This window comes from Schistocerca nitens, chromosome 4 (assembly GCF_023898315.1).
Source record: "Schistocerca nitens isolate TAMUIC-IGC-003100 chromosome 4, iqSchNite1.1, whole genome shotgun sequence".
NCBI classification, from domain to species: Eukaryota; Metazoa; Arthropoda; class Insecta; order Orthoptera; family Acrididae; genus Schistocerca; species Schistocerca nitens.
This window is the reverse complement of record NC_064617.1, coordinates 131278770-131350858: the sequence shown is the minus strand read 5'-3', so window position 1 is coordinate 131350858 and position 72089 is coordinate 131278770.

Genomic DNA, 72089 nt, shown 5'->3' with positions numbered 1-72089 from the left:
GCCCTAAGCTGTTAGTTGTTCCATGTGTTATGTGTGGCCTTCAGCCGTGGACTTACGTGAACCCCCTTTAATAAGGCCTTCAACCGTGTGCATTCTTTAAAGGAAATTTATTAATAAGAAGGAAGGGGTTTATTTTGAATTGTTTTTCTGACTTGTTTTCAGGCATTCAGCCGTTGTTTCAAATTTGTTTCTGGGCTTCAGCCGTGCAATAAGTTAATATTTCTTTAATTAGGCTTTCGGCCATTCTGTTGTAAGTTTAAAAAGAAATGTCTTGGTTAGAAAAAATTGTTTATTAATGTATTTTAATTACACTTGTCCTTCAGACGTATAGTGCAGGCCATCCGCTGCTAATTGTTTCCAATTGCATGATTTTTTTTATTTTCACCTTCTGTTTTTAATCGCTTTTGATCTCTAAGCTAGGCCTTCAGCTGTTCTTGTTTTTGGTTTGGTTTTGGGCCTTCATCCCAAAACGCATCTCAAGTTTTCTTTAGCCAGGTCCTCAGGCTTATTGTCTAATTGTGATTCTTTAAAGCAATGTGTAAATAAGTGGTTCTTAGAAAAATAAAGTTACTGTTTGATTGTGCAGCTCACAGTAACTGTTTACGGCCCCATCCACAATCGCAGCCTTATCCTGTGCGCTATCTGAGTACCTACCAACCAGGTTTCACATGCATTCAAGCTTTGCTAGTCTCTATTAGCGTCATGTCTTGAATCACTGACTACGAAATCTTCCCGTCAGTAGGCCTTCCATGAGGAACAGACGAGTATTACATTAAACGTCGTCAATAACCAATAACGTGCTGCGAGCTTCTAGAGTAAAGCCTTTGGTAAGTGTTCGATACTTTGTCTACCTCTTCCGGGTACATCCCGTCGTATATCGATATGTCCTGAGTTGCCGAACACGCAGGCAACGTAGTGAGCCGCAGTAGTCTTATAGCTGGACAAACAAGGCCACCTTCTACCGAACAACTAGTTTTCCCACACCTATCACAGGTGCTAATCCGAGACTGCTACTACGTCAACAGCCGACCAGCTCGCTGTCTCACATAGCGGCAACCAATCATGTTCCACTGTAGCCACCTCCTTCCTATTATAACCCGTGACCAAAGGCTGCAGAGTTAGTCATATCCCAGGCTCGATAATGTAGTCGCAATTCTTCAGTCACAGTGAGCTAAGAGGGACGCAACCTGGGAGTCGCCATAGCAGTGACGAACTTATTGCACCCAGCACAGTCAGATACTGTATAGCTGTATGGTAGGTAGCCTCAGGCAGAGATTAAATTACTGGAAGTTTGCAAACTTGCGTTCAGAGTTTGCATCAAGGAGGACAGAGTTCTCATCAAGATATGAGTTATAGTAAAAGGGAGCTAGTCTTGGGCTAATTTACTGTGTAGTAGTTTCGGAACACTACATGGTGGTTGTAATTTCCTATGTGACCAAACTGCTGAGGTTATCGGTTCCTTAAACTAACTTACGCTAAGGACACACACACACACACCCATGCCCGAGGGAGGACTCAAACCTCCGTCGGGTAGAAGGGGAGGGGTGGGGGGGGGGGGCAGCCGTGCGAACCGTGGGATGGCGCCCCAGACTGCGGCGGCTACTCCGCGCGGCTCGTTAAAATGATATACCGCAACAATACAGAGAGCAAGTCACAAATTCATGTTCTCGTTACTGACAGTTCCAGCGAACTACCGAAACCATCTGTAAATCTGTCAACAAATTACCACGCGTCTTACAGGAAACTGTGGCCCAATTTGTAATGGATTAGAAGTGATACTGCCATGGGACGCAACTTTTCTATTAATAATGTTTTGTCCTCCGCCTTTAGCGTTGGTTTCAACGAGAATCCAACAATGTCTTTTGTGTACTAGATGATGATTTATTATCTCACCATTAATGCAAAAATGATCATCATAGCATCGTCTCCGTAATAATTAATACCTCTCTAATATTCGACAGTCCTCAGAAATCAGTTTGTTGGGAGGAGGTACAAGATATTTGTATCTCATGTGGAGTTTCGGAATATTGCTTCGAGACTGCAACTCTTACTACTGCCTGCATGATAGGGTGCTAGTGAATTTAGGTGACACTGGACTGAATGACTACGACCGATGTGTCGCAATCAGGTGGTGGGTAGAAATATCCGAAGCCATGATTTCGGCTAAACTTTTTTTTAAGTATAATGCACAAAGAACCATAATAGCGTAAAGCGCACTGGCATCGATTTTGAGACTGTAGGCTTATCATATATATGACTGGCACATACATGCATGCAAGTTCTGATAGTCTACATTAGTGTCATGCGTTGAGTCACTGACAAGGAAACTTGCCAGTCAGTCAGGCCTTTGAAAGGGAATAGACATGTTTGACATCAAACGTCGTCAGTAACCAATAACGTGCCTGATAGCTTCTAGAATAATTGGATGTACCTGACATCTGTTGCTCTTATGGTGAACCAGTTTTTCCTATATCTATGGCCCCACTACGTTTTTATGAACATGAACGAAAAGATGTCTCACCAGTTTAGAATAAAATTCAGTTGCAAATTAGTGTAGTCTGTGTAGAAGATACTGACATCTGCTAAACCAATATAGCCGGCCGCGGTGGCCGAGCGGTTCTACGCGCTGCAGTTCAGAACTTCGTGACTGCTACGGTCGCAGGTTCAAATTCTACCTCGGGCATGCATATATGTGACGTCCTTACGTTAGTTAGGTTTAAGTAGTTCTATGTTCTAGGGGACTGATGACCTCAGATGTTAATTCCCATGGTGCTCAGAGCCATTTGAACTATTTTGCTAAACCAATACTGAGCAAGTTTCTGTAATATAATTCTTATACTTCACATGAGTGTATAGCCAAGGTCTAAGTATTTGTAAATTTGTATGCTTCTGAAGACGACATATTAACTTGTCGAAAACCAGTAATATATATATATATATATATATATATATATATATATATATATAAAAATATATATATATATATATATACATATAACTGACGACTGATTTTTATTCTAAAACGTATATACTACAATTGTTGAAAGTTATAGCCATGAATAAAATAATTGCACCGATATTTAGTTCCATAAGGGCCACAAGCACGAAGCATAATTTGTTGCTCTGCGTTGCTCGGTTGTCATCTATAGTTAATAACATTATTTAATGTCTACTTCATGTATGTGGTAGTAATATTTCATAATTGGAGGCGTGTCGGTGGATGTACTTAATGAATACGATGACAATGAAGACCATAAGGTATTGGAATAGGTGTTAATTGCCTGTGTAATGAATTTAATGTCTGTTATTTGTAGTTTTATTCTAGTGTCACATTTATTACAATTTTTTGTAACTGTCAAAAGACAGCCTATATATGAAAATTTTATTAATGAATCCTAATATAAATATAATCTTAAATGTTAATTGTTATTTCGTAACATACAGTTAGTACAGCTTTTTGTAGAAAGTTAGGATGTTGAGAGGTTGTTCAAAAAGCAGATCAGATCTATCTGACTGATGGTTTGTCTATAAGTTTGATTTTCACAAGCGTTTTCTCGGGTCTTATTTACTGTGCTTTTAGCCCTTATGGCTTTCAGTGGCTCAGTTCCACACAAATATCATCACTATGAGAGGTGGCGCAGTATAACGGCATCTGATCTACCTTCCGTGGAGAAGCAATGAAAATTTTTTAATGATCCGTCAAAGGCAAACTATTTAGATTTGACAAGGGTCGTCGCCATTTGAAACCAAAGATTCCGGTATTCCCTGTAAATTAATGAGGCAAACTTATATGAAATTGGCTGGGCTGGGTTCTGAAACTCGTCTTTCAGAAATAGTCACTAGATTGTCTCAGACGAACAGTTGATTCCCATGGATTCTGTATCTCGCTGAAAGTAAATGAAGTGAATTATTTCAAAAGATCAAGATTGATTTTTGTTACTCTTTTGTTTCCCAGTTTCTCCCTTCTTCATTCCTTTTTGTCCTGTGTAGTGTACTACAATAAAGCGAAACTTTCTACTATGAACTTATCAGAGAGATTCACTGCAAAGAACGAAATAGACTGCAATATAACAGAACGATTATTTTCACGTGTGTGAAATTACTGTCCATACCAGAAACAACTAGGCTTTCACCAGTATTTGAAGCAAAAAAGAAAATGGAAAACCATGTGTCGGCCTTAAGCGAAGAGAAAAGTGATTATAGGCAAGCACTCTATCAGACGGTAATTGTAAAAATGCAGAAATAAAAATAAAAACATATACATCACCATTGTAGATTTCATGAAAGTGTATGACAATGTTCCTAGAATATAATGATGGGAAGAATAAGAAGGAGAAAAATCGGTGATTAACCTTGTTAAAAAGTTATGCAGCAACGTGAAAAGAATAAATGGAAACAAGGTTACCCGAAGTATATTGTTTGACATGGTCTGAAACAAGGACTTGGAAGACCACCTATTTTGTTTAGAATGGCTACCACAGGAAATGCTCAATAACTGGAATAAAGATTGGTGACGCTACAATTCACTTTCTTTTATTTGCAGCTGTCCAGGAAATGCCGAGAAAGCTTAAACAATGTATAGGAAATGTGGTTTGGAAATAAATCTGTACAAGATTGGTGAAAACTGATACTGAGTAGGGAGAAATAATGTCCTACAAAAGCTGAAAATATTTTGAGATAATAATACGAGTAGATAACCTAGGTACATGTGACAAACATATTAGTACCAGAAAATCAGTGTGGTAGAGAGCTACTAAAGCTTTGCGTGGAGTAATAAGGAATAATAATATGTACAGAGAATACTGAACAATAGGTGTCCAAAAAAGATTTTAAACTGGGAGCCGCATAGGAGGCCAGTGCTATGACGGGAAAATCCCACACGGAAGCAATGGAAGTTTGAAATCTGAGCAGGATGACACGAACAAAAAAGGCTAACTCCTAAGGGTAAGCGCCAAACAAGAATAAAGGAAGACTTCCGAGCCCCCAAAATTAAATTAGTTTAGTTCTCTTATGGAACCTCACTTTTATTTTCCAAAAATTCTCATCCGATCTGAGCTCCGCGTCTACAAGAGTAAACTCTCCTTCGCCAGCGTTTATTCTTTTTCTCTGCTGACGCAGGAAGCCTAAGGCGGAAGTGCTCTGCGCTAAATTGGCTCCTCACGGCTGAGCGGCTATCAATAGAGGCTCTGTTGAACATTTTACTTGGAGACTGGGCGTACGTCAAATCTTCATACAGGCGGATATTGCTTTCGCAGACTGATTCCAGTTTTACGTTCAAGTATGATTTTGCGTAACACTAGATCGTGACAGACAACCAGGAATTATGCTCATTTATGGAAGGCTTATGTAGCAATCTCAAAAATATTTTAACGCCTTCATCGACTTCGCTCAAGAAAATATAAAACTACACAATGGAAATTGACATCCATGCAAGGAGCAATATACTTCCCTTCACCAGCATTATTCTTAGATCATGATACCAACAATATCCAATAGCTTTTAGGCTATTTGAGACTGTCAGCACAAAGAATTAATATTAATCTATTTTGTCGAATTTGAAAAGTCGTTTGACGAAATTCCCTCGACTATCATTGTGAAGTCTTGAAAGACGCTAGTATAGAGGAGCCGTGAGCAAGCGTAGTTAGCGGGTGCACGAACTAGGGATGCGAAAAACCGACAGGTTAAAATGAACACCAGTATTTTTTGGTGTTTGTTTGCAGTCGGTTATAACAGGTGTCTATTATTTTTCCTAATAACTGAATAAAAAAACGAAATCTGAATGAGTCTAGCAGCAGTGCTTTTTGATTTGTAAATGAACATTTTTTAAGGAGTAATTTTTATTCGTAATATTTGCATTTGTATGAGATAGTGCGCTATTATATAAAATGGGAAAAGCGACCACTGCTATTTTAATAAAGTGCAGCAACACACGGCATAAGAATTGGTACAACATTGCTGAGACAATAATGTCCCTGTTTCCGTGTGTCGTGGTTTAAGATACGCGTGAATAAGCACTGCGGAAGACTTTCCCCCACCTGGTCTATATGATAGTTTCTCACCGTCATCGTAAGACAACCGTCGAGTAGCAAAATGACCCAACCCTAGCCTGAAAATATTTTTAAGGATTAATAAAAGAAACAATAAAAAAGGAAATAATGGTAACAGTAATAAGTTAGAAGCTTAACAACAGGTCACTCATACCATACAGTAGAAAGTAGGTGATCTCCAGACTGAGTCTACATAACAGCCTTTATCTGCTTGTGGGCCTTGAAAACGGATAAATTTAACAAGAAAAACCGATTTTTTCAACATTAATTCTCACTCTTTAGCACTGACTACTTGTAATGCCAAAATAGTGGTATGATCCATTAGAACATGATTTTCGAGCGTATTTTTAAAAAAAATGGAATCAATACGAGAATACTGGTCATGTTTTGTAATATTCTTCCCTTTATCATTCTTCACGTAATGCAGTGAATAGTGGATGGACTAACTCTTCTTTTATTTGTATGTTTAATTTACTATTTCGCTTCTATGTATCTTGGAACTGAGAGAGTCAAAACGTTTCAGTCTTTGTTCGATTTCTACGTTTATTACAGGAAATAATCGGAAAACGGTTATTTCAGTAACTGGTTATTTTGAGTGGTTTTAAATCTATTTAACCTGGTGTAGGAAAAAATCGACATAACTGAAAACAGGTTTTTTTCAGGAACACCGCCGTCCCTAGTGAGGACCTCCTGGCGGATGAATAGAGGTCATGCCGAGATGTGAGCTGTCATGCGGGCTGCACATATGGCGCTCCGGGGCCAGTTATTTTGGCGTGGTTGCAATCGTCAATTTTGAACTGTCGTCCGCCTGAGATTGATTTACCTGCATGGTTAGTAGGATGTACCGTGCGGTTCTGGTCTGTGGAATACCTTGCTTTGAATTTCCATACTCCTTTATCTTAACTGAATTAGCAAGCGTAGTTAGCGGGTGCACGAACTAGGGATGCGAAAAACCGACAGGTCAAAATGAACACCAGTATTTTTTGGTGTTTGTTTGCAGTCGGTTATAACAGGTGTCTATTATTTTTCCTAATAACTGAATAAAAAAACGAAATCTGAATGTGTCTAGCAGCAGTGCTTTTTGATTTGTAAATGAACATTTTTAAGGAGTAATTTTTATTCGTTGTTTGGGTGGGAATGTCCATGTATTAATTTACTTGGCTGTATGTCAAGATGACATATTTAGTGAGCAATTTTGTTGATTGTGGAACGTGCAGCTCTAGTTTATGTATGGTTGACGAAGTGTGACTCAAGTTTATATTCACTGTAAAACCTACAGAAAAAAGTCATTCTACAGTTTAAATGGTGTCTGCTTCCGCCACAGTCTCCGTTCTGCCGAAAGTTGTCATTCTGGGTGAATGCTGCTAGAGGCACACGCACAGTAACCTCTACGTGTTTGGTGTTTTATCTTTAACCTTTGTGAACCGTGAATTTACTTGCAACATCTTTTTTGAAGAATTTAGTTTATATACTAGCGATTCATCAAGAACATTAACACATTTAATCACATTATGTGAGCGTGGAAGTAGTTGCCAGTGGGTAACTGATGAAAACAAATTAAATTTCTTTGAACAAATGGAACTTTTATTCCTGAAAGCCCTTTTTTTAAACAGACTTAAAATTATAATCAGAAAGCACCCTCAAAATATCAAGTTACAATTTTATTCAGAGGCATATTGACAATATGAGGTTTCGAACTGAGAACGTTGCCTTTGCCTTTTGACACGGCCGTAGTTACGACCGTTCACAACAGCTCTGAAAGACTACACTGGTGCATATCTGCAACACAACAGATTACTTTAAACTAAAAATTTTAACGACTCACACAAGCACATAAACTATGCACCACGTATGAGGGATGGAAAGGTACAAAACACTAACATTAAAAAAAATTAACTTGCCAGCGAATGTACAACTTGATTAAAAAAGGAAACCTCTTACGGTGGATGGATGACAACTTTATATACCACAATGACCATTAAAAAAACCATGAAATGCAGTCTTCCATAAAATATACAAACATGCTCCATATTACACATATACCGTCTCTCAAGATGATAGGCAAGATAAAAACATATTTCAGGAATTCGGCCGTTACACTTCAAGCAATAAATCGTTAACACCGAATCCGACAAACATGACAGACACTAACTGCCTACAAATGTGGACGAGAGACAGACGAGCAATCTGGGGACGAGAGACTGACCAAGAACATAAGTAGAATTTAACAAGTAAATGAAACAGCATATCACGAATCACTTAACTTTTAATAAACTGCGATGTCTGGCGAAGACCTGGCGCAGCTCCCCTAAAACGCTCTCCCGAACCGTCCGCTGCCAGCCGCTTCAACGGACGCAGGAAGGCGCGCCGATCTCCCGTCTCACGGCGTCGCAGCTCGCACCGGCCAGACTGATGTCGTGGGTTGACTCGTGTTGCTCGCGGTCAGCCGCGAAGCCACTACCCCTCGCTATACGGCGCGGCCCACTGGACTGACGTGGCGACCTCACATTCGCCGACGCTCAAGGCGGACAAGTCATCTTGTGTCCCAGAGCGCGACCCACCAACCGGTCGATCCAACCGCCAATGACCATTGCCAGAACAAACTCGAGCGGACTGGAGGCCTAACACATACTAGCACTCCGGACGACAGACAGACACTGACTGCCCCACACTGACCCGGCTGACCAACTGACCAGACTTGCAGCCTAGCGAGCTCATCGCACCCCTTAAATGCACGTGAACAGGCTACCTTGCCCCTTTCCCACCATAGGGAGACACCAAAGCTGCGACTGCCACTGCGGCGCCACCGCCAGAAACGGAGGGCGACTGCTTCACACTACGCGCTGCGGCGCGCTCTTCAAAACAGCAAATTTTTACCACGGCTGACTTTGAACTTCAGTAGAGGCCAATCTATCGAGCGAACCTTCTTAGTGTTTCTATTCAGGTTTCATTGTACTCAATCAGAACAAGGAAAACATATTCTCTTGTTCCACTGTGGGTTTCAAAGCGCTTACTATCTTAATAACGATGACAAGTTTTACGCAGCTTCTCATATTAATTAAGTTAATTATAACTCTTGTTTTGTGTTTCTTAAGTTGACAAGCTGCTGTGCAGTCTGAACCACATTGTAAAGTCATTATAACGCCTTGTGTTGAGGGCTGAACCCCGGAGTCATTAACTATTTTAAGTTACAGACGGAAGTGGCCACACAAGGGTTGTTATACGACCTTTTTTCTCTTACTTTTTTTTGTTGGCGTTAACCAAGCAAATATAAGTTTTACTGCACAGCTGGCCGTGGCGGTTCTGTATTTAAGGGAAAATAACTTTAAGTAGGTATTTGCTGTTAAAGTAACCGTTTACAACTATTTGTAATGCAGTTCTTATGGTTAGTGCTGTTGAAATAGATTTCGAATATTTCAAGGATTAAATTGTTTGTAGCCGTGTGTGCTTGGCAAAGTTCAGTATAAGGATTTGTTTATATTCACATTATGTTCCTAACGTGTCATGATCAAAGATTTTATGGTGTTTTAGCTTCCGTAAAAGAAAATGTAATCTCATGGCCTCTTTTCACATTTCAGACGTAATTTTGATTTGTAATCTGTTGTAGTGATTGATTCTAACTACCTTTCTGTCCAGAGTCTGAGGAGCCTGTTGGGTGATAATGTTTCGGCGAAGGGGCCCGCCGATAATTCCGTCGAAGTAGACACCTGTCGTAAGCTGATATTTGTCTTATTTTTGTAAATATTTTTAGTCAAGATTTAAATAATTTCACTACCAGTGATGTGTAAATTAATTCTTGTTGCTGAAGGTGCCTGTCTAAACAATCTTGTTCTAAATTTCATTGTTTTGTATGCAGTTTACAATCAAGATTTAAGTACTTATATTATTCGTGATGTGTAAATTAATTTTCAAAATACATGTTTATTGAGCTTCATTAGTTAAATGCGAATGATGTTATAGTATTCGAAATATAATTTACGTTTAGTTGTTATGGCCTGGCACTCCCAACCAGCATCTAGTTATGCTGACGCTAAGGTGGCGTACCACATTTCAGACGATTAATGGATAAAGCGTTAGAGAAAGGATGAACAAAGTCAACTAAGCAGATTAACAACAATTTACGATGAGGACGTTAATAAAAGTAAAGAGTCGGTAATGACTGTAAGTGTAACAAAAACAATAAGATGATAATCAGCGGACATGACGTTTCATTAAAATGTGTTTGAAGTAAATCTTGGAATAAGTAAAACATTGTAGCTAGTTAGAAAGTCTGGTGATAGAAAACTGAAGCTCTGTTGTGGAAATAAGAAGTCGAATAATTATGAGTAAAAGAACGTCCTTGTTCGTCAGTCATTCACTTGTCATACTCACCAAAATAGCCTCTTGACCTCCACTCTTTTCATATAGTTTTACATAAATAGTTTCCATACTGATAACGTCACATCAGAGAAGCTTCATTCCCTGCTAATGGCGGCTGCTGTTGCAAATGGGCGCATTAGTCAGTGCTTGTTTGAAAGCAGGCTATCCTATTTGCTATCACGATATCTATTTTTGTATCACGATTTTCAGGAGGCTCTCACTGTGTATGTTAATGAAATTGCAAATTTCACAAACGTACTCAGTCTCTGTAGTACCGGTATAACCATATTCTTTGTGTGTTCCTGGGACCACAATTGTTGGTCAGAGACGTTACTTCCTTTGAGGAGAATAACAGACAGTGTGTGCTGGACACTCCGGCTATGTATTCAGTTTGAAAAGGGTGGAAGCTGGTCTGCCGTCTAGTGCAGTCAGCGTTATTGAAAAAGGATTTTTTAATAATTTGTATTGAGGAATATTGAAGATAGCAAGCAAATATTAATGGAGGAATTACAAACTCAAGTGTTAAGGTAATCCAGTTTTTTATATTTATAACGGTGTAGTTTCGTATTGTTAGGACATTGCTTATTCCTGATGTTTCTAGTAGAAATTGTATAATAAATGTGGTTTTGTCTTATATATGAAACAAGTGCTAAGAAAAAGTTATTGTAAGTGGGAATGTTACTAAGAAATATTTTGCTAGTCTCTCTAGTTATGAGAACTTCATGAACAGGTGTATTGCTGTAAAGGCTTAATGAAGCATAGTTATATTTGCAGTCTTTGTTCTCATTTATCAGTTCTCAAGTTTCTTCATATTTCATTCTTTATCTTCTTGAATGCGTTTCTGTACTCACACTCATATCGCCAGTTGTGTGCTCCAAAAGTAATATGTGAAAATTGGTAAGATACTGTCTTGCTTTGCACATCGCAAGTACGGCAAATGAAATCTGGTTTTGAACAGTCTCATCATTATCTTAATAGTAAAAAGTTGCACAACATACGAGTGTTCCGTGCGGACATGTCCGCCAAGAAATTTAATTACCATCAAGGTTCACGTCTGAGCTGTGTTAATGCTCAAATTAAGTGCTAGAGAAGCCAAAATTGCAATTTAAACCGAGATACTCAAAGGAGATAGGAAGCTAGAGATCTTTGCTGATGGACAACCTTGTGGTTTGTACATAATTTTAATTTCAAATACAGGACAAATTTCATTATTACAGAATTACAAATCACAATAACAATATGAAAATTTAATTCGAACCTCTGTTCTCTTAAGAAAATATGCAACTGACTTTAACCAGAAAACTATGAGATAGGATCATGAATTAATATAACAAACAGTATTTTAAACTGATAATTAGGTCTGATTGCAAAAGGATCACAGACAGTCACCACCATAAGCACACTAATAAGTTCATTGCTTACTTAACCCAAATTTACACAACACTAATGATTCAGCTTGCAAGATCTCCTCCGTCCCAGCGGACAGGTCAAGTACTTCACTAAAGGACGGAAGTGCGGCTTATACACGGTGGTACTCGGACCAGACGAGTAGAAAGCAACCGCCAAGCAATTTCGAAGATTATCAGGCCGCAAACCAGGGCAGAAAACACACCGAACTCACACACGATCTCAGCCTGCCCGCCAAGGCGACAAACCCCATCCGCCCCACATACCAGACCATTTATGTAACAGCAAATAATTCACGCGCCAGAGAAATGCAACTAGTGATTCACCTTTTTCTAATTCATGCAATGCTTACTAACTACGCGACTATCTGTAACGTAACTGAAAACCAAAATTAGACATTTACCGAATAAAAGAACAATTAAGATTACACTGACTTAACAGAAGCTCTGGGCTTCATATGAAAAGAAGTCTAGAACCAAAACTGGGCGAAGAGCAAACTAATTAACATACCACATCAAATTAACACTGCAAGGAACCCTTAAAACAAGTAGTAAAACTCTATTCCCTTTGCATTTGATGAAATAATTAAACTCCGCTCTGAGGAAACAACACTTCGAAGCATTAGACTTCGGAAGTTCAATATAACACTGCCTTATTCCGAACAATGCTTAACTGATCTCCGGCAGATACAACATGCCACCACAAGTTTCACAAATCTTCATAGGTTAACCGCAGAATATGAATCACACGTAATTTAATGATTCCACTTAGGCGATGAGAAGATGTCCAGTATGAAATGATGGACCCGCCACCGTTTCGCACGCAAACGCGGCGACTAATCAGCACCATACACCAGGCGCGCGGCAAAACGGCAAGGACGGCGACAGCGGACAGAGACAAAGGCCTGCTTTCAAGAAATGTTGCCTCGTTGAACGCCGACTGGAGAGAGCCCTCGGCCACACGCCAAGCCGGAAAACCAATGCAGAACAGTCAGAGATACAAGACCAGACGAGTGTCGATATCAGCGACGCAGGTGGAGCATAACTATCGCCAGTCGCCACGGCTCAACGTCCACTGTAAGGTACAGTGATTGTTATAGTGTACCTATGAAAACAATATCATATCAATAAATGATGACCAACTGAAACCCTCAGCTGCCGACAGGTGTTGTTGAGCGTGTGCGAGTAATGAGTGGATGGGCAAATGTCTATAAGGTACATTACATATGTAGAATTGTGGACAGTTGGGATTGTGAGCCTCGGGGGAAGCGTGCAAGGGATAAGTCCCTGCAGTCGCGCTATTCATCTGTGTCCTCGGTGGCTCAGATGGATAGAGCGTCTGCCATTTAAGCAGGAGTTCCCGGGTTCGGGTCCCGGTCGGAGCAAACATTTTCAGCTGTCCACATCGAGGTATATCAACAACACCTGTCGGCGGCTGAGGGTTTCAGTTGGTTATCATTTATTCCACGGTAAAACTGCACGGTCATCAACAGTATTCTGTTCTATCGAGAACAGTTACTGTCTTCATATATACACTCCTGGAAATTGAAATAAGAACACCGTGAATTCATTGTCCCAGGAAGGGGAAACTTTATTGACACATTCCTGGGGTCAGATACATCACATGATCACACTGACAGAACCACAGGCACATAGACACAGGCAACAGAGCATGCACAATGTCGGCACTAGTACAGTGTATATCCACCTTTCGCAGCAATGCAGGCTGCTATTCTCCCATGGAGACGATCGTAGAGATGCTGGATGTAGTCCTGTGGAACGGCTTGCCATGCCATTTCCACCTGGCGCCTCAGTTGGACCAGCGTTCGTGCCGGACGTGCAGACCGCGTGAGACGACGCTTCATCCAGTCCCAAACATGCTCAATGGGGGACAGATCCGGAGATCTTGCTGGCCAGGGTAGTTGACTTACACCTTCTAGAGCACGTTGGGTGGCACGGGATACATGCGGACGTGCATTGTCCTGTTGGAACAGCAAGTTCCCTTGCCGGTCTAGGAATGGTAGAACGATGGGTTCGATGACGGTTTGGATGTACCGTGCACTATTCAGTGTCCCATCGACGATCAGCAGTGGTGTACGCCCAGTGTAGGAGATCGCTCCCCACACCATGATGCCGGGTGTTGGCCCTGTGTGCCTCGGTCGTATGCAGTCCTGATTGTGGCGCTCACCTGCACGGCGCCAAACACGCATACGACCATCATTGGCACCAAGGCAGAAGCGACTCTCATCGCTGAAGACGACACGTCTCCATTCGTCCCTCCATTCACGCCTGCCGCGACACCACTGGAGGCGGGCTGCACGATGTTGGGGCGTGAGCGGAAGACGGCCTAACGGTGTGCGGGACCGTAGCCCAGCTTCATGGAGACGGCTGCGAATGGTCCTCGCCGATACCCCAGGAGCAACAGTGTCCCTAATTTGCTGGGAAGTGGCGGTGCGGTCCCCTACGGCACTGCGTAGGATCCTACGGTCTTGGTGTGCATCCGTGCGTCGCTGCGGTCCGATCCCAGGTCGACGGGCACGTGCACCTTCCGCCGACCACTGGCGACAACATCGATGTACTGTGGAGACCTCACGCCCCACGTGTTGAGCGATTCGGCGGTACGTCCACCCGGCCTCCCGCATGCCCACTATACGCCCTCGCTCAAAGTCCGTCAACTGCACATACGGTTCACGTCCACGCTGTCGCGGCATGCTACCAGTGTTAAAGACTGCGATGGAGCTCCGTATGCCACGGCAAACTGGCTGACACTGACGGCGGCGGTGCACAAATGCTGCGCAGCTAGCGCCATTCGACGGCCAACACCGCGGTTCCTGGTGTGTCCGCTGTGACGTGCGTGTGATCATTGCTTGTACAGTCCTCTCGCAGTGTCCGGAGCAAGTATGGTGGGTCCGACACACCGGTGTCAATGTGTTCTTTTTTCCATTTCCAGGAGTGTATAATATCATACCAGTTCAGACGTTTCGTGTCAGTGAAAGATTTCAGGTTAGTGCTATCGTGGGATTTTTCAATCAGTTTTACAAGATCATCAGATGAGTTAATTTTTACGTTCATTTTTTGAATAATTACAATAACACTTGTGGTATAGTGATTGCTTACAAGGCTAAGATAAAGTAAAGATTAACTATATTCAGGGCCCACATTTTAGCATATGTAATTGTCGTTGGAAACGGTTTGTTTCTCGCCGGCGAATTGTTTAATTTACTGTCTAGTCTGTATTTTACATGCTGTAGCGTAAACTTCACATATTTCCCATCAAAACTTAACTTCGACACAGTTCTGTTGTCCTGCACTGAGATTTACGAATTTCGATGTCAAAACAATTGTGATACTTTTTCAGATACCAACCAGACACTTAAAAACACAAGTTTACATAAATACGAAATTGTTTCAGTTTGTCAACAGCCTTCAGTGAAATCAGCAGGCTTACACGCCGTTACGCGAAGCTCCGTTTACGATTTTCTTTTTTTCTTTGGTCATCAGTCCACTGACTGGTTTGATGCGGCCCGCCACGAATTCCTTTCCTGTGCTAACCTCTTCATCTCAAAGTAGCACTTGCAACCTACGTCCTCAATTATTTGCTTGACGTATTCCAATCTCTGTCTTCCTCTACAGTTTTTGCCCTCTACAGCTCCCTCTAGTACCATGGAAGTCATTCCCTCATGTCTTAGCAGATGTCTTGTCATCCTGCCCCTTCTCCTTATCAGTGTTTTCCACATATTCCTTTCCTCTCCGATTCTGCATAGAACATCCTCATTCCTTAACTTACCAGTCCACCTAATTTTCAACATTCGTCTATAGCACCACATCTCAAATGCTTCGATTCTCTTCTGTTCCGGTTTTCCCACAGTCCATGTTTCACTACCATACAATGCTGTACTCCAGACGTACATCCTCAGAAATTTCTTCCTCAAATTAAGGCCGGTATTTGATATTAGTAGACTTCTCTTGGCCAGAAATTCCTTTCTTGCCATAGCGAGTCTGCTTTTGATGTCGTCCTTGCTCCGTCCGTCACTGGTTATTTTACTGCCTAGGTAGCAGAATTCCTTAACTTCATTGACTTCGTGACCATCAATCCTGATGTTAAGGTTCGCGCTGTTCTCATTTCTACAACTTCTCATTACCTTCGTCTTTCTCCGAGTTACTCCTAAACTATACTGTGTACTCATTAGACTGTTCAATCCGTTCAGCAGATCATTTAATTCTTCTTCACTTTCACTCAGGATAGCAATGTCATCAGCGAATCGTATCATTGATATCCTTTCACCTTGTATTTTAATTCCACTCCTGAACCTTTCTTTTATTTCCATCATTGCTTCCTCGATGTACAGATTGAAGAGTAGGGGCGAAAGGCTACAGCCTTGTCTTACACCCTTCTTAATACGAGCACCTCGTTCTTGATCGTCCACTCTTATTATTCCCTCTTGGTTGTTGTACATATTGTATATAACCCGTCTCTCCCTATAGCTTACCCCTATTTTTTTCACAATCTCGAACAGCTTGCACCATTTTATATTGTCGAACGCTTTTTCTACGTCGACAAATCCTATGAAAGTGTCTTGATTTTTCTTTAGCCTTGCTTCCATTATTAGCCGTAACGTCAGAATTGCCTCTCTCGTCCCTTTACTTTTCCTAAAGCGAAACTGATCGTAACCTAGCACATTCTCAATTTTCTTTTCCATTCTTCTGTATATTATTCTTGTCAGCAGCTTCGATGCATGAGCTGTTAAGCTGATTGTGCGATAATTCTCGCACTTGTCAGCTCTTGCCGTCTTCGGAATTGTGTGGATGATGCTTTTCCGAAAGTCAGATGGTATGTCGCCAGACTCATATATTCTACACACCAACGTGCATAGTCGTTTTGTCGCCACTTCCCCCAATGATTTTAGAAATTCTGATGGAATGTTATCTATCCCTTCTGCCTTATTTGACCGTAAGTCCTCCAAAGCTCTTTTAAATTCCGATTCTAATACTGGATCCCCTATCTCTTCTAAATCGACTCCTGTTTCAGGAGTCATACAGGTTTTCAATGTATTCTTTCCACCTATCTGCTCTCTCCTCTGCATTTAACAGTGGAATTCCCGTTGCACTCTTAATGTTACCACCGTTGCTTTTAATGTCACCAAAGGTTGTTTTGACTTTCCTGTATGCTGAGTCTGTCCTTCCGACAATCATATCTTTTTCGATGTCTTCACATTTTTCCTGCAGCCATTTCGTCTTAGATTCCCTGCACTTCCTATTTATTTCATTCCTCAGCGACTTGTATTTCTGTATTCCTGATTTTCCCGCAACATGTTTGTACTTCCTCCTTTCTTCAATCAACTGAAGTATTTCTTCTGTTACCCATGGTTTCTTCGCAGCTACCTTCTTTGTACCTATGTTTTCCTTCCCAACCTCTGTGATGGCCCTTTTTAGAGATGTCCATTCCTCTTCAACTGTACTGCCTACTGCGCTATTCCTTATTGCTGTATCTATAGCGTTAGAGAACTTCAAACGTATCTCTTCATTCCTTAGTACTTCCGTATCCCACTTCTTTGCGTATTGATTCTTCCTGAGTAATGTCTTGAACTTCAGCCTACTCTTGATCACTACTATATTGTGATCTGAGTCTATATCTGCTCCTGGGTACGCCTTACAGTCCAGTATCTGATTTCGGAATCTCTGTCTGACCATGATGTAATCTAACTGAAATCTTCCCGTATCTCCCGGCCTCTTCCAAGTATACCTTCTCCTCTTGTGATTCTTGAACAGATTATTCGCTATTACTAGCTGAAACTTCTTACAGAACATAATTAGTCTTCCTTCTCTCTCATTCCTTGTCCCAAGCCCATATTCTCTTGTAACCTTCCCTTCTACTCCTTCCCCTACAATTACATTCCAGTCGCCCATGACTATTAGATTTTCGTCCCCCTTTACATTCTGCATTTCCCTTTCAATATCCTTATACACTTTCTCTATCTGTTCATCTTCAGCTTGCGACGTCGGCATGTATACCTGAACTATCGTTGTCGGTGTTGGTCTGCTGTCGATTCTGATTAGAACAACCCGGTCACTGAACTGTTCACAGTAACACACCCTCTACCCTACCTTCCTATTCACAACGAATCCTACACCTGTTATACCATTTTCTGCTGCTGTTGATATTACCCGATACTCATCTGAGCAGAAATCCTTGTCTTCTTTCCACTTCACTTCACTGACCCCTACTATATCTAGATTGAGCCTTTGTATTTCCCTTTTCAGATTTTCTAGTTTCCCTACCACGTTCAAGCTTCTGACATTCCACGCCCCGACTCGTAGAACGTTATCCATTCGTTGATTATTCAATATTTTTCTCATGGTAACCTCCCCCTTGGCAGTCCCCTCCCGGAGATCCGAATGGGGGACTATTTCGGAATCTTTTGCCAATGGAGAGATCATCATGACACTTCTTCAATTACAGGCCACATGTCCTGTGGATACACGTTAGCCGGCCGCGGTGGTCTAGCGGTTCTGGCGCTGCAGTCCGGAACCGCGGGACTGCTACGGTCGCAGGTTCGAATCCTGCCTCGGGCATGGGTGTGTGTGATGTCCTTAGGTTAGTTAGGTTTAAGTAGTTCTAAGTTCTAGGGGACTTATGACCTAAGATGTTGAGTCCCATAGTGCTCAGAGCCATTTGAACCATTTTGATACACGTTACGTGTCTTTAACGCAGTGGTTTCCATTGCCTTCTGCATCTTCATGTCGTTGATCATTGCTGATTCTTCCGCCTTTAGGGGCAATTTCCCACACCTAGGACAAGAGAGTGCCCTGAACCTCTATCCGCTCCTCCGCCCTCCTTGACAAGGCCGTTGTCAGAATGAGGCTGACTTCTTATGCCGGAAATCTTCGGCCGCCAATGCTGATTATTTATCAAAATTTAGGCAGCGGTGGGGATCTAACCCGGGACCGAAGACGTTTTGATTATGAAACAAAGACGCTACCCTTTTTTTTTTTTATCTGCTCGGTGCGGACGTCGCAAGACACCCGTTTCAGTTCGTTGTTGATCTATTAACTCAGTTTTTTTATTCCAGAGGGCAGTTAACCCTCTGACCGAACACGCTGAGTTACCGTGCCGGCGAAGACCACGAATATCGTGTATGTTACAATCTTGCATTTAATCGACGTTCGTTTACCATTACGCTCGTCAAAGCCGGCATCAAAATTGACGTGCCTGTTTTGGATCTTCAAACGATTTGACGGTTCGTTTAAACATGATAGGTTTGTTTAGTGCAGAAACAGTCAAAATTGAGCAGTTCAAATGTTTACATATAACACAGGATGATTTCCGAAAAAATGCTGTGCTTGAATACTTACCTTGTACAAGAAATAAGACTGAAACACTAGAGGCAATATGGTAATGCTCTCATTAAGAAACCATCGCATTTTTGGTCATACTTCAAGGTGTATGAATTGTATTTTGCTGGAAGTTGCATCGTTTTTGTTTTTCTGAAGGGATTTACAAAGACAGTGAACTTAGTTTATTTCACTGTGTAACGTAAAATATTTTTCATAAGTGAAGTACACATATTAGTGTAGGATTCACTTTGAGTACTGTGGTCGTAGAAGGAGAATGTCTCGTTACAGAAGCCTACACCGGACGTTTATACCACTAGAAAATAGTGCTGACTTTTTGAAGATTTAATAACTTACAGGAAAGGAAAGCAAGGAATGAAAAAAATGAAGCATTAGCTAGAGCTTTTTGCAAAATGGAAGTTTTGTTTTAAAAAAAAGTGACGTCAGTTGATGTACATCACTGAGAAAACTGTAAATAAGAAATAAAACAAAGGTGCGGTAAAGTGAGTTAACTTCGTAACTTTTATGTCTACTGCCTATGAATCAGTAACTCTGAGACAAGATTGCACATTATATCAAACGAGGCCTTAACACACAGCAGAATGAGAATATTAATTATAGGTTTCGCTTTTCTTTGGAATTCTGATTGGTCAAATGGAAATGATGTCGGTTCCCTGAACATATGTGTTCACATTAATGTTGTGGTGGAAGCTATACCAAGTTTCATTCTTAGATCTATTCCATCAACCACTACTCAACTGATAGGCCAGTCAGTAAATCAATATCATTTCGCATGAAGTCGCAGTCCAAGGTCGCTAGACGAAATGGTTTAAGATCGAGGTCACTCAGGTTCACTGAAGGTTAATGTTACAGGTCAAGCTCAAAAAGGAAGGTAGCTAAATGCCAGTGTCAAAGATTTCGAAGATGCCATATCCTTCCTACTTATGTTACTGATGATGATTGATGACACATTGCTTATACAAAACTGGAGAAAGCATCATTATACATAAACAAATCAGTAACACATCTTAAAACTAAATATGGAAACAAAATTGTATTTACTATTTTTTAGATCCATTCCTTTTATGTAGTTATCAATGCAGCCTACCATTTCGTTTAGCTCCGCACAAGAAAGAGTAGCTAATACACTCCTGGAAATGGAAAAAAGAACACATTGACACCGGTGTGTCAGACCCACCATACTTGCTCCGGACACTGCGAGAGGGCTGTACAAGCAATGATCACACGCACGGCACAGCGGACACACCAGGAACCGCGGTGTTGGCCGTCGAATGGCGCTAGCTGCGCAGCATTTGTGCACCGCCGCCGTCAGTATCAGCCAGTTTGCCGTGGCATACGGAGCTCCATCGCAGTCTTTAACACTGGTAGCATGCCGCGACAGCGTGGACGTGAACCGTATGTGCAGTTGACGGACTTTGAGCGAGGGCGTATAGTGGGCATGCGGGAGGCCGGGTGGACGTACCGCCGAATTGCTAAACACGTGGGGCGTGAGGTCTCCACAGTACATCGATGTTGTCGCCAGTGGTCGGCGGAAGGTGCACGTGCCCGTCGACCTGGGACCGGACCGCAGCGACGCACGGATGCACGCCAAGACCGTAGGATCCTACGCAGTGCCGTAGGGGACCGCACCGCCACTTCCCAGCAAATTAGGGACGCTGTTGCTCCTGGGGTATCGGCGAGGACCATTCGCAACCGTCTCCATGAAGCTGGGCTACGGTCCCGCACACCGTTAGGCCGTCTTCCGCTCACGCCCCAACATCGTGCAGCCCGCCTCCAGTGGTGTCGCGACAGGCGTGAATGGAGGGACGAATGGAGACGTGTCGTCTTCAGCGATGAGAGTCACTTCTGCCTTGGTGCCAATGATGGTCGTATGCGTGTTTGGCGCCGTGCAGGTGAGCGCCACAATCAGGACTGCATACGACCGAGGCACACAGGGCCAACACCCGGCATCATGGTGTGGGGAGCGATCTCCTACACTGGCCGTACACCACTGGTGATCGTCGAGGGGACACTGAATAGTACACGGTACATCCAAACCGTCATCGAACCCATCGTTCTACCATTCCTAGACCGGCAAGGAAACTTGCTGTTCCAACAGGACAATGCACGTCCGCATGTATCCCGTGCCACCCAACGTGCTCTAGAAGGTGTAAGTCAACTACCCTGGCCAGCAAGATCTCCGGATCTGTCCCCCATTGAGCATGTTTGGGACTGGATGAAGCGTCGTCTCACGCGGTCTGCACGTCCAGTACGAACGCTGGTCCAACTGAGGCGCCAGGTGGAAATGGCATGGCAAGCCGTTTCACAGGACTACATCCAGCATCTCTACGATCGTCTCCATGGGAGAATAGCAGCCAGCATTGCTGCGAAAGGTGGATATACACTGTACTAGTGTCGACATTGTGCATGCTCTGTTGCCTGTGTCTATGTGCCTGTGGTTCTGTCAGTGTGATCATGTGATGTATCTGACCCCAGGAATGTGTCAATAAAGTTTCCCCTTCCTGGGACAATGAATTCACGGTGTTCTTATTTCAATTTCCAGGAGTGTATATCAACTTGTAACATGCTGTTGGATAGTACTATGCTATGTTGCAATGATAGCACTTTTCCCAGGAGTATCATCCAACCGCGAGGCAACTCTCTCCTCTTACAACTAACGCTGTTTTATTATTGTTAAAATCATTAATTACATTTCTGCAAAAGTTAGACTGTCTTGTCTCGATCTCAAGTAATTTTTACTGTTTCATTAGTATTAATGGCATCTGGAACTCGTTTTTGCCAGTTCCTGTGTGCTTGCTGATTTACTGACGCGTTTTCGGCCTGAAAACAAGTTCCCTTCCCTGTGGAGTGCCGTTATAGATCCTCCTTTTCCCAGTCTCTGACTCAACGCCAGACACTTACCCCCTGAAGTAAATTATCGTTATAGCGGCAGGGGTGCTTGCCGCTTACTGGCCATTCACAGCCAGAAGACTTTAGCAACCCCTTTCCTCCCTTCTGAAAATCAGCCTCTGAAGAGTTCACTACTTCGATACTAAAATGAGCTCTTCAACGTGCACGAAACAGAATGTGCTCTTTCCAGCAATTGGTCCTGTTTCGTTGGGTCATGAAGATCCTGAAATATACAAATAACTTATCTGTTGCATACGAGATAGTAACATGTGTCTACTACATCTATAATACAATCTGTGGTTCCTTAAACTAATCTATAGGCATTTACTTCCCAATACATTTTGTGTATATCTGAGTTGTTTAGATTCATTAACTGTAACTATCGTATCTATGTGAACGTTGTACACTAATTTTAAATAATGTACTATTTACTTGTGAGGTATCAGTATGTATAATTTCATGTTGCACCAAACTGTTGACAATTTGGTTCTATAAACCGAAAAAATAAAGCACTGGTAACATTTATCATTATTGAACTCTTATTAGGATCGCAGAATTGTTATTACTGATCAATAGGGAAATGTTGTGGAACCTTCTTACTTATTGTGTACAAAAACTTCACCATATTTATTTGTGGATGTACGAATAAAACAGATCATGGGTGAGAGAGGTAGAAGTGCCAACTATAAATAAAAACTACTTTTATTAGACAAGCATTGATTAACATCTCTTGTGTAGTAAAGACTGCAAGGAGAGGTTTCTGATGAGGAAACTGACAGCCAAACAATTTTTTTTTTTGTTACCTGACATCGTCAGTGCAGTAGGAGACGATCTTCTATATTTGAATATTTGAGACTGTAGTAGCCTTATAGGACACTTTACTGCTTAGATCGCAAGTTTTGTTACACAGCTAATCAGTTCCAGACAGTTCAATGCCCATCATCAGATATGTACATGTTAACGATGAAGTACAGGCCACTACGGCTTAACTAAACAAAAAATGTATTTTTCTGGGTTTCTCACTGAGAGTTACGAACAATGTGGACCCGCTTTATGACACAAGTTAGGCAAGGTCAAACGATGGTTCTTTACCATTTTGCTTTTGTACTGAATTAAATCTTACCGTACCGATTCGTTGTCTCGAACTTTACCTGCAGGCAACCGGACAGTATTCTTTCCTTCATGTGCTAATAATCATCGCTCGACAATCTGTAACGGAAGTTTCCGTGAGACAAGGCTAACTAGTTTGTATTGCATGACTGTCTGCCATTTATTCTTTCCGTTAGGGTCAACAGTCGGGTATCGTCGCATGTCTACGAGACTCGTGATCCTGCACGTCTGAAAAACTTGCCTGTAGCTCAACGAGGAATGATTTAAGGCCTTTTTGAGTCATCAGAGAACTGATGTCGTACTTCAAAGCTCTAGATGAACGTGTAGTACACGAAGTGCTAACCACTTCGATCACAGATACTTTTCTGATAGGCTATGACTAAATTATACTGCTTTATCAGTCTCTTTCAAGTGTCAGTGAAAATCTTCAAAAGATACTAAGATCGAAAGTTTGTAGTAACACAATGTCTTACGAGCACAGTGGACAACGCATCTTTTGAGGCACCCCCCTTTCTATAAAACATTTAGTGGATCTACCTCAATAAAACAGGAATGTACCTAACATATATCAGTCTTACGATAAGTATCTATTCACACGCTTTCCAATTGCATCTTTCCCGTGCCACTCCCTTGACCCGGTGGTATCTTGTTGTTGTTGTTGTGGTCTTCAGTCCTGAGACTGGTTTGATGCAGCTCTCCATGCTACTCTATCCTGTGCAAGCTTCTTCATCTCCCAGTACCTACTGCAACCTACATCCTTCTGAATCTGCTTAGTGTATTCATCTCTTGGTCTCCCCCTACGATTTTTACCCTCCACGCTGCCCTCCAATACTAAATTGGTGATCCCTTGATGCCTCAGAACATGTCCTACCAACCGATCCCTTCTTCTGGTCAAGTTGTGCCACAAACTCCTCTTCTCCCCAATCCTATTCAGTACCTCCTCATTAGTTATGTGATCTACCCATCTAATCTTGAGCATTCTTCTGTAGCACCACATTTCGAAAGCTTCTATTCTCTTCTTGTCCAAACTATTTACCGTCCATGTTTCACTTCCATACATGGCTACACTCCATACAAATACTTTCAGAAATGACTTCCTGACACTTAAATCTATACTCGATGTTAACAAATTTCTCTTCTTCAGAAACGCTTTCCTTGCCATTGCCAGTCTACATTTTATATCCTCTCTACTTCGACCATCATCAGTTATTTTGCTCCCCAAATAGCAAAACTCCTTTACTACTTTAAGTGTCTCATTTCCTAATCTAATACCCTCAACATCACCCGACTTAATTCGACTACATTCCATTATCCTCGTTTTGCTTTTGTTGATGTTCATCTTATATCCTCCCTTCAAGACACCATCCATTCCGTTCAACTGCTCTTCCAAGTCCTTTGCTGTCTCTGACAGAATTACAATGTCATCGGCGAACCTCAAAGTTTTTATTTCTTCTCCATGGATTTTAATACCTACTCCGAATTTTTCTTTTGTTTCCTTTACTGCTTGCTCAATATACAGATTGAATAACATCGGGGAGAGGCTACAACCCTGTCTTACTCCCTTCCCAACCGCTGCTTCCCTTTCATGTCCCTCAACTCTTATAACTGCCATCTGGTTTCTGTACAAATTGTAAATAGCCTTTCGCTCCCTGTATTTTACCCCTGCCACCTTTAGAATTTGAAAGAGAGTATTCCAGTCAACATTGTCAAAAGCTTTCTCTAAGTCTACAAATGCTAGAAACGTAGGTTTGCCTTTCCTTATTCTTTCTTCTAAGATAAGTCGTAAGGTCAGTATTGCCTCACGTGTTCCAGTATTTCTACGGAATCCAAACTGATCTTCCCCGAGGCCGGCTTCTACTAGTTTTTCCATTCGTCTGTAAAGAATTCGTGTTAGTATTTTGCAGCTGTGGCTTATTAAACTGATTGTCCGGTAATTTTCACATCTGTCAACACCTGCTTTCTTTGGGATTGGAATTATTATATTCTTCTTGAAGTCTGAGGGTATTTCACCTGTTTCATACATCTTGCTCACCAGATGGTAGAGTTTTGTCAGGACTGGCTCTCCCAAGGCCGTCAGTAGTTCCAATGGAATGTTGTCTACTCCGGGGGCCTTGTTTCGACTCAGGTCTTTCAGTGCTCTGTCGAACTCTTCACGCAGTATCGTATCTCCCATTTCATCTTCATCTACATCCTCTTCCATTTCCATAATATTGTCCTCAAGTACATCGCCCTTGTATAGACCCTCTATATACTCCTTCCACCTTTCTGCCTTTCCTTCTTTGCTTAGAACTGGGTTGCCATCTGAGCTCTTGATATTCATACAAGTGGTTCTCTTCTCTCCAAAGGTCTCTTTAATTTTCCTGTAGGCAGTATCTATCTTACCCCTAGTGAGACAAGCCTCTACATCCTTACATTTGTCCTCTAGCCATCCCTGCTTAGCCATTTTGCACTTCCTGTCGATCTCATTTTTGAGACGTTTGTATTCCTTTTTGCCTGCTTCATTTACTGCATTTTTATATTTTCTCCTTTCATCAATTAAATTCAATATTTCTTCTGTTACCCAAGGATTTCTACTAGCCCTCGTCTTTTTACCTATTTGATCCTCTGCTGCTTTCACTACTTCATCCCTCAAAGCTACCCATTCCTCTTCTACTGTATTTCTTTCCCCCATTCCTGTCAATTGTTCCCTTATGCTCTCCCTGAAACTCTGTACAACCTCTGGTTCTTTCAGTTTATCCAGGTCCCATCTCCTTAAATTCCCACCTTTTTGCAGTTTCTTCAGTTTTAATCTACAGGTCATAACCAATAGATTGTGGTCAGAGTCCACATCTGCCCCTGGAAATGTCTTACAATTTAAAACCTGGTTCCTAAATCTCTGTCTTACCATTATATAATCTATCTGATACCTTTTAGTATCTCCAGGGTTCTTCCATGTATACAACCTTCTATCATGATTCTTAAACCAAGTGTTAGCTATGATTAAGTTGTGCTCTGTACAAAATTCTACCAGGCGGCTTCCTCTTTCATTTCTTAGCCCCAATCCATATTCACCTACTACGTTTCCTTCTCTCCCTTCTCCTACACTCGAATTCCAGTCACCCATGACTATTAAATTTTCGTCTCCCTTCACTATCTGAATAATTTCTTTTATTTCATCGTACATTTCTTCAATTTCTTCGTCATCTGCAGAGCTAGTTGGCATATAAACTTGTACTACTGTAGTAGGTGTGGGCTTCGTATCTATCTTGGCCACAATAATGCGTTCACTATGCTGTTTGTAGTAGCTTACCCGCATTCCTATTTTCCTATTCATTATTAAACCTACTCCTGCATTACCCCTATTTGACTTTGTGTTGATAACCCTGTAGTCACCTGACCAGAAGTCTTGTTCCTCCTGCCACCGAACTTCACTAATTCCCACTATATCTAACTTTAACCTATTCATTTCCCTTTTTAAATTTTCTAACCTACCTGCCCGATTAAGGGATCTGACATTCCACGCTCCGATCCGTAGAACGCCAGTTTTCTTTCTCCTGATAACGACATCCTCTTGAGTAGTCCCCGCCCGGAGATCCGAATGGGGGACTATTTTACCTCCGGAATATTTTACCCTAGAGGACGCCATCATCATTTAATCATACAGTAAAGCTGCATGCCCTCAGGAAAAATTACGGCCGTAGTTTCCCCTTGCTTTCAGCCGTTCGCAGTACCAGCACAGCAAGGCCGTTTTGGTTATTGTTACAAGGCCAGATCACTCAATCATCCAGACTGTTGCCCTTGCAACTACTGAAAAGGCTGCTGCCCCTCTTCAGGAACCACACGTTTGTCTGGCCTCTCAACAGATACCCCTCCGTTGTGGTTGTACCTACGGTACGGCTATCTGTATCGCTGAGGCACGCAAGCCTCCCCACCAACGGCAAGGTCCATGGTTCATGGGGGGAGGGGTGGTATCTTCGTGCGCTTTAAATTTTGTTCCGCATTCAAACAGCGTATGTTTTCCCCTCTCCCTCCCCTGTAATATTTCGTTCGATTACATTTCGTCGCAGGCTTTTTCCCCTATCCTGTCTTATTTTCTTCGCAGTATACACTGTTTGACGAAAATCATCCGGACAATATAACGGCGCTTGCTACACGTTTCCAAAGAGGTATGCGTATGATAATGTGCTGCAGCAGAGATGCTGTTAGATAAGAGATACGTGACTGTCAATATTTTGTTAGTCGGAAAAAAGAGAGATGTCTGTGGTGTGTCTTGATAAAGAGAGGACGCGAACATTTGTATCGCTCTTCCTGTTAACGATATTGGATTTTGGGTCAATATAAATAACGTGGAACAAATTTCAGTGCCTCTCTATTTATCTGACGAACAGTCCACTGCATCGAAGTATGAGTTTCTTTCGTTCAAGGATACAGTCAACAATTAGCAACTTCTACAGCGAGTGTATTCGACGCTACTGTCGCAGTAGAAAGAAGATGTAAAGTCTTCTTACTGGGAAGAAAATAGAACTGGGAACATTTAGTATTAAATTTTTTTTGAAAGTTTTTCAGATATGTTTGATGATGTCTGTTCGGCAGCCGGCCGCAACAGCATTTCATTGACTTATGACTTCACATTTAAAACTCAGAAAACATTTCCAGTTCAAAAATTCTAATTTATTATCCAGTCAGTAGTAAAGAGTAGACTCCAATACACTGACACCAGATACCGCAATTTTCGGATTGTTAGTAATGAGAAAAGGAGAATGTTACCGGTAGAAACTGAATAGAATTGTGGAAACTAAAGAAAATAAGTGAACTTCACGAAACGTGAGCACACTTACCTAAGGGAAGGTAGGATCAAGAATATTGCATTGATCATAACACGCAAAAGCAATTTCACCACAATATCCTGGTCGTGAAACGGCTTAAAACCTTTTTGCAAGCAACAGTATTCATCGTAAGTTGATAGTAATAGTAACCGATTTTTATGTACGGAACAGCGACAGAATGAGAAGCCACCTTGTCGCGAAGGTATATCACGAGTGAAATTTTCCACAACTACTGAGATTCTGTTATGTTTCAATAATTCAGATTCAGTGTGCCCCTTTTATTGCCAGTAAAAAAGCGATCACGTGTCATTGAGGAAATTAATACTAATGGTAGTGATCACGAAAATACTGAGTCAGAATCAAATGTATGAGATAATGGAAATGACAATGCATCGAAACAGGATAAAAATGTCACTATCGAAAACAATGTATAACGGAACTCAAGTGCAATGAATGTAAGACCAAACGATGCCACATAATTAACAGTAGCTGAGGTTAATTCACAATCTCCAATAGGAGGTCTCTCTTTTCAAATAATTTGAGTAGAAATGCAACAGACGTAGGAATCTTTGCCAACTCGATACTGAGCGAATGGAACGGACACACGCACATACTCAGGATATGTTCACATTAGACAATGATAGTTCGAAAAAGAGAGAACGTTACTCACAGAAATGAATACAAATGAATACTGATTTACGTACAGACTTGAGTGCAAAACTCACAAGCGTGTTCACTGGTCTAGGAAATTTAGTTCAGACGGCCGCGGTAGCCGAGCAGTTCTAGGCGCTCCAGTCCGGATCCGCGCGACTGCTACGGTCGCAGGTTCGAATCCTGCCTCGGGCATGGATGTGTATGATGTCTTTAGGTTATTTAGGTTTAAGTAGTTCTAAGTTCTAGGGGACTGATGACCTCAGATGTTAAGTCCCATAGTGATCAGAGCCATTTGAACTATTTTTTTAAATTTAGTTCGAACTCTCAGTACCTTAGACTAGAAAGTCATGACACTTTTCGAACGACTTCGAAAATTTGCGTACTAACTTGACCACATAGTTGACAGATGCAACGAAGAAACTAAATACAATAGGTACAATCAGCTGGACAAAATACTTTCTAATGTGAGTGAAAAATCAAGGTCAAAGTGCTTTTCAGGTTCAGGAACTTACAACGGCGCACGCTAAATTACAAAGCGCACATCGAAACTCAGCTAAAGTGCTAATAACACATGAAACACACTTATCAGAAAAGAAGTCTGCCTGCAAAAATTAACAAGATCACATACAAAAAATCACGAAAAACGTAGGATTTCTGACTGCAGGACAAACTTTACTGGAAACCAAGTACAACTGCATCAATAAGGACGTAAAAAGATTAAATAAGAGAGCTGAGGCCTGCGTCTTTGACAGCGATTCTACTCTAGCTGCAAAGTGTGTCCAGGAACAAAAATCTTACGTTGACGCCGTTGAAGAGATCATAAACAAAAGTCATCATAAAATTCTTGTTAAAATGATAGCGATATGAAAGCAATAGACCGTAAGTTTCGTTGCAACCCCATCAGTGAAAGAGACAGATCGAGCAAACAGCATCCCGCAGCTAATCAAAACAGGAAAGCGGTAAGAAACAGTAGTCACGCGAACATTGTTTATCCGAAGACAGATTATGATAAAAGCTTAAGGAAACTGTTTTGCAAACAATCAAACGTGTGTGCCGATGTTACCATTCGCAGCATTGCTGCCTCCGATAAGACGTAGGACGGCGCTGCAGTTTGATGGTGCCATGCCAGGCCTATTGTCAGTCATAATAGCGGAGCGTCTAATAGAACATAAACAATTCCCAGTCTTCTCAAAGAATCCAAGAAAACAAGCCCATTTGCCTTTGTGAGGGGGTTTAGAATTGGTCCGTAATGCGAAAGATCCAGTTCGTTGTTGGTTTCACACATGGCGATGCGCGGTTGTAGGCTGCTGAACAGGCAGATCATTGTAGAATGTATAAAGAATTTGAACAATTCTTCCTAGAGCTATAATTTGCGCAAGGTATTCAGGAGAGACTATGTGTAACCTCCCCCTCACTTATCGACCTTAATGAAAGTGAAAAATTAAACCGCGTGTACCTAATGGAAATTTGGGAAAAGCAATCGTCACCGAAGTTAATCTGTCGGTAAAGAGGGAGGAAAGGATTACATCTAAATGAAAGGAAAAATGCAAATGAAAGTGGTGGAAATTAATTTTGAGAAGGGGTAAAGTTAATAAAGAAAGTAAATGTGCGGCCGTTACGTTAACAATTAACTAGCGGTAATTAGATATTTGAGATTTGGGAGAAATTACGGTCGCCAGTCCTATGGACAATTACAATAGTAACTGAAAAAGAAAGGTTATTACACATATAATTAGCACTAAAAGCGTGGCAACTGAAGGTTGACACGTGTAGTGTGAAAACTGAAAGTTTGTCAGAAGTAATAAATTTCGCTACACTCTGACTTAATTTAGCAAAAGAATTAATAAAACCGGAAAATTGAAAGTTAATTGAGTGACTGAAATTAATAGTGTGCTTTGTTTCTGAACCACATCGAAATTCAGTAAAATACGGTTAGTCTTGGGCTACCTCAACAATCATTTCAAAAGCTACTTGAATCTACGCAATTTAGAAATAAGAGATTTAACTTTGAACTTGAATTAAATGATTCTGGACAATTAACAATAGCAACATTTAGTACGTACCAAGCTGAGCTGCAGTCACAGGTAAGCTAAAATATGCTAACAAAACATGCACTCTTAATTTGTGCTTGTGTAATCTAAATATTGTAGCCATCTATGAATACCTTAACTGAACTTTGAAATTAAAGCAGTAAAATGGAATGATATTACTTTAATGCTGGCGTCTGAATTTCAACGACACTCGGGTTCATTTCGGAAAAGGAAGGAACCCTGCTTGGTAATGCAATTGGGACAATGAGCATCAAAGGTTCAAGCTAAGTTGCTGTACTTTTGTGACGCAACAATTTTAGAATCTGAGGTCTGCCATACAGTTCTAAAACTTTACGTGCTTCCAGTCTTCCTTGTTGGTTGATTGAAGGTTTGAAGCCGTCGATCGAGGAGGTGGCGACAGTCACTCATTGTCGGCCGTCGCTGTTGCAGAAGCTGGATGTTGGCGTGCCTTTTTCTCGATACGGTCTCCAGCCGAAACGGGCTCTTGATGTGTGCCTGCTACCGCTTCCCGTCCGCGACACAATGTCAGAAACTAACATAGCAAGTCGAGCGCAATTACACGCTGCCAAACCCCGAAAGCGCGGCAACTCGCGGGAGCGTCACACAACACACCTGCTCCACCGCCCTACCCCAGCCAGACTCCCTCTGCTCTGCCTGCGCTCCACGCGGCCGAGTTCACACTACCAAAGATCCTAAACACTTTGGTTCTCGACACGACCTATCGATGTATTCGTTCGACAGCATAGTTTTCCCTAATTGTGTGTGAATTTACGGAAAGAAAGATAAGTAGGCACCTTTATATTTAGTACGTTGAAACAGCTAAACGCAAATGTAGATTTGCCAGCTTATGGGCAATGAGTACAGTGGATCTTAAATAAATTAGACTGCCTATTAAGCGATGACGTGAACCTTTGAGTGGTCTATATCCAATGAAATACACACAAGTAATATTTACAAAACAAGCCAATTATACATCGACATAGATGCACAAATGTATATATACACTCCTGGAAATGGAAAAAAGAACACATTGACACCGGTGTGTCAGACCCACCATACTTGCTCCGGACACTGCGAGAGGGCTGTACAAGCAATGATCACACGCACGGCACAGCGGACACACCAGGACCCGCGGTGTTGGCCGTCGAATGGCGCTAGCTGCGCAGCATTTGTGCACCGCCGGCGTCAGTGTCAGCCAGTTTGCAGTGGCATACGGAGCTCCATCGCAGTCTTTAACACTGGTAGCATGCCGCGACAGCGTGGACGTGAACCGTATGTGCAGTTGACGGACTTTGAGCGAGGGCGTATAGTGGGCTTGCGGGAGGCCGGGTGGACGTACCGCCGAATTGCTCAACACGTGGGGCGTGAGGTCTCCACAGTACATCGATGTTGTCGCCAGTGGTCGGCGGAAGGTGCACGTGCCCGTCGACCTGAGACCGGACCGCAGCGACGCACGGATGCACGCCAAGACCGTAGGATCCTACGCAGTGCCGTAGGGGACCGCACCGCCACTTCCCAGCAAATTAGGGACACTGTTGCTCCTGGGGTATCGGCGAGGACCATTCGCAACCGTCTCCATGAAGCTTAGCTACGGTCCCGCACACCGTTAGGCCGTCTTCCGCTCACGCCCCAACATCGTGCAGCCCGCCTCCAGTGGTGTCGCAACAGGCGTGAATAGAGGGACGAATGGAGACGTGTCGTCTTCAGCGATGAGAGTCGCTTCTGCCTTGGTGCCAATGATGGTCGTATGCGTGTTTGGCGCCGGGCAGGTGAGCGCCACAATCAGGACTACATACGACCGAGGCACACAGGGCCAACAACCGGCATCATGGTGTGGGGAGCGATCTCCTACACTGGCCGTACACCACTGGTGATCGTCGAGGGGACACTGAATAGTGCACGGTACATCCAAACCGTCATCGAACCCATCGTTCTACCATTCCTAGACCGGCAAGGGAACTTGCTGTTCCAACAGGACAATGCACGTCCGCATGTATCCCGTGCCACCCAACGTGCTCTAGAAGGTGTAAGTCAACTACCCTGGCCAGCAAGATCTACGGATCTGTCCCCCATTGAGCATGTTTGGGACTGGATGAAGCGTCGTCTCACGCGGTCTGCACGTTCAGTACGAACGCTGGTCCAACTGAGGCGCCAGGTGGAAATGGCATGGCAAGCCGTTCCACAGGACTACATCCAGCATCTCTACGATCGTCTCCATGGGAGAATAGCAGACTGCATTGCTGCGAAAGGTGGAGCAATGCAGGCTGCTATTCTCCCATGGAGACGATCGTAGAGATGCTGGATGTAGTCCTGTGGAACGGCTTGCCATGCCATTTCCACCTGGCGCCTCAGTTGGACCAGCGTTCGTGCTGGACGTGCAGACCGCGTGAGACGACGCTTCATCCAGTCCCAAACATGCTCAATGGGGGACAGATCCGGAGATCTTGCTGGCCAGGGTAGTTGACTTACACCTTCTAGAGCACGTTGGGTGGCACGGGATACATGCGGACGTGCATTGTCCTGTTGGAACAGCAAGTTCCCTTGCCGGTCTAGGACTGGTAGAACGATGGGTTCGATGACGGTTTGGATGTACCGTGCACTATTCAGTGTCCCCTCGACGATCACCAGTGGTGTACGGCCAGTGTAGGAGATCGATCCCCACACCATGATGCCGGGTGTTGGCCCTGTGTGCCTCGGTCGTATGCAGTCCTGATTGTAGCGCTCACCTGCACGGCGCCAAACACGCATACGACCATCATTGGCACCAAGGCAGAGGCGACTCTCATCGCTGAAGACGACACGTCTCCATTCGTCCCTCTATTCACGCCTGTTGCGACACCACTGGAGGCGGGCTGCACGATGTTGGGGCGTGAGCGGAAGACGGCCTAACGGTGTGCGGGACCGTAGCTAAGCTTCATGGAGACGGTTGCGAATGGTCCTCGCCGATACCCCAGGAGCAACAGTGTCCCTAATTTGCTGGGAAGTGGCGGTGCGGTCCCCTACGGCACTGCGTAGGATCCTACGGTCTTGGCGTGCATCCGTGCGTCGCTGCGGTCCGGTCTCAGGTCGACGGGCACGTGCACCTTCCGCCGACCACTGGCGACAACATCGATGTACTGTGGAGACCTCACGCCCCACGTGTTGAGCAATTCGGCGGTACGTCCACCCGGCCTCCCGCATGCCCACTATACGCCCTCGCTCAAAGTCCGTCAACTGCACATACGGTTCACGTCCACGCTGTCGCGGCATGCTACCAGTGTTAAAGACTGCGATGGAGCTCCGTATGCCACGGCGAACTGGCTGACACTGACGGCGGCGGTGCACAAATGCTGCGCAGCTAGCGCCATTCGACGGCCAACACCGCGGGTCCTGGTGTGTCCGCTGTGCCGTGCGTGTGATCATTGCTTGTACAGCCCTCTCGCAGTGTCCGGAGCAAGTATGGTGGGTCTGACACACCGGTGTCAATGTGTTCTTTTTTCCATTTCCAGGAGTATATATATATATATACAAATAGCAAAACAATTACAATATATAAAGGCACAGAAATGTCATATATTCAGGTAGCAAAATAAGGAAAAAATTTATAGTACAATAGGTGGAAATAGGAGGATATGCATTTCCGGCGTTACATATGAATGGAAGTTTTTGATCCGAAGCCGTTTAATGTAATCAACGCATACTGCACCGGTATTTCAAAAGACGCTTGAACAAGAAGAGATACTGGAGCAATCCGATATCACACGATCGATGTTTTATGAATATAAAAGAGTCGTTTGAAGGGATACGTGAGTCATGATAACTTTGCCAACTTAAGATCTAGAATACTTTCTCACGATCGTGGATTCGAATAATCTCATCATGAGAGTAGTCAAAACACAAATGATTAACAGAAACTAATCGTATCCACTTAAAAATGAAGGATTTAATAATCGTGGTAACAAACAACAACAGCAACGGCAGTAATAACAGAAATCAGTAGACAACGCCCAGTGCGGTTGGCTTCCATGCACGCCGCCCCAGGGATTTAGCGATAATGGAGGATTGGGAAATAACCGCAGTAACGGTTTACAAGAGAGATATAATAGAAATTTCAGTTCATGGTTTGTGGCTCAGCATCAATAAATCACCGTAATGGTTGAAGTAATTGACATGATCCCAACAATAATAGACAACAATGGTACAGGAACGGAAATGAACACCCACGCACAAACAACAATTATGGAAACAACGACTGTGAGAATGGCATAAACAAAAATCAGCGAAACGCCTCACTCACGTAGAATAGAATATGGTAAAATGCCGATCACGTTGTAAACATTTCAGAAGTGACTGTCGGGAGCGGCTACATCCCCCTTCCCCAGACGGTAAACAGCGATCTGTCGGCCTAGATCTCCGCCGCCGATCGAAAGCGGGAGTAGGGGCACAACGCTAATAATCAATTATTTCTTAAGCTATAACAAAGAAATCGATACATGAGATAAAGAAAAGACAAATGATATAAAAGGATTAAATGAATATACAAAATTAACGGAACAAACATTCGAGTTTAGGCTTCTACCAATATTCGATGGTACAGATAGGCCCCATTATGCGAGCATATGAAAAAATATGAGTCCGCTTCAAGAGGAAGATACTCTATGGAACAAGAGGGTAACAACTAACAAGAACTGACGGTGCAGAACTGACATGTTATGAGTTACTTACGGCGTTCTGTTTTGTTGCCGAGCCCCTGAATCTGGTAACTGGTGTGTTTAAGCATATATAGACAGTTTATCAGGTAAACACATATTTCGTGGGGTCTCTATGGTGTAGCCAAATGTGCTCAGAAAATGTCATACCGCTATTTCCCTAACTCTGGACGTAGAGTGCAACAGGTCATCAACAAATGTGTAATGTGTCATAAGACGAAACACTTAAACAGTTCACTATTCAAAGAATACCAGTAATGTCCATTGCCATCGTATCATTCCATGCCGTATGACCTTTGTAATAAGAGACCTTTGGCCGGATTAACGCAACCTGCTTCTTGCTGCCATATTTCGGATAACCAGAAACAGAGGGAAGTGATGTGAAAAGCATCCTTTCGTAATCCATTTCATTCCACTGTTACTGTTTTTGTGTGGATAGCAAATGAAACTGGAACTCCTAAACCAATGCTTGTTCGCTTAGCGATATCGGTAATGCTTCTGGCTCGTTACATTTTTAGCTTTCAACTCGTATGCATTTTTAGTGAGCAAGTTTGCAAAAGACTTTGCTACTTGTTCTTTGCTAGCCCATAAACGTGTGAAATGAGAAAATAAGTAAGATGTGCTACCGTATCTTGTGCGTGTCAACAAAGTGAATGATTACTGAAATGTCAAAGAAATACAGTTGCATGTAGGAACACCTCCATGTAGAGTAGAGTTCTCGTTTTGTTAGACCGTCGGTACATTAAACTCACTGTTTACCCATCTCCTCATTTTGATATTTTACCTATATTGGGAAACTCAGTATGTGGCCAATAATATCTTACAGGTGAGAGAACGATGAGCCGTAGTAAAATTTGCTGTTTTGAAGAGCGCGCTGCAGAGCGTTGTGTGAAGCAGTCGCCCTCCGTTTCTGGCGGTGGCGCCTCTGTGGAAATCGCAGCTTTGGTGTCTCCCTCTGGTGGGAAAGCGGCAAGGTTGCCTGTTCACGTGCATTTAAGGGGCGCTATCAGCTCGGCAATGGGTATGATCTCATCCCCTTCCCCCACCTCCTCCTTTTCCTTGAAAGGATACGGATCCTGTACACCTCCCGTAAACTCGACCCTCCTCACCCGCTCGTCTCCCCGATCCTCTCCCACCCCCGCCCGCTGCCGCGCCTGTATTCCCACGTCCCACCCGGTCTCCATCTCTCAACCCTCCTTACCCTCTCCCAAGGTGGCTTCCGCCAGCTCCCCCTCCATGATGATGTCCTCCTCCCCTGCATCTACCCCTCCTATCAACTTTGATCCTCCCCCCCCGCCTCCTGTGTCCTTTCCTGTAGGCACCCTCCCTCCCTCCCTTCCCTTCCCTTCTCATTCCTTTCCCCCCTCCCTCCTCCCCTCTCCCCCAGGCTTCCCCTCCCCCTTCCTCCCTCCCCCTCTCTCCTTTGCCCATGGCATCTCTGCTCTCCCCTCTCCCATTCCCCTTCCCCTTCCTCCTCCTCCACCTCCTCTCTTGGCAGGTCCCCGGACTCGTACACGCTCAGTGAACATTCGCGCGCCGGAGATCATCGCCGTCAGTGTTTCGTGTGTGTGCCTTCGTTTGTGTGTAGTGTTGTTCGCCGTCACGCCACCACCGCTCACGTGCCGTCGCCATCATCCATGTTCTGTGCACCGTGTCGCCCAGTGTTAGTGATGTTTCTCGTCCAGCGTGAACGGCTCCATGTTTTTTCGATTTTTAGTGTCTACATTTTTTGCCCACCGTTTTTACTGTCTACTCTGTGCCACCTTTATGTACTACTTGTTGTCAAACTCAAGGCTGAAGAGCGGCGTATTGTGCTGCTGACAGCCCGCCTTTGTATAAGGTGTTTAAAATCACAATAAAGAAAAAAAAAGAAAAACTCGGCAATGGGGTTAGTCAGTCGGAGGTGGTTGGTCAGCCGGGGCAGTCTGTCAGTCTCGGCGAGTCTAATCAGTTGATCTGGCGGAAAGAGTCTGGGTCAGTCACTCGTGACCGGTTGCTGGTCTGCCTCTCGTTCGCATTTGTGCGCCAGTCAATGTCTGTTTGTCGTCCGGAGTGCTAGTATGTGTTAGGCCGCCAGTCTGCTCGAGTTTGTTTAGGCAACGGGCGTTAGCCGATGGATCGATCGGTTGGTCGGTCGGGCACTGAGACACAAGATGACTTATCCGTCTTGAGCGTCGGCACATGTGAGGTCGCCACGTGAGTCCAGTGGGCCGGTGGCTTCGCGGCCGACGCGAGAGCAGCAGGAGCCAATTTACGACATCGGTCTGGCCGGTGCGAGCTGCGGCACCGTGAGACGGGAGATCGGCGCGCCTTCCTGCGTCCGTTCAAGCGGCTGGCAGTGGACGGTTCGGGAGCGCCTTTTGGGGGTCCTGCTCCAGGTCTTCGCCACACATCGCAGTTTTAGGAGTTAAGTGATTTGTGATATGTTGTTTCATTTACTTGTTAAATTCTACTTGTTTTCTTGGCCAGTCTCTCGTCCCCAGCTTTCTCGTCTTTCTCCCGTCCGCATTTGTTAGGCAGTTAGTGTCTGTCTGTCTGTCGGTCTGCCATGCATAATAGCTGCCTCTGTCATGTTTTTGTCGGATTCGGTATCAACGAATTTATTGCTTAAAGGCCGAATTCCTGAAAATGTTTTTATCTTGCCTATCATCTTGCGAGGTGGTATATGTGTAATGTAGACCATGTTGTACATTTTATCTAAGTCAGCATTTCATGGGTTTTATTTAAATAGTCATTTTAGTTTATAAAGTGGCCACCCTTCTACCGTAAGAGTTCTTTAAAAACAAGTTTCACTTTCGGTGGCAAATAATTTAAATGTGAGTGTTCTGTACCATTTCCATCCCTCTTACGGGGTGCATAGTTTATGTGTTTGTGTGAGTTGTTAAATAAAACTTGATATTTCGAGGGTGCTTTTCTGCTTATAATTTTAAATCTGTTTTGAAACGGCTTTTAGGAATAAATTCACATTTGTTAAAAGTAATTTTCCGTCAGTTACTTCCTTGCAACTGCCTTCCACGCGCACCTAGTGTGATTAAATGTATCAATGTTCTTGATGAATCGCTAGTAAATAAAATAAATTCTTTAAGAAAAGATTTTGGAAGTAAATTCGTGGTTCAAACGACATAATTTTTAAACATCTTCCAGCATTATGAAATACCATAAATGTGATTAAGGGGATTGTCTCAAACGCTTAAGACCTCTTAAAATGGATATTTTGCTTTAAGGTGTATGTGAGTAACCTGAGTAAGATGTAGGCCTACATTTCCAACAGTAGACTATTTGCTTCCTTTTCCCAGAATATTTCTCGCTAGCAACTGTCAGTTTTTCAGGAATATGCAAACACAGCACAATTAGATTGCACGTCTACTTTTATCATATGCACGATTTTACTTTTGAATTTAATTTTCTTATGTTTCACATACCATTTACAAGATAAATCGCAATAATATAGGGCTACTCATTATATATTGACATCATTTTTTCATGCAGTAATACATGATCTTCAGCGGAATAGGAGTTATTAAAGAAAAACGGTTTTAGTTCAGCTTCAATGTTTACTTTGCTGTGGGTCAGGCATTTTATATCAATGGATAGGTCATCAAAACTTTCGGTTTCAGCATTGTGAATCCCTGTAAGTGCTACAGAAACCTTGATGTGCCGTAATTAATGTCCGTTTCTCTTCTGGTGTTGTAATTATGTACATTATTCTTCCCCTTGAAGTGCACTGGATTATTTACAATAAATTTCATGAGGGAATAGCTATTCTGTGAAATAGATCAATTTCTACTCACATGTCGAGCACAAGGCAGGCACGATGACAAGTGTGTTCACATAAATTTGCAGCCAAAGCCTTTTTCAGAAAGAAAGCACAGCACACATATGCATTCATACACACAGATCCCTCTCGCACATGACCACTGCCTCCGAATGTTCTAATCAGAATATTTTTTAACGGGAGAGGGAATGCGAACAAAGGAAATAATTATCGGTGAATGGACTTTAGGGTATCAGATGCTGCCGCAGCTTTAATCGCGGTTACGTAGCCGTGTGTTGTGGGGGGCAAGACCGTTGATACAGTGTGGCTCGGATGTCGGAGCGTTTGCGAATTGGAAGGCAATGAAAAACACGGGAAAGCAGAGAGAGAACGGACACTGAGTAATGTAAGACAAACCCAAAGTCAAATGACAGAGATAAAACCACTTCAATAATAGCAAACAATGCAACAGTAATTCATGTGTACAAAGAAAATATTGCTTGAATTGTTCCACTTTGAACATTTTTAACGCTGTTCTTGTTGTAACGTTTTGTTAATAATATTGGATTTTGAGTCAATATAAATTGCGTGAAATAAATTACAGTGCCTATCTATTTATTTGACAAACAGTTCATCTCACCGTATTGAAATAAGTTTCTTTCGTTAGGCGACTCGGTCAACAATTAGCAAAGTCTACGGCGGCTGTACTCGAGTCGACAGAAGCATTTACTATTAATTTTTTTTAGAAAGTTTGATATATGTTTGATGGTGTCTGTTCAGCAGCCGACCATAGAAGCATTTCATTAATTTCCATTTATGACTTCACAGTTAAAGTGAAAAAACATTTGAAATTCAAAAACTGTAATTCATTATCGAGCTAGTAGTTACAAAATATAGACAGATACATCTGTTAGTGGACATTAATGTGGGCGGAATCAAGCTTTCCCCAGTATGATGACGAAATCTGCTGAGGACACTATCAATTAGTGTAAATGATTGTGGAGGATTGGCCGTCCGTTCTTAGTCACGAGTCGCAAGAGCTGGAATCACAGAGGCTAGAGATGATGGACGCTGAAGCTTGAAGCGTAGCCGACGTTCTTAGCCATTACATAGATGAACCTTGGGCTTCAAGTCATAGCTATAGACATATCACTCCATTTTAGGAATTTTATTGCCCACAAACGTCACTTCACACGCATTGCTTTATGGCAGGGAACGTCGTAATGCTGATACAAGGAATTGTCTACGAAGTATTCATCTACTTTACGCAGTAAACAGCGCTATAATATTTGTTCATATCCTTTCACATTTAGCATTTTCTTAAAGAAAATAAGGGAAGCACACTCTTAACACAAAAAATCACCGCCATACCGTAACACTATCTGTTCTGTATATCACTGTTGGCACTACACATGACGCATGTTACGTTCTACAGGCGTTTGCCTACCCAAATCGTTCCATCGTACTTTTACAAGGTACAGCATGGTTCATCACACCAAATCATTCGTTTCCAGTCATACACTGTACTGTGGTGTAGCTCAGCACCGACCGCTGAAATGTATGGCTAATGAGGAGCTGCTCAACCATTTTTCACCCATTCTTTTTGACTCGGTACACGCAGCCATTGTGCAAGCATGAATACTGGTAGCACTTTGGAACTAACCAGCTCCGCTGGTTTGGTGCGATTTTTTTCCAACCATTCCTCGCAGTGGTCGGTGGACTCTTTCCGTTAGTACATGAGGTCTGCCTGGTCTAAGTTTAATTATGGTTGATCCTTCGCGTTTCCATTTCACTGACAGTCGAGCTGGATGGTTTTAGAATGGTTGAGAGCTTCGTGATGGATTTGTTACTCAAATGAAACACAATGTTTGCTCCACATTCGACAACACTGAGTTCTCCTGAGCACCTATTCTTCTGCTACTGCTTTTGTGTTGACAACTTAATTCTCCTGACTTCCTTTTATACTAGGGGCTCAACTATCGCGAAATCTAGTGGTCGATTTCCAATTACATTAGGGTGTCCGAAGACTTTAGTTGCGTTACTGTATATCCCTGTCAAACTGTTTCTTCAGTCTTATTTTTTCCACCACCTCTGCTCCCTCCCTTATTTTAAACAGGAATTTATTTAGTATTCGTTCTGTCAGACAGTTCTACTCTAAACAATTTGTTAAATATCGATATTTCAAAACTATTCCTATCTTTTTTAGTGTTATACTTTTCGACTTTTTAGGCTGCACTTGACACAAAGAACTTGGCGACAACATGCGACTTTGGTTCAGCAATTTACGACTGCAGGTAATTGGCCTACTAGCAGTAGATTTACGATTATATTTATGAAACGAAATCAAACAGTCGTTAAATTGATAAAGTTATACAAGGCTGAGCCAAAAATTTCGTTATGTTTATTTATGATAATTTGTCTGTAGTATTGGAAATCAGACAGCGGTGGTGGTAGGAGAAGAGAAGGGAGTTATTAGAATCTACTTTCAGATATCCTGTTTTATATTTTCAGTAGTTACCTTAAAATAACACTCGCTTTAATAAATTAAATTTGTATCAACAGAAGGGATATAAAGTAATTACATTTTAACTTACACTGACAGAAAAAAGATCCCAAAACCAAGAAAGAATTGTTCGAGGTAAACGAAAGATGTTGGACGCCTTTTTAATTTCGCGCCAGTCGGTTAAAAGGGGCATTAATAGCGCCAGTATGAGGATGTAAATCAGGCTTGGTTTAAATACGCAATGTAACCATCAGGAACGTTAGTTAGCGTTAACACTGGCTGTAGCGATTTAATGTTAGTGAAGAATGCATTTTAGACAACGAAGCCGCCAGTATAAAGAGGTCACTGAGTTTGAATGAGTTCGTAGAATAGTGCTGCAACAAGCTGGATGTTCATTGCGCGAACTTGAGAAAAAACTTAGCAGGACTGTAGCCACTGTGCATGACCGATAGCAGCAGTGGTCGCGGAAAGGTACGAATGCTAGAAGGCCAAGATCCGGACGGCCACGTGGCACTACCGAGAGGGAAGACCAACATGTTCGGCGTAGGGCTGTGACGCATCGAACTGCGTCTGCAGCAGCAATCTGAGCAACAGTTGGCACCACATTGTGTGACTTCAACGGTGTCAAGCGAGAGCTCGTTGGAGGGCAGAGTGGAAGTCTGTAAAGGTTTCTGATGAAATCTGTTTCTGCCTCTGTGCCAGTGTTGGTTAGGAGGAGGCCAGGTGAACGCATGCAGCAGCCTAGTCACAATGGACCTGGACCTGCACCTGCAGTTACGGTTTGGGGTGCGGTTTCGTGTAACATCAGGAGCACTCTCGTCGTAGTACTACGCACCCAGACAGAAAATTAGTCCCTCATTCTAGTGACCCGACTTGTTGCGCTACCATTCATGAACAGCACTATAACGCTCGCCCACACACAAATGTCATCACCCAACATTCTGTACAGAGCGTCGACATATTGCCTTCACCTGCTCGATCACCAGATCTGTTTCCAGCCGGGCGCGTGTGGGCTATCATAGGCCGACAGTTCCCGGGTCACACACAGCCAGCAATATTCGACCCTGTATTGCCCAACCAAATGCAACAGATATGTAACCCCATCCCACAAACTGGCATCCGGAACCTGTAAGACACAATGCATCACTGTTACAGCGGCTACTAAAGCCTACATTATCCTGTGTGCTCACAACGTTAATATCTAAAATATGTTACCTAGAGAGACGTATTCCCCAAAATGTATTTACTCTAATTATTTCCTGGTATTGAGATTTTTTCCTGTCAGCGTAATTTCACGTACAATATAGCATGACAAATATGTTATTAAATTTATAAGTGGTTTGGAGGTATGCAGGGTGTGAAATTTACTGCACATATGTGTTACCTATCGTAGCAGCAAAGGTTATTCTTCTGTTTAAACTAATCTTGACGGACAGATGCGGGTACATCAAGCCATGTGTCTTCGTCTCTATACTAGAGTTCATCTATCGTAGTTGCTGGCGAACGGCGAGGTGCCGGTCTCTTGACACAACACGACAATGTGTTTTCAATGGGTGAGAGATCTGAATACGTGTAATGTGCTGGCAAGAGCAACTGTCGCACGCCTTCCTATCCAGGTAGCTCAGGACAGCACAGGCAACAAGACGTCTCGCGTTATCTTGTTGAAGGATAACGCCGCACGAAAAGAGGACACAGCCATCAGCCTTGACTCGCCAGAAATATAATGCCTGATGTGCAAATCAACGGCTATGTGAGAAAGAGCAGATCGTGTTGCGTATCCAGTGGCGTCAGCCAGTAGCCACATGGAACGACGAAGAATGCCCTTTCAAAAATGTGTCATCCTCGAAGTCTCCAAACACTGACTCATCTTCCGTGATGCCTGAAACGTGTACGTGGTCTCACTCTTACCTTCAGTGTTTCGAACTAGAACGAAGCATTTGTGTTCACACAGACGGAAACATGTACATAAACGTCTACACCGTATCGACACAACACAAATATCTGTGAGAAAGTAAGGTACGTCGCTGTGTGCCTGGACTGAAAACTGATTTTGTATGATCACATACAACATATCACCAAGAGTGCACACAAGGCTCAAGCAAATGTCCCTCATGATTAACAACCAAACTACTCTAAATATGTTGTCGAGGTACGTGCACTGACCACTGATTGCGTGTACTGCTCAAGTCAGGAGATATGCAGCTTCATAAGGTCACAAGTAATTCTGAATAGGCTAACGAATGATACAGTTCAAAAATGGCTCTGAGGACTATGGGACTTAACTGCTAAGGTCATCAGTCCCCTAGAACTTAGAACTACTTAAACTTAACTAACCTAAGGACATCACACACATCCATGCCCGAGGCAGGATTCGAACCTGCGACCGTAGCGGTCGCGCGGCTCCAGACTGTAGCGCCTTTAACCGCTTGGCCACTCCGGCCGGCGAATGATACAGGGTCGAGACCACTGCAGCTGGCCCAGGACCATTGGTGCCCAGCAGCTATGGTGACTTCCCTACTAGGAACAAACATTCTGTCTTTGCCTGAACCGCCAATATTAGCAATAAAAATCCACCAACTGCCGAACAACCTGACCATCCAACCAGATTGTCGCAGATGTTTCTTCGAGTTATCATTGTTTTGACCGGTTCGCTGTAGCCCAACACTAATTCCCTTGTGTAAACCACTTCATTTCAGACAGTAGCACTAGCACCCATCTCAACAGTTATTCATTACAGCTCCCTCTAGTACTACGACAGATTTTTCTTGATGTCTAATTAAGGGTCTATCATTCTGTCCATTGTTCTCCATATGTCCCATTTTTGCAATTCTGTAGAAAACGTCCTCTATCTTATCAGCCCACTTAATCTTTAACATCATTCCGTATCACGACATTTCGATTCTCTTCCATTTTACCTTTCCACAGTCCATGATTCACTAATACACAACGATGTGCTCCACAGAAACTACTTCCTCTAACTGATGGCTATGTCTGACACTTGTAGACTTCTTTTGGGGAGGATTTCATATTACCTGTAAACATAATTTGTTTGCTTCATAAGCTATAGTTGGATACACTGACCATAAAAATATTAGCAACACCAAGATTGAGTTGTGCGGCATAAACGAAAGTTGGTAGTCGTGTTTCTACATGTGAGAGATGTTGTTTGCCCAAATTTCGCGCCAGTCCCATGGAGTGGCTATAGTAGGGGTATTATGGCGATGCAAGTCACGTTAGGCTTAAATGCACACTGTAACGGTCGTGACCGTAACTTACCATTGACATTGGACATGGAGAGTTGATGTTAGTCAAGAACGCTTTTAAGGCGACAAAGACACCATTATCATCGCCTCACTGGGTTTGGACGAAGTCGTGTAACACAACTGCGAGAAGCTGGATGTTGCTTCTGCGATATTGCAGGAAGACTTAGCAGGAATTTAGCCACTGAACATGATTTCTGGCAGCAGGAATGTGTGTCCATATGAAGACTGGGCTTCGGACACATAACACGAACGAGGAGGATGAACACTGTGTCTTGCGTATGGATGTGGTGCATCATACTGCACCTGCAGCAGCTATTTGAGCAGCAGTTGATATCACAGTGACACAACGAACTGTTACAAATAGGTTACTTCAACGACAGCTCTAAGCCAGAATCCCTGTGTCATGCATTCCACTGACCCCAAAACACCGCCACTTGCGACTTCAATAGTGTCAAAGGAGAGTTCATTGGAGGACACATTGGAAGTCTGTTGTATTTTGACGAAAACTGTTTCAATCTCGGCGCCAGTGGTGGCAGTGTAACAGTTTAGGGCCTGCAGCCTACCTGTCAGCGTCCTAGAGACACTGGATCTACATCTGAAGTTATGGTCTGGAGTGTGATTTCGTATGACACCAGGAGTACCCTGACTGGAAATTTGTACGCCAGTCTGCTGATTCGACCTGCCGTACTTTCGTACACGAACAGGATTTGATGGGGTGTTTTCGCTCGCCCACATACCTTTGTTCTAGCCCAGCATGGTCTACAGAGTGGGGACATGTTGCCTTAGTCTGCTGGATCCCCAGATCTGCCTCAAACTGAGCACATATGGGACACCATCGGGCGACAACTCCAGTATCATCGCCGTGCGAGAGTAGCCGAGCGGTCTAAGGCACTGCATTCACGGACTGCACGGCTGGTCCCGGTGGAGGTTCGAGTCCTCGCTCGGGCATGGGTGAGTGTGTTTGTCCTTGGGATAATTTAGGTTAAGTAGTGTGTAAGATTAGGGACTGATGACCTTAGCAGTTAAGTCCCATAAGATTTCACATACATTTGAACATTAGCCGAGCGGTCTAAGGCGCTGCAGTCATGGACTGTGCGGCTGGTCACAGCGGAGGTTCGAGTCCTCCTTCGGGCATTGGCGTGTGTGTTTGTCCTTAGGAAAATTTAGGTTAAGTAGTGTGTAAGATTAGGGACTCATGACCTTAGCAGTTAAGTCCCATAAGATATCACACACATTTGTACATCCGTCACCCACAAACAACTGTCCCTGAATTGAGCGACCAAGTGGTATAAGCATGTAAGTCCATCCCAGAAACTGACCTATACAACACAATGCATGCACCTTCGCAAGCTTACATTCAACATCTGACGGTTACACCGGTTATTAATGCACCAGCATTGCACATTTACGATTGCTTATCTCACACTTACATTAAGCTGTAGGGGAGAGTGGGGGAAATACACGCACCTAAGGAAAAATCGATGTGAACCATTCGTTACGTCATTAAAACCTACGAAAGTAAGTACATACCATACAGTGGACATTTCACCACATATTCCAATCGTCTGTAAATAGTTATAAACAGTACCTTAATTTTGAACATTAAAATAAAAAAAAGTGCAAATGCGTGGTATTCCCCACCCCTGAGGGTAATGACACGCAAAGTACTGGGTAATAGCACGCAAAACAAACAAATCATAAAAATGTACAATACTTGCTATTTTATTTGCTTATTAGTTACTACAAATAGTAAACAGTATATTTAAGAACGAAATAATGTAATTCTACAAACATCTTTTATAATTTTCGTTTTTTACATTTTATTGATGTGAAAAGAGTTCATTTTCTCATACAGCAAAAATCGCACTTGGAGTGTTCCAGAAACTACATTCTCTATGACTCCATCTGCTACAAGAAACACATCGATACTATAGATCTCCTTCTTTCCCAAACTCTCCACAAACTAAACAGACATCTTCTGAAATCGCCAATGGATCAATATCATCCATTTCATCGTCATCACAAATGTTCTGCAAGTCCAGATTTAGGTCATCCTCGCTGCTACTTTCACTTTCTTGGCGGTGTTCCTTTTTATATAATGTCTGTTTCTTTTTCGAGACTTTAAGTTGCAGATTTCTCCACTTATCTGCTTTCTCCTTATGATTTCTTTTCTTGCTTCCTTCAGCTTTCTTTTTCATGGCTTCTTTTTGTTTCTTTATTGATAACTCGGTTAGCAGTTTATTGTTCTCTGGAGTTGCTGTCAGGATCACTGACTTTCCCTTAGGCTTTCCCTTGGCTTGTTTCGTCTTAGGAAGAAGTTGGTTTTGTTTTGGAACAGGAGATATGTCAAATACACTAACATGCTTGACACATGCACTTTTAGTTGATGTTGTTGTGACCTCTTCTAGGCCTACTAGAAGTGGAACATCTTCTGCTGGAGATCCAGGAATCTGTTCTTGACTCATTTTGGGGATATGTGGCTCGTTTGAAGATGCAACCACTTCATTTCCATTTGTTGCATCGGAACCTCTTCATCTTCAAGGACAACATCTCTTAAAATCTCACATTGTTGTAAGTCGTCATGCTGAAATTTGTTTGGATTGAAAGAGCAAATCCCACCTGCCTTAAACCCTGACTGCCTTTTGTCCATGGTAGTGACCTTAATATATGCCTTATTAAAAAGTTCTGCTAACTCACATGGTGTAATTTTTTGATACACCTGTGACTTCATATACATGTCACATTCATGACTGAAGGCTGATTTCAAAGAAGAAAAGAATGGAACATCTAGTGGTTGAGGCTTGTGAGAAGTGTGTGGGGGTATGGTTACCATGACAATAGAATGTTTTTTACAAAATTCAAAAATTTCAAGTGAAATGTGGTTTCTGTGATTATCTAAAATCAGCAGCACAGGGTAATTAATAGTTGATTTTACATTGTTCAGAAAATGTTGGATCCATTTGAAAAATAATGACTCATTGGACCAGCCATTGACGGAACAACCATATATTGTTCCAACTAGTCCACCTTTACTTAAGAGATATGACATCCTCTTCATGGGGAAGATAAACATAGGGGGGATGTAGGTACCAGCAGTACTGAAACAACATATCACAGTCACATTTTTCCCCCTTTCCCAAGATGTGGCCCCACCTATTTGTTTAACACCTTTAGGAGCCAAAATTCTCTCGGGCTTTTGTACAGTATTTATCCCCATTTCATCGACGTTGAACACTCTCCCCTCTTTAAATTTATATTTTTCAGAGACATGTTCTAAGTTTTTAAAATATGCATTAACCTCTTCTTCATTACATGCCTGTATTCTGCTAATGCTAGTTGCTTCAGGTTTTCCCATGCTAATACGTGGGTTTCTTTTTAAAAATAGTTAGCCAATCCTTTCCAGCTAACCTAGATGACTTATCAAATTTGTTTGCAATGTTGTTAGCCTCTGCATACTCAAATGCAATCTTTCCCAGCAGGGTGCATGTAGTGCCATAGAGCAGCTTGGCCATTGTAATAACATGATCCCTAATCTTATTTTCCTGTTCTGTCGAAAATGTTGGGTTTTTCCAAGTTTTGGACCCTCGGTACTTTTAACGTTCATTCTCGTTCGCAGAGTAGATTCATGCATTCCCGAAAGCTCTTGATACTTCTCGTATTTTTCTTCCAGATTTGACGGCATCAAGAGCCTTACAAAGTTCCTCTTGCGTCCATTTTGCTTTCTGAGTTTTTCTTTTATAATATCGACCCATCTGAAATTAAAAAAAAAAAACTCGTTAGTATCGAAAATATAACCTGCAAGGTGGAATACCACGCACTTCAACATGTGCGTGGCATTACCCCACTGTAAGTTCGATGACTAACCTAAGCATAAATCGGCACTTAATTCAAATAGCGGGACAAATCTACAATTAAATTAAAGGTTTCATCTAGGGTTAGTAGTTGATAAGCAAGAATTACATTAAAGCAACTTATAGTAACCCTTACCTTGCAAAATACAGCTGACCAAAATTACATGAGACACGCCGAAAATAAACAATACTTCACTGCTCCAACAATGTCACTGGAAAATGGCTGGCGTAAGCCGCGTAGTAGTTGTTACTCCTGCCGGCAGGGTGTAGCACCAACTGGGAACAGCTTGCGCTATTCAAACTGCGTAAATCAGCCTGCGTGGGATTACCCACATGCGTGTAATTCCCCTACCTTCCCCTACTGATACAATGTTAATCACTTAAATATGTTACCTAGAGATACGTATTCCAGAAATTTCATTACTCTACGTTAATTCTTTTTTGGTGTTGCGATTTTTTTCCGTCGGTGTATGTCTATTACGATACCTGTTCTACATTGAGGTGTAATGCCTAAGGAGTCTTACAAGCATTTAACAAGTTATCGAACACATTATGTCAGGAAGAAAGTGGTTAATCACTCCCTAAGACATTGCTCAATTCGACACAACGTGAAACCCAGTATATATATATATATATATATATATATATATACTCAGTTAGTCACACTATGAAAAGAACCTCAGTAAGAATGCAGTCGTTCCACACAACGTTATGACAGTGTCAGTGAGGTGCGAGTGTTACTGACCTTATCACAGGTCACGTTGATGTCGCAGGATGGTAGACAGGCCACCAGGTTTGAAGAACTAGTTCGTCAGAATTACAATGTGATTTATTTAGCATAAATCAGGCAGCCAACGTAGTCAGCACCACAGTGGTGGGTGTTGAACCCGGACGGAAGTACTTACTTGAGTCTGCAGCAAATACTTCAAAAAATACTAAATCAGTCAACCTCTGCACATGTGATTGCCTTAATGTAAAAGTAGACAAACCAAGAAAGGGGAAGGACTAAATCTTGTTAAAATCCTCATTGATCAGCTTTAATTATATCAGCCAAAAGCGAATTCAGGACAGCATGATATAATGCAACAGAAAATTCAGAGGAAAATAAAGGTATTTGTGTCATTATGTTTGATTTGCAGTAGGCACTACAAGCCCCCAAACTTTCGACTGGTTCTGCTTTATACAAAAATAAACTCTTGTGTTACAGTCTCAGAATCAATTCTTCTTCAGAAAAAGGAAGATATATCTATGTGTAAGAGATGAAAGAAGCAGTGTGAATGACAAGACATTCGGGGAGAGAAGTTGAATAACCATACTTGACAACTTCGGAGGCAATAGAAGAACTGGACCATTGTTGCAAGATGGTGAAAAATTATAGCATATGATAATTCAAAATTGTAGCACACACATTTTCACAAGTAGGATATACAATGTTGCCTTGTGTTCGTGATTTTTGTCGTCGAGAAATTGGAATCATTGTCAGCATGTATTCTCGACTAAGATTGGGAAGAGATCTTGAAAAAGTATGAGAAGAAGAAATCTATCATTGTGTGCTTTAGGACCACAGATGATTTTGTGAAAATTTCAAACTTGCGAGATAACTACAGGCAGGCTCGTAAAACATTTTCCGGTGAAAAGTTTGGAATTATAAATGTCTTGAAGATTTTCAAGTCAGAAAATTAAAACAATGAAAGTGTGTAATTCATACCGTGGTGAAATGGATCCTATATCACTAAGGAGACAAGGTCGTCTAAGGCAGTTCATCGAAAGATTGTCTCTCTTCAGATTCTACGAAGAGCTCCCCAACTTGAAAGTTTGTTCTTTCCTGTTTCCCGTACACACTGGAGGGTTAGTATGCTTATTACAATGCATTAAAGGTAGCCGAGAAAACCGAAACAACCTGTCTCGTTAATATGTTGCCTTAAATTACTATCCTCCAATTCTTAACGTCAATTTTTTCAATGACAATTGGACACCTTTAATACAATGAGCGAAATGGCATCTGCATTTTACCACCAATTATAACTTGGTATCTATCATATAATCTGGGTCAATATCTCATGTATTGCTTGTTTTTTTAAGTACAAAAAATTCATTTTGTGGACTTATCAGTACATTTTTCAATATTCAGATTCTTAATAAAAAATTTGAAGAAAAAATACAACATTCTGAATGTAAGATCATGTTTTCATAACGTTTCGTATCTAATAACAACAAAACACTAACATGTTACCACCTTTTACAACAAGCCCCTTAATTATTATGGCTCAAATAATAAACCAAGAAATAGTTTAAACGAACATTACTTCTATTTTGCTGAAGCTGTGTACACTGCGTGTACTGTCAAGCAAGGAGAAGAGAGCCTCAGCTTGATCTAATGTATGTCAAAGTACGCTGCTCCGCAGATACACAGGGTATCCAAAATCGTAGAAAACAACTCAGCCAGTCTAACGCTTGACATTTTTGATAAATACAGACCAGAGTCAGAAACAACACCCATGGAACACAAAAATATTGTATTTACATTGTATTTACATGCAGAAGGACTACTGCAAAGATACTATATGACTCTGAGAGTGAGAACCCGCTCGAGAATGCCACTGGATCAAAATTTCCGCAATACTGGTGAAATGTCATTTGACAAAATGCCTTGGCATGTTTCTTAACACCAAACGTGTGTAGCATGTGGTGCAAGTTTGCAGTGGTGCTTGATGGTCATGTGCTGATGTGCTATAGAACATTGTAAATATGATCCTAAATTATGCCATTTGTTTTCGAGTTCAAGCTGGAAATCGCACTACAATTACACCATTCTTCTTTGAATGCAAGCTAGAAATCACACTAAAATTATGCAGATTCTCTTCGAATTCGTGCTTCTGTGTAAATAAAATGGACGAATCCATGTTTTGTAGTGCTCCATTCGTGATAATTTGAAACAGGTGTCTAGTGCTGAAATGATGGGCAGCTATACTACCATCAATTCGGAGAAGGGAGGCAACTGTCTGTTTTTGACCGCACATGAAGTGACGTCATTCCTGCCGGTGCTGAGTGCTACGTTGCTGACAGCAACAGGTCAGTATGTTTCCTTGTTCACTGCGTGTAAGTATTGCACAGGAGGTTCGAGTCCTCACTCAGGCATGGGTGTGTGTGTTGTTCTTCGTATAAGTTAGTTTAAGCAGTGTGTAAGTGTAGGGAGCGATGACCTCAGCAGTTTGGTCCCTTAGGAATTCAAACACATTTGAACATTTGTAGACTATGAGGGATTTTAGAGGACTAATTGTGACAGACCCCTGAATGAATGGTTTAGTGCGTAGACAGGAAATTTATTGGTGTATGTTCGAATGCCACTGCTACCAACTTTTCTTTTCGTTTTGTTTTACTCCTAAACTATCATGTAAATTGAAGAGGGAAGAGGAGAGAAAGTACAGAAAAGGGAAGAAATTAACGATACTAGCTGCATCAAGACTGTGCAGAATCATTGACGACGAACGAAAATATGTGCTGGACTAGAATACGAACCTGGGTTCTCCTGCTTGCTTGGCAGCTCAGCACGCACACCGGCCGACGCATTTTCTTACGTAGAGTCACCTATCCGCAGTCATCGTTGATGTCCTCCATGCTCGCTAATTTTAGGCCCCTGCTGGGAACCTCACTTAAAAGTGCATCTGCACTGAATGTAGTGGATTCATTGCCTACCAAGGCTAATGTGTTATGTTAATGCGTGACGTCTGTTCATCCGGATATGTTTGAAACTACAGACACCACACACTCACACAGTCAAATTATTAATATAAAATTCAGCCTTTGACTGCTCTCTACATTTTATGAGGAGAGCGGCTTTGTTGTCGCTATACTGCTTGCCTTATGCTGCTACCTCTGCTGAAACATGGCGTTCCAGCCAATACGAAATATTTATCATCCAATTTTAGGAATACTATTAGGTGAAGAAATCAGATTTTTTCACATCTCACAGTCTGATATCACCGCTAAATAAAGGGCTGAACTTCCGTTCGTTATTCGTCATAGCTGCTGCGCTGCATCAGATTTAGTAAAACTGTACAAAAATTTAGAGTTTGCAGAGGTAAAAACGCATTACTTCGTATATGTTTGATTTTGGGCAAAACATTAGTATGTATGAAATGTGTATAACATAACAAAACTTCAGTGGAAGCTGACGGCAGAAAGACAATTCACTTCGCTCTCGAGATATAAGTTTTTATATCCATTGGACGGTTGTGTACGACACACGCATTTCTGCCTCTGTGCATCAGTGGTCACTATTGTCACATTTCATAAGCAGTTGAAGATATTGAAACAAGATATTTGGCAACTGATAGCACGCAAAGAGGCGCATAAATTTTATGATAAATATTCAAAACTTTTTTATTCGCAGAGATATGGCAGTGACTCATCTGTGTGAATCAGAGGGTGAGCAGAACAGGATGCGTAAACACGTCAGTAGTGCTTAAGTTATCTAAGCGTTGAGTATGAGGGAATTTCAAGTAGCAGCTCATGTATTTTTTCCATAGCCTACTGTCTAAGCATTTGCTGGTCCCAGCGGAGGTTAGAGTCCTCCCTCGGGCATGGGTGTGTGTGTTTATACTTAGGATAATTTAGGTTAAGTAGAGTGTAAGCTTAGGGACTGATGACCTTAGCAGTTAAGTCCCATAAAAATTCACACACATTTGAACATTTTTTTTGTCTAAGCATTGTGGTTGTTGTGGTATTCAGTCCAGAGACTGGTTTGATGCAGCCCTCCTTGCTGTGCAAGCTTCATCTCCTAGTACTTACTGCAACCTACATCCTTCTGAATCTGCTTAGTGCATTGATCTCTTGGTTTCTCTCTACGATTTTTATCCTAAACGATGCCCTCCAATACTAAATTGGTGATCCCTTGATGCCTCAGGACATGTCCAACAAACCGATTCCTTCTTCTGGTCAAGGTGTGCCACAAATTTCTCTTCTCCCTAATTCTATTCAATACCTCCTCATTAGTTATGTGATCTACCCATTTAGTCTTCAGCATTCTTCTGTAGTACCACAGCTTCTATTCTCTTCTTGTCCAAATTATTTATCTCCCACGTTTCGCTTCCATACATGGCCAAACTCCATAGAAATACTTTTAGAAACGACTTCCTGACCCTTAAATCTGTACTCAATGTTAACAAATTTCTCTTCTTCAGGAACGCTTTCCTTGCCATTGCCAGTCTACATTTTATATCCTCTCTACTTCGACCATCATCAGCATATGGATTGCAAATTTGTCGACTCAGGTTCCATTCCCACCGCTGCCATAATTTTTTTCAGTTTATTTGTTCCTCAGAATGTTAAACAAATAATTCTGAAATTTTAATATATTTAAACAGTTCATTATGTATTTCAAATAAATGTGTTCAATTTAGTTGCGATTGCTGCCCTTGTAAGTGAAAAGACTACGGGCCACTACATTGCAGCGCACTGATAAAATACTTCTGCACAACTCACTACTGCAAGATTCTGACACAACAATAACGGTCAGTGGAAAACTGGCAGGCACATGTATACTTGATTTGAACAGACGCCTAGACAGGCGCAGTAAACTAGACACTCTAGAGAACAGAATTTTGTATCAGTGTCCGCCGTTAGGCAAACTGTTAAGTAAATACTCGTCCATGTCGACCACGTCGAAATGGTTCTCAAAGGAACAACCACAGCGTCAGAGTTTAAGCCATTTTCTGCCTGATACAGATCAGCCACCACGTCAATAGTATGAACAGTTACCACACAGCAGATGACGTCTTCCACCTACGGTACATCGAGGAATTCCAAGTTCCAACCGTTACACACAGCGTTTGAAAAGCTGTGACGAATGTCAGCAACCAGACCAGCCAAAAGACTGTTTAAAAACATCAAGAAAACGACGGGCCCCTATCGACGTGAACGCACAGCAGCACAGCACGTCAAGACCTGGGAAGCAAGTTGCAGCAGATGGACGATCGGGGCATCAATCTGCACAGTGTCGGTTTCCCGGGAACAGTGAGCCTCAACGAATTACATGAATGGCAACGGACCATAAATTTGAAAACTGATAAATTTCTCAGGAGTTAAATCGAAACGCATTTTAACTTATGCAAGTTCATAAGATGATAATAAAATATTCTTTAAAAAGTGCTCGTTTGTGAATTAGGCCTTGACAGGCAGTAGCTGATATGGGTGAGCAGTTGCTCGTCGTCACTTGAGTAACGGTGGCCAGTAACTTGAGTTCCAGCGACTCCAGCTTCGCCATTGCCAGCACCGCAAGTTGCAGCACCACCGACATGCCTTCATAGATTAACACGCCCGTACTCATATTTAACTATGTTTTATGCATTCTCTGAAAATGTTATTCAAAAAATGGCTCTGAGCACTATGGGACTTAACGTCGGATGTCATCAGTCCCCTAGAACTTAGAACTACTTAAACCTAAGGACATCACACACATCCATGCCCGAGGCAGGATTCGAACATGCGACCGTAGCAGTCGCGCGGTTCCAGACTGAAGCGCCTAGAACTGCTCGGCCACCGCGGAAAGCGAAAATATTATGTTAATTAAATACTGCTATTATTATTTGAGTGGGATTGTCTATATGTGGCGTAATATTGCTACAATTGATAAAATAGTAAAAAGAATCTAGTAACGCTTCGCAAATGCTAAGACACGTACGAACGATATCTTACGAACACTTTACACAAACAAATGCACCTCAATGATATTCGTGAAAGTGAATATGGTTTTAGCGGTCGCTTTTCTTTTCACCGTGCTAGGTCAAGTATAATGTTCTTTCTGTGTAATGAAAGCCATCGTCCTTAGACGTATTACAGGCCAGGGCGTAATTCCACACAGTACCTTAAAATGACTAGCAAATTTGTCATTAAACTGTCTGGTTTAGGCACACAACTTTGCTAGAAGAAAAATTACTAACTAGTCTGCGTTGATAGTAACGCACCTGTAAAACAATAATGTAAATTTTAAATGTGCCGCATAATGGCGGCGGATGACAGCGCTCCAGGGACGATGTTTTCGTTTCGCTGCAGACAATGCTATAATTCTGAAAACTGGTATTATTGGACAAAGGTTTAACACATCCGTAAATAAAACTGAACTCAAACTTAACTTCGTATCTATTTGGGATCAGCTCAGTTAATTACATTACATTACATTACATTACATTACATTACAGAACTGGGTAAGCAATATACGTAATAACATTTCGGAAGATAACCTTTACATTTAAAAATCGTTTGGACTCCGCAGATGAACACCTATCAGTACAATCAAATCGTTTATTTTTCAAATACATCATTATTGTCATTGTTTTTTAAACTATTATTGTCCTAACTGTTAGAGTGAAACACTGTCTCTACGCATGTCATAGTCACACGACTTTTGTGGCTTTTCTACGTCTCACTTCGCTTGCGGAAGATCTTACTATAACTAATTGGTATGGGGACGCTATAATGATACCTGTGAAGACTGTTAGGGCCAGATGCTCCAACACGCCCGCCCTGCGCCGTTCCTTACTGCGCAGAAAGAAAGCTCTCGCCTCGACGGCCGCTATTTTCCTTGAACGCAGCCTGGCTTTCTCTGCCCTTTGAGCGCCTGCCGCTACCTCCACTTGCCTGCATAGGGCCGTCGCTTTTCTGTACCATCTTTGTCTTCTGAAATTCTTCACAGCAGCCTGAGCAGACCTGTCAGATCATTTGCAGATGATGCTGCCATTTACAGACTATTAAAATCACTAGAAAATCAACACGATTTGTAAAATGATTTAGATAAGTTATCGAAATGAGGTCCTACAGAAGACTGCTGAAGATTAGATGGGTACATCAGCTGATAGGTATTCCTGCTTAAGCGAAGTCTCTCCAACAAAGGAACCACTTTTGACAAAGGTTAGGTATCCGAGTAATGAGGGAATTAGTATATTTCATCAAAATATACACGGTATTAGAGATAAAGTTAGTGAACTGCTTATAGATGTTGACTCTGAAATTATTGGTATATCTGAACACTTCTTAAATAAGGAGATAATTCAGAGGTTTCCTTTACCAGGGTATAGGTTGGCTGGCAGCTTTTCGAGGAGCTCTTTGCGGTGTGGGGGAGTAGCCATGTATGTGAAAAACGGTATCCCATTTGAGTTAATTGATGTTTCAAAGTACTGCACTGAAAAGGTGTTTGAATGTTGTGCTGGTGTGGTTAGATTTAACGGAGCTAAACTTCTAACTGTTGTTGTTTATAGATTCCCAGACTCCGATTTCACAACATTTTTGCTAAAGCTAGAGGAGGTTCTTGGTTCACTTGATAGGAAATACAAAAAGTTAGTTATATGTGGTGACTTCAATATTAATTGTGCAACTGATTGTGCAAGGAAGAGGATGCTGGTAGACCTCTTTAATTCATATAATCTTATGCAAACCGTATTCTTTCCAACGAGAGTGCAAGGGAACAGTAGAACAACCATAGACAACATTTTTGTTCATTCCTCATTACTAGAAGGGCATTCTGTTAGCAAAAAGGTGAATGGCCTTTCAGATCATGATGCACAAATTTTAACTCTAAAAGATTTTTGTGCTGCAACACGTGTTAAATATAGTCATCAGCTGTTTAGGAAAGCTGATCCAGTTGCTGTAGAGACCTTTGTAAACCTTATCAAGGAACAAGAGTGGCTAGATGTTTATATCGCTGATACAGTAGACGATAAATATAATGCTTTTCTCAAGACTTTTCTCATGCTCTTTGAAAGTTGCTTTCCGTTAGAACGTTCAAAACAGGGTATTAGCACAAACAGGCAGCCTGGGTGGCTGACTAGAGGGATGAGAATATTTTGTAGAACAAAGTGGCAATTATATCAAAACGTTAGAAACGGTCAAAATCTAAATGCAGCAGCCCATTACAAACAGTATTGTAAGGTGCTTAAAAATGTTATTAGGAAGGCGAAAAGTATGTGGTATGCAGATAGAATAGCTAAGTCTCAGGATAAAATTAAAACCATATGGTCAGTCGTAAGGGAAGTGGCTGCTCTGCAGAGACAGGTCGAGGGTATAGAATCAGTGCCTAGTGGGAATGTCCGTGTTACTGATAAGTCGCATATATGTACAGTATTTAATAATCACTTTCTGAATATAGAAGGTGAACTAAATAGAAACCTAGTCCCAACAGAGAATCATATAGCGCTCTTAGAAAAAAGTGTTCCGAGACTGTTACCTGAAATGCTCCTCCATGATACTGACAAGAGGGAGATTGAGTTAATAATTAAATCACTAAAGACCAAGAACTCTCATGGGTATGACGGGGTATCTAGCAGAATACTGAAGTATTGTTCTATGTATGTTAGTCCAGTACTTAGCCATATCTGTAACTTTTCCTTTATGAGTGGTCGGTTTCCTGACCGATTAAAGTACTCGGTAGCGAAGCCACTTTATAAAAAGGGAGACATTGATAATGTTGACAATTTTAGACCTATTTCTGTGCCATCGGTGTTTGCTAAAGTTATCGAGAGGGTTGTATATACAAGGTTACTGCAGCATTTAAATTAACATAATTTGCTGTCAAATGTTCAGTTTGGTTTTAGAAATGGTTTAACAACTGAAAATGCTATATTCTCTTTTCTCTGTGAGGTTTTGGCCGGATTAAATAAAAGGTTGCGAACGCTAGGTGTTTTCTTTGATTTAACGAAGGCTTTTGACTGTGTTGACCACAAAATATTACTGCAGAAGTTGGACCATTATGGAGTAAGGGGAGTAGCTTACAATTGGTTCGCCTCTTACTTTAAGAACAGAAAGCAGAAGGTAATTCTCCGCAATGTTGAGAGTGGTAGTGATCTTCAGTCCCAATAGGGCACTGTTAAGTGGGGCGTTCCCCAAGGGTCGGTGCTGGGGCCACTGTTGTTTCTTATTTATATAAATGATATGCCTTCTAGTATTACAGGTGATTCAAAAATATTTCTGTTTGCTGATGACACCAGCTTGATAGTGAAGGATCTTGTGTGTAATATTGAAATAGTAACAAATAATGTAGTTCATGAAATAACTTCGTGGCTTGTGGAAAATATTTGATGCTAAATCATAGTAAGACTCAGTTTTTACAGTTTCTAACTCACAATTCAACAAGAACCGATATTTTGATCAAACAGAATGGACATATTATAAGCGAGACGGAACAGTTCAAGTTCCTAGGCGTTCGGATAGATAGTAAGCTGTTGTGGAAAGCCCATGTACAGGATCTTGTTCAGAAACAAAATGCTGCTTTATTTACCATAAGAACAGTATCTGAAATAAGCGACACTTCAACACGAAAAGTAGTCTACTTCGCATATTTTCATACTCTTATGTCGTATGGTATTATTTTTTGGGGTAAATCTACTGATTCAAAAAGGCTATTTTTGGCTCAAAAACGGGCTGATCGAGCTATATGTGGTGTAAGTTCGAGAACCTCTTGTCGACCCCTATTCAATAGTCTGGGAATTCTGACATCACCCTCACAGTATATATTTTCTTTAATGTCGTTTGTTGTTAGCAACATTAGCCTATTCCCAAGAGTTAGCCGCTTTCACTTAGTTAATACTAGGCAGAAATCCAATCTGCATGTGGAATGCACTTCCTTGACTCTCGAGCAGAAAGGAGTGCAGTATTCTGCTGCATCCATTTTGAATAGGCTACCACAAGAACTCAAAAATCTTATCAGTAGCCCAAACACTTTTAAGTCTAAACTGAAGTGTTTCCTCATGGCTCACTCCTTCTATTCTGTCGAGGAGCTCCTGGAAGAGCTAAAATATTAAGCAAATTCTAGTGTTACATTGTTGATTATCTTTATTTAATCTTACGACTTGTCACCTGAATATGTTTTTTTATATATATTTCATTTTATCTGTTTTTAATCTCGTGTTATAATTTCATGTATTGACTAGTTCCATGACCATGGAGACTTCTCCTTAGTTTGGTCTCACGGAACAATAAATAAATAAATAAAAATAAAATAAACTAATGTGCAGGTACTGAGAAGGATTGGGGATAAGAGGAATTTGTGGTACAACTTGACTAGAAGGGACATGTTCTGAAGCATTTAGGCTCCAATTTAGTACTGGAGGGCAGCGTAAAGGTTTTCGTAGAGGGAGACCAAGAGATGAAGACACTCAGCCGATTCAGAAGGATGTAGGTTGCAATAGGCGTCTTGCCACGGATCGTGCGGCTTCCCCGTCGTAGGTTCGAGTCCTCCCTCGGGTATGTTTGTGTGTTTTGACTTAGCGTAAGTTAAGTTTGAGTAAGTAGTCTGAAAGCCTAGCAACTGATGACCCCAGCAATTTGGTCCCATAGAATTTATCACAAATTTCCTAAATCTAAACTTTGTCGAGTCAACTGAACAACTGAGGACTGCAGTTATGAACAACTGAAGTTTGGTCCACCAATAGTAAATATTGTGGGGGATGCGGAACAAATACTGTGCTTTATTTGCAAAATCCTTAGAAGACTCTGAAGAGACTGCGGATACTACACTTTTCCTTCTTCGTAACTAACGGAGAACACCGACAAAGTTCAAAGATGACCTGTTCGTTTTGAATCAATTTGATATAGGAGAAATAATCGAATCTGTGTGTCAACCACCATAAAAAAGTCGTTTTAGTTGCGGCTAGATGTTTTTTAAAAAAAAGCAGCAACACTCTCCTCCGAAACGGAAAGTGTTTTTTCGCAGTTGCAGTAAAATGACAGGAATCTGAGTTCGTACGGAGAGATTTAGGTATTAGTTTTCCGAGCCTTCTGCGAAAGAGTGAAACCCAAAGCAGTCACGTATACGTAGATGTAATCGGCATCTGCTGACTTATGGACGCATCGGAAAGTTAGAAAGGAGCCATAATGTCGCATGCCTACAGTTTCAGCATTTTACTTGATTCTTTCACTACACTGCACCAACACCTAAGAGTAATTCATAAGGGAATATCAGTTGATGCGTTATCCATATCTATAATTCTATCAAAGCAGTGCTATATCATTAAAGCAGCCACATATCTCTCTGTAACAATGACTAAACAATGATGAATAACCGCTTCAGCTTCTATTCCATGACTCGTTCCGTCTTTTATATTTTCTAGCGGAATGTGAAACTCACATTGTAAATGCAGCTATGACAAAATATAATGGTTTTTAATCCTTAGGTTCGTCAATATTTTTAATTTATTAAAATGTACAACGTCTGTTATAATGATACGCCCTTTTTCCTACGATGTTAATGAGCACATTTGAATCTACTCGACATTTATATTCGTAATCATTTGACTTTACTTCACCACAGTACAATGTAAGCAATAGTTTTGTTTCTTTCTTTTTTCAGTATTTATGCTTTACGTGTCCAAACACCCACATTCCTGTTAAATAAATTAGCGAGGCCAGCCGGAGTGGCCGAGCGGTTCTCGCTTCAGTCTGTAACAGCGCGACCGCTACGGTCGCAGGTTCGAATCCTGCCTCGGGCATGGATTTGTGTGATGTCCTTAGGGTAGTTAGGTTTAAGTAGTTCTAAGTTCTAGGGCACTGATGACCTCAGCTGTTAAGTCTCATAGTGCTCATAGCCATTTGAACCATTTGAAATTAGTGAGATATTCATTGTATTATTATATACTAGGTTTGGTTCCATTTACGTCAGTTTCAGGTTACATCAGAAAATGACTTCAATATAAAATCCTCGTTACTCGTCAGTTCAGAACACGGCTGCAATAGCGTTCTCATGGAGAAACCAATGAAAGATTAAAGAATTACTGAGGGAATTATTCTGTTTCTTCAGGATATTATCCTAGTCTCTCATTTAAGACGAGTACCTTGTCATCATGCCAAGTACAAGTGATGTTTAAGTCATTCTGCCCTTCGCTGAAGAGTTACTGTATGCTTTATTCTACGTAATACTGTACTATGCGAACAATTCAGGTGTGACAGTAACTGACACTGACAGATAGTGACACAGTCGCGGGTCACGAATTGAAACATCGTGGCAGATTAAAACTGCCTTTTGTGGGCAAGCGCTCTACCGACCGAGCTGCCCAATCACGACTCACGAGCCGTCCTCGCAGCTCTATCACCACCATTATCTCGTCTCCGACCTTCCCAACTTCACAGAACTAGTTTGTGTGTGGCCGGGTGTCGTGCTAGTGGTAAGGCTACCGCTCGCTGTAAGCGGGAAATCAGGCTTCGAGACCCGGTCCGGCAGAAATTATCTTTGTCGTCACTCAATTATACAGCTGACGGTTGTCCATATACGCAACTGCGAATACATTTCATGAACTCAGACGGAAGATATCATTAGGAGAAACATAACTCGAGCGCTACGGACCGGAACGTGGAGATTTACATTTCTTAATTGTGCAGGTGGATGAGAAAATTTAAAAAGAGAGACGGATAGGTAGCAGGAGGAACACGACTTCTCGTCAGGTGAATACAGATTTTTTTTTGTCAGTCTTCTGAACGGTTGGATGTGGCCTGCCACGAATTCCTCTCTTGTGCTAACCTCTTCATCTCAGGGTAGCACTTGTAGCACTTGCAACCTACATCCTCCATTATTTGCTGGATGTATTCCAATCTCTACAGTTTTTATCCTCTACACTTCCTCTAGTATCATGGAAGTCATTCCCTCATGTCTGAACATATGTTCTTTCATCCTGTCCTTCTCCTTATCAGTGTTTTCCACATATTCCTTTCCTCACCGATTCTGCACAGAACATCCTCGTTCCTTACCTTATCAGTCCACCTAATTATCAACATTCGTCCGTAGCACCACATCTGAAATGATTCGATTCTCTTATGTTCCGGTTTTGCCACAGACCATGCTTCACTACCATACAATGCTGCACTCGAGACGCATATTCTCAGAAATGTATTCCTCAAATTAAGGCCGATATTTGATATTATCTTGGCCAGGAATGCCCCATTTGCCATTGCCAATCTGCTTGTGATTTCCTTGCCTGTTCGTCACTGGGTATTTTACTGCCTAGGTAGCACAACCCCTTCATCTACTTCGTGACCATCTTATTCACTCTGACTCAGCAGCGAATCGTATCACTGATATCCTTTCACCCTGAATTTTAATTCCACTCCTCACCCCTTCTTTTATTTCCCTCGTTGCTTCCACGATGTACAGATTGAACAGTAGTGGCGAAAGGCTACATCCTTCTCGTACACCCTTCTTAATATGAGCACTTCGGTACTGGTCGTTCACTCTTATTATTCCATCTTGGCTGTTGTGCTTATTGTATGTAATCCTTCTCTCCGTATAGTCCTTCTTTTCTCAGAATTTCGAACTTCTTGCACCATTCTACATTGTCACACGATTTTTCCAGGTCAACAAATCCTATGAACGTGTCTTGATTTTGCTTTAGTCTTGCTTAAATTATGAACTTCAACATCACAATTGCCTCATCATAGTTCTAGCAGTGGCTTTTCGTAACGGAGTGAAAGATACAAATTTCGAAGTTAGTTCTACAGCAACGCCAGCCGGAGTGGTCGAGCGGTTCTAGGCGCTTCCACCCTGAGGTATGAATGTGTGTGATGTCCTTAGGTTAGTTAGGTTTAAGTAGTTCTAAGTTCTAGGGGACTGATGACCTCTGATGTGAAGTCCTATAGTGCTCAGAGCCATTTGAACCGTTCTACAGCAACGAAAATATAACAGAAACCTGTATTAGTTCGTGGAATTGGTCCAAACACATCAACACCTTCCATATGTCTTAATTTCATGGGTAAAATGGGATAATGGCTTTGAGCACTATGTGACTTAACATCTCAGGTCATCAGTCCTCTAGAACTTAGAACTACTTAAAACTAACTAACCTAAGTACATCACACACATCCATGCCCGAGGCAGGACTCGAACGTTCGTCCGTAGCGGTCGCGCGGTTCGAGACTGAAGCGCCTAGAACCGCTCGGCCACACCGGCCTGCTGAAATGGGATACAGAGGGGAAATGTGTTGCAAGTCGCCAAAACTCGTCGAATACGTTTTTCCATGTTTGTGAAATAACAGTTCTGTCGTAGTATCAAAAAGAATTTGCGAACACCACAATGGGCGTAACTCAAGTGTATATACCAGATTAATTTCTTGGCAAGTTCTTCAGATATGCAGGCAGTCCAGTTATTGCGGTCAGGGCGAGCGCGGCGAAACAGAATATGATTGTGCGCGGTGTAGTAATTTTCTGATTGTTGTCTGGCTCGTGTCACGCCCCGGAAGTTTGATTTCTCTTCAGACGTCGCCTTTACTCTGCTCTCTGGCGATGTATTTTAACGATGCTGAAATAAAATTTTCAAAAGCTACCTGTTTAATATACAGAAGGCTGACATTAGTTTGACAAAAATTGGCGTACATTTCTTGCTGGTTACTGCACAGTGAGAGAAAAAGCGCACCTCCTACAGTATTCTGGGTTCCTGCGATGTGGACAATCGTAAAATCAAATTCCTGTAAATAAAGTTTCCAACGATTGAATCAGTCATGTGTGAATTTAGCTGGTAATAGAAATTGAAAGCTCTGTGATCTGTGTATACTGTTGTGTGTCAGCCGTATAGAAAGTGACGAAATGTAGTGAAAGCCCAAACAACAAATAACGTTTCGAGTTCGGTGATACAATAATTTCTTTCAGCCGATGTGAGGATGCGACTATCAAACGCGATGTTCTAGTTAACATTTGTACCATTTTACTCTATTTGCTGAAATACATGGACACAAAGAGCAGTCTTGGAACTGTCTGTAGCAATCGGACTGATGATCACAGCTGTTAAGTCCCATAGTGCTCAGAGCCATTTGTAGCAATCGAAAAATGGTCTGTCGGGTCAGGTTGTGATAGAAATGGAGCGTTAAATAAAGCATTTTTTAAACTGAGGAACTCGGATTGCGCTTGGTCGCCCCACGACCAGATAGTATTTTTACCAGTAAGATGACACAATCTAGGAGTAGCTAGTGCAGAGTGATGCATGAAACGGCGAAAAACGTTGATCAGACTGAGGAAGCTGTGAAGTGGTTTTTTGGTAGACGGATTTGTAATGTCATGGATGGCTTGTAGTTTGTCGAGATCGGGCGTAAAGGCGTCAACCAAAATTACGTGACCTAGAAATATAATGGTAGTCTTTCCAAACTGAGATTTACTGAGGTTCACGGTAACACCTTCCGTAAGGAAATTTTGCAGTAGCATGTGAAGAATGGAATTATGTTCCGACCAAGAATTAGAATGTCGTCAATGTAAGTGGTGATTCTGTCTTTTGATTCATTGGGAAGAATAGTATTCATCGCATGGATGAAAGCAGTGGAGCTAATTGTTAAACCAAAAGGTAATTTACAAAATTCGTAGCAGTTACCGAAACAAAGGAAAGCAGTGTATTTTCTGCAACGCAGTTGAATTTGCCAGAATCCAGATTTAAGGTCCAGACTGATGTTCCGTGAAATTTTTCTAAGAGCTCTTCCAGCGTTTGAAGACGATCGGTTTCAGTAATGATGATTTCGTTGGTCTGACGTGAATCCAACACAAGACGAAGTGAGCCATCTTTCTTGTGAAGTGTGAAGAGGGTTAATATATTGACTAACGGCTGGTTCAATAATACCTTGGTCTAACATAGCCTGAAGTTCTTGCTTGACTTATCTCTATAGGTGAACGAAATGGAATAACGTTTTGCCTTGAATGTGTCACGTGGTTTTACTTGAAATTCATAAGCAAAACTGATATGGTTCCTGAAACATTGTTAAAGACGTCAGAGTGCTCCAAAAGAATCTTCTGCAACTGTTGGCGCTCTTCGTCGGTCGAAGTTTTACATTCATTCACCTTATTGTTTTTCGTCTGCACAATGTCATAATCTACTTCCTCAGGGATATTGTTACTACGGAAATATGTGTCTGTAAAGAATTTTGTACGCCAACTAGTACTCTTAAGTGCTGAAATGACCTCTATTCTATTAACATCTTGCTCCTTAGGTGAAAAACTATTCTGAAAAGTGATATATAGTTGTTACGTATCGGATTTCAGTATAAACAGTGACTTATTAAAGTTGATAACAGCGTCTTGTTCGACAAAGAAATCCATACCAACGATGTCGTCGCTTGTTAAGAGAGGAACGATCCAGAAATTAGCGTGAAATGTATGATCAGCAGGTATAAAAGACAGTTGGGTATGCAGTTTCGTATCTACTCCCTTGCTAGAGACTGCGCCTCAAACTTTCGTCTTTCATTTATCACTGTTACTGGTGAACCAGAGTCGATCGCTGCAGAAAATAAATACAAACCAATTCTAATTTCAACTATAGGATGAGAAATATTCTTTTGAGTTCGGTGTCCCTCTTGTAATAATGTGTCCCTAATGTCGTCGAAGGTTATAACGTATTGCTGGACGGTATTATGAGTAGAAGAATCGCCATGCACGTTTTCCGATTGAGCAGCGTCGGTAGTTTCTTGTCATGCACTATTAGTGTGCTGATTGGTGGCAGAAGATTGCTGGGATGGTTCAATTATGTGTACTGTACGGATGTTTTGGTCTGCAGAATGCCGCGGTGGATGGAAACGAACATTACGTTCATTAAGAATGAACTGAAACTGCTGGGGCTGATTGTGATGAAATTTGATGTTGCCAAAATTACTCTCAAATGGTTGATTATTCCCTTCATGCTTGTGGTGAAAATTTATTTGCTGTTGATCGTTTCGATATGACTGTAACCATTGTTTTTTTCTTTTTTTTTGTTTTTTTTTGTTTTTTTGTTTTTTTTTTTTTTTTGGGAGAAGTTGTTCCCTCGTGGTTATTTAAAATTACTGGACTGGGCTGTACTGGCAAAGCTGTGGGGTGACACATTGATCTTCGGTTGCGCTTGTCGACCGTATTGTTGTTGGATATTTCCGGGCTGCTGCGGCTGCAGCAAGAATTGCGGCTGGAAACTGTGAATGTTGGCGTCGAAATTCGGATATAGCAGCTGCTGGTGCTGAATATACTGGTTGCCAACATGTTGTCTCTTATTAAAATGTTCATGAAAATCGTTATCGGAAAGAAATTTTTTATTTCTCCTGTTATCGAATGGGCTGAATTGCTCGTTGTAACCGAAATAGTGGTTACCTTGATTGCTGTTATTAAAGTTTTTATTGACAAATGAATATTCCGACTGCTGAATTTCTGATAATTGTAATAAGTCCCAGGTAGCGGAAATGCTCTCTCTCTGCTGTCCGATGAGAAGGGAAATTGGTAATGAGCGTGGAACTTTTGATATGCATAATTGCATGGGCGCAGATTGGCTGTACGGTTCGGTGAGGTACTGGTTTTCTTGAACCACATATTCAAAAAACTGGGTGATAGTTGGAAAAATAAAGTGTTCAAAATTGGATAAGCTGATTAACTGGTCTTTAATGCCTCGCTGAGTCGTTTCCGACCAATACGCAGATAGAAAAGCATTTTGGAACTCTTCGACGGAGTGACATTGCCCTGCTATGGGCCTCAAACGCTTGGAAGGTTCTCCCTCTAAAAAGCTACAGAAAAATTCGAGCTTGTTTGTCATTGGGTCGTTTGGTGGCAGCGAATATGAAAATTGGTGCACCCAAACAAGAAGATGCATTTCCTCACAGATAGGAAATGTTTATAGCCCAATCCTTCGTGTTGTAGATTTTGAGAGGGTTCGGCGGCGTAAAAGAAGTCATTGTGAGGTGACTGGCTTGTATCAGACTCACGCACTCTTTGTAGTCTGCTCACATTATTTTGAGGATGTGACTGTTGCTGTTGCACGTTAGTTTGAAACTGATTATGTGGAGAAAATTTACTGATATTGTGTACTTCCTGATGTAAACTGTTAACTTTCCTATCTAGCGAACTGCTGTGTGCACCAAGCTGTTTAATTTTTGCTGCATAAACTGATGTTCTTGAGATTGAGTGAACGGAATAGATTGAGTGAACGTAATGGGAGCTGTGTTGTCTGCTTTATTTTCGGTTTGATTTTCAAGTGTTTCCAATCTTGCCGATAGCGCATCACATCTTTCCGTGAGCGTAAGAATGTGTGTGGAGTTTTTTGAATCTAAAGCGGCGAATTGCTCCTGTAGTTTGCGTGTAGTTTTGTTCCTCTTTTTAAAATCTGCTTGAATTGTGTCAGGGTCATACACCAGCTCTATTTATTCAAGACGGGAGCTTAACGACTCAATGTCATCCGTACACTTTTCTCCAAATTTTTGGATTCGAATGTCAACTGTGGGTTTGAAATTAGTTACATTTGTCTCTATTTGGTGCTGTGATTATTTTACTCTATTAACCTCGTCTGTAACGGAATTCATACTAGCGTCAACAAGGGTCGTAAGACTAGTGAGCAACTGCAGTTCGACTTCCTGTCTTTGTACTGCTAATGACAGTAACAACTGACCCAACTGATTGTTTTCCTCTGTCTCTTTACTCATGAAGTCTTTGTAGTGCTTTTCTGAGGTCCAGTATCGTGTTGACCTATTCTTTTATTAATTGATTGAATTTCATCTGCAGGCTTTTTACTACATTGATATCTTAAAGCAATAATGTCATCTCTCAAGGGTTTGGTACTGTCTGCGCATTGCCTGACTATCACTTCAATTTTATCGCAGAGATGTTTTTCACTGGCCTTAACATCTCTATCTAGCTGTTTGAAACGGTTATCAGTCGTTTCTGTGTACGATTTAAGCTCGTCACCTATGGTGGAAAATTGTTCATTTAACTGAGTGGTGGTGTCAACTTGTCTCCCTCGTATGACGGAAATTTGTTCATCATTTTTATTAAATCGTTCATCGAACATGTGCATGAGCTTTTTAAACATCGTTTCCATTTTGCTTTGATTTGATGCGTCGAGTGTCATTTGTGTTGTCCTTTGCGATGTGAAGACATCAATTACAACCATAGACGTTTCGATTGTTGCATTATCTGCAAAATTGTCGTTAATTAAGCCCGACGGATTTCCAAGAACAGGCTCAGCACTTTGCACTAGTTTTTCCTCTGACATACTATTGGCGGTCAGACAAATTGTGTAAAAATTAGGCAAACCACCGACCTCACTCGTTAAACAATCAAGTTTTGAATTGTGCACATCAGCCATGTACAGATCAGCGGCGAACGCAATACCGGAATCTACCGTCTGATCACAAGTCACATTAGTGGCTGAAATAATAGTGTCAGGAAGCTGTTCATTATTTTTGGAAATTGAACTCATGTTTTCTGTGGTGCTTTGCAACTGTTGCATCGCAGAGTGGTCACTATCAATCTCAACATTGTTGTCAATAATAGGAAAATCGTCTATTTCGGTATCTCTAATAGTAAGATTACGCGCCGGAACCTTGACACTTCTGCGCGCTATCGTATATCAAATACAGAGCAGAAATCCAAAAACAAAATTTCAAGACTCAACTGAATGAAAAAAACAAGCCGGAGCACAAAAATGCCGATAAACTGCGGAAAATTTTGTATTAGTTAGTAAACTGCGTTGCGCCAAAAAATCTGTCTACTATTATCGCTACAGAGTCGTTGACTATTTCAATATAAAACTTTTCAAAAAGCGAACGATTGCCACAGCTGTCGCAAAGTGTAACGTTCTTTAAAAAAGAGATATAACTTTAATAAAATGAAATAATAAGCTTTACGATTACGTTAAATGAAGTCTGTTCTGTGGAATGGATACAGAACCCGAATTGTCGTGTTGCGTGTTGTAAGTGCAAGTGGTGTGCTTACTCTGTCTTTTTGTTAGCAAAACTTTACTAATCGATTAGGCATTGCAACTCCCAATACCAATAAAGAAATACAGTCACTGCAAAATACATTCAGACCCTTAAGCACTGAATCCTAAGGCCCCGTTCACATAACAACGGAGTAACGCGATATATTCAGGTCTCTCATAAAAAATATGCTAAGTACAGTGTGCAGTGCTGGCTATAATACTTTGAAAAGCACAAGAAATTCTTTTGGCTGATGAACGAGAACTTTTAAGAAAATTCAACTTCTTTAAACAAATGTGTCACATGGACTGGGAGGCGGTATTGATTATGGTGAATTACTAACACTGAATTTTGTTAGCAAAATTATATTGCAAGTTATGTTTGTCTTTTCAAAAACACCTGACTATTGAAGCTACATTACTCAAAGTTGATTCACAAACTTGAAGAATTTTTTTGACATTGTGCAGCCCCGTCAGCAACTGTGATAATTAAAAATTTTACACGTCAGTCTCAGTTGTAAATTGAAACCAATCTCTACCTACGTTTCAGCCAAAATAATTTTTTTCTCCTTCAGGGTCTACTGACACTAGATTAGTGTCAATATCTTCTGAAGAAGGCCAAATTGTTTAGGCTGAAATATAGGTTTAGTGTCAATAGATCCTGAAGAGGCCAAATTATTTTGGCTGAAACCTAGGTAAAAATTGGTTTCTATCTGCAACTGAGGATGACATGTTACATGGTTGATTCACAATGAATGAGTTTTAAACAGGAAGTATTATCTAACATAATCGTAATTGATTAGACAACATGATTATGGATTAACAGCGATTAATATAAATTAACTTAGTATTAAGAAAACAGTCTTAATCGCGTTTTTTATTTATTTAGTGCCGACCGGTTTCAGCCGATCGCAGGGGCCATCTTCAGGTCGATCATACCACTGGTCGACTGCTGCCACACCTCGGTAGACGTGATGCCACCAGCAGTCGACCAGGGGTATGATCGACCTGAAGATGGACCCTGCGGTCGGCTGAAACCGGTCGGAATTAAATAAATAAAAAACGTGATTAAGACTGTTTCCTTAATACTAAAATAAATGTAAATCATCAAATTACATACAGCTCTGTTAATAAATCTTAATAGCATTACAAAAATGAAATATCTAACTAGTCTTTTCTCAAAACAGTTTACGTACATTCTGGGGTTACTCAAAAATTACAAATTATTAGCCAACAAATCTATACAAACGCGATGGCAAAAACAAAAATCATAACTACTTAATATTTGTACTTTACACTACTGGCCAGGAAGTGCAAAATGGCTAAGCAGGGATGGCTAGAGGATAAATGTAAGGATGTAGAGGCTTATCTCACTAGGGGTAAGATAGATACTGCCTACAGGAAAATTAAAGAGACCTTTGGAGAAAAGAAAACCACTTGTATGAATATCAAGAGCTCAAATGGAAACCCAGTTCTAAGCAAAGAAGGGAAAGCAGAAAGGTGGAAGGAGTATATAAGGGTCTATACAAGGGAGACATACTTGAGGACAATATTATGGAAATGGAAGAGGATGTAGATGAAGATGTTATGGGAGACATGTTACTGCGTGAAAAGTTTGACAGAGAACTGTAAGACCTGAGTCGAAACAAGGCCCCGGGAGTAGACAACATCCCATTAGAGCTACTGACGGCCTTGGGAGAGCCAGTCCTGACAAAACTCGACCATCTGGTGAGCAAGATGTATGAGACAGGCGAAATACCCTCAGACTTCAAGAAAAATATAATAAATCCAATCCCAAAGAAAGCAGGTGTTGACAAATGTGAAAATTACCGAACTATCAGTTTAATAAGTCACGGCGGCAAAAAACGCGAATTCTTTACAGACGAATGGAAAAACTGGTAGAAGCCGACCTCGGGGAAGATCAGTTCGAATTCCGTAGAAATGTTGGAACACGTGAGGCAATACTGAACCTACGACTTAAAGTTTCTAGCATTTGTAGACTTAGAGAAAGCTTTTGACAATGTTGACTTGAATACTCTCTTTCAAATTCTGAAGGTGGCAAGGGTAAAATACAGGGAGCGAAAGATTATTTACAATTTGTACAGAAACCAGATGGCAGTTATAAGAGTCGAAGGGCATGAAAGGGAAGCAGTGGTTGGGAAGGAAGTGAGACAGGGTTGTCGCCTCTCCCCGATGTTATTCAATCTGTATATTGAGCAAGCAGTGAAGGAAACAAGAGGAAAAATTCGGAATAGGTATTACAACCCGTGGAGAAGAAATAAAAACTTTGAGGTTCGCCGATGATACTGTAATTCTGTCGGAGACAGCGATGGACTTGGAAGAGCAGTTTAACGGAATGGAGAGTGTCTTGAAAGGTTGATATAAGAAGAACATCAACAAAAGTAAAACGAGGATAATTAGTCGAATTAAATTGGGTGATGGTAGGTTATTAGATTAGGAAATGAGACACTTAAAGTAGAAAATGAGATTTGCTATTGGGGGAGCAAAATAACTGATGATGGTCGAAGTAGAGAGGATATAAAATGTAGACTGACAATGGCAAGGAAAGCGTTTCTGAAGAAGAGAAATTTGTTAACATCGAATATAGATTTAAGTGTCAGGAAGTCGTTTCTGAAAGTATTTGTATGGAGTGTAGCCATGTATGGATGTGAAACATGGTCGATAAATAGTTTA